At 44.1% G+C, this 72,089-nt stretch overlaps 1 protein-coding gene and 1 pseudogene across 2 annotated transcripts; both read right to left on the bottom strand.

Annotated features, from left to right (window-relative positions):
- Nucleotides 1-12,223: 12,223 nt before the first annotated feature.
- Nucleotides 12,224-52,029, bottom strand: UAP1 (UDP-N-acetylglucosamine pyrophosphorylase 1). Of its 2 annotated transcripts, XM_058660558.1 has the most exons (11): nt 52,011-52,029; nt 42,839-43,172; nt 30,189-30,393; nt 28,191-28,366; nt 26,073-26,245; nt 22,375-22,568; nt 20,202-20,342; nt 19,295-19,483; nt 18,131-18,181; nt 14,431-14,497; nt 12,224-12,800 (listed from the first exon to the last, which is right to left on the bottom strand). In XM_058660558.1, the coding sequence occupies exons 2-11, from the start codon at nt 43,116-43,118 to the stop codon at nt 12,708-12,710; spliced, it is 1,569 nt and encodes a 522-aa protein (XP_058516541.1). In that variant the 5' UTR covers nt 43,119-43,172; nt 52,011-52,029; the 3' UTR covers nt 12,224-12,707. The 2 variants fall into 2 exon arrangements, with proteins under 2 accessions (XP_058516541.1, XP_004589183.2); XM_004589126.4 differs by lacking the exon at nt 18,131-18,181.
- Nucleotides 39,343-39,443, bottom strand: LOC118758703 (U6 spliceosomal RNA; annotated as a pseudogene).
- Nucleotides 52,030-72,089: the final 20,060 nt, after the last annotated feature.

The following is a 72,089-nucleotide window of genomic DNA, read 5'->3' as shown; positions in this document are numbered from 1 at the left end:
TTCACCAGTAAGTGCTAGTATCCCACACGGATGCCAGTTCATATCCTGACTGCTCCACTTCCAATTCAGCTCCCTACTTGTGTAGCCTGGATAGATGGACCAAGTACCCATGCGGGGAACCTGGAAGAAGCTCCAGGCTCCTGGTTTCAGATCATTTCAGTTCTGACCGTTGCAGCCATGTGGGGAATGAGCAATGGATGGAAGATCTTTCTGTCTTTCCTCTCTGTAAATATGCCTTTCAAATTTAAATAAATTGTTTCCTTAACAGATAGGAGGGCAAGGCAAAAATAGATTGTCTATTCGGGTTGGCGTTAGGACACAATTGCTACAGTGTTGGCATTCCATGTAGGTGCCAGTTTGACTCCCTGGTGCAGTCCCCATCCAGCTCCCTGCTGAGATACCTGGGAAAAGCATCGGAAGATGGCCCAAACCCCTATACCTACAAAGGAACCCAGATGAAGCTCCTGTCCCCTGGCTTTGGCTTGGTCCAGCCCTGGCCACTGCAGCCATTTGGGGAGTGACCCGACAGTTTTCTCTCTCTATTCCCCCCTCTCTCGCTCTGTAACTCCGGCTTTTAAATAAGCCAAAACATTTTTTTGAAAATATTCTTACAAATAAATATTGGTTCAAAGAGTTTCTATGGATCTTTTATGGATATTATTAATAATAGGCCCATAAGCAATTGAAGTTAGTCTTACAACTTTGTTCTCTGCAGGAAGAGTTTTCAACTTTCAACTGCAAACCAAGGCACGCTGTGCGATTTTTTTTTTCCGTCTTAATCTCCGGAAGCAAGCTGTCAACATCCCACTTCCCAACTGCTTAGTGAATGCTATTACATAGAATTTTGTGTCCCGGGGCCTTTGTCTTTAAGACTGACTGCTGCCCAGTTCCATCTGTCAGACGCACTGCCCTTCAGTGTGTCTTTTGTGAACAGTGAGGACATGCGCTCAGGGAAGGGAAAGAGGTTGAGAAAAACCTTTTTTATTGAAACAATTACATTTGAGCCTAATTCTACTCTCAAATGCATCATGACTAGTCATTCTCAGAACTGTTCTTCGGTGTGCCTGCAAACACATGTGCATACACACACAAAGAGGAAATGTGCCCCAGACCCAAGAACAATAATTGGCTTTGGGCTGGTATTGCAGAATCTTGTTGTGTTTCCCTTGTTTCGTAGTAACTTGAGTGTGTCCAGGTGACAGCCATCTGGTCCTCTGTGATGACAACCCTTGCTCCTTGGAGAATGAATCCATCTCTTACCAGCGGCCTTTCCCCGGGACCACTAATTAAGCTAACTGAACGCAGGTGTTCTCTCTTCAGCCTCCGTTATTTTTTTCATTTATCCTCAACTCTAATGGCTCACTAACCATAAAGCAGGGATAGGTGTCTGGCTCTTGAAAGGCCTGCATCCCATTTCCAAGAAAATAGACTGGATTTCCAGCTTTGCCTCCTAACTTCTGCCTGCTAACACAGACCCCAGTGGCAGTTGAAGGAGGCAACTGGATTTGTGCCACCCACCTGGGAGATCGGGATGACATTTCTGCCTCTGGCTGCTTGCTTCAGCCAAGCCCTGGCCACTGCAGTCAGAGCTCTCTCTTCCCCTCCCCCAACCCCTATCCCCGATATTTTTAACCACATTTTTTTTACTCCTTAAAAGGCTAAGGATGTACTTACAGCATTTCAGAATGTTGTTGGGGTGAGGAGGTGCGGCAGGAAGCTGTGCAGCAAAAGCTTTGATTTCAGAGGTGTCGGACTTGGATTTTAGTTCCCAGGCTGCCGTTACCGGTTAGGAAATCTTAAGAACTTATTCAAACTCTCTGACCAATGAATTACCAATGAAGTTTCAAGACTTCAAAATGACAAGGGGGGGTAGGAAATCTTTAGTCTTTTTAAATTAATGTGTAACTTCAAAGAAATTCTGCCTAAATTTTTTTAAGATTTATTTTTATTTCAAAGGCAGATTTATTTATTTATTTATTTATTATTTTTAATTCATTAATTACATTGTATTATGTGACACAGTTTCATAGGTACTGGGATTCTCCCCACCCCTCCCCAAACTCTCCCACCATGGTGGATTCCTCCACCTTGTTGCATAACCACAGTTCAAGTTCAGTTGAGATTCCCCCATTGCAAGCATATTTTTACTGAGAAGGAAGAAGAGACAGACAGAAAAAGATTTTCTATCCACTGGTTCACTCCCCAAATGGCCACAACAACTGGAGCTGAGGCAATGTGAAGCCAGGAGCCAGGAGCTTCTTCTTGGTCTCCCAAGTAAGTGCAGGGTCCCAAGACTTTGGGTCATCCTCTGCTGTTTTCCCAGGCCACAGGCAAAGAACTGGATCAGAAACAGGGCAACCAGAACACACACCAGAGCTTATGTGGCATACCAGCACTTGTAGGCAGAAGGTTGAGATATGCCACTGTCACAGCCCCAGCTCAATGAAGTTTTACAAATGTATCAGTAGCTGTTGCTCTTCAAAATACGGGAGAATTCCAGCACTCAGCAGGCTCCCTTGTGCTTCTCAACTCAATTGAAACTGCTTGCATGGGACTTTATTATTTTTTTTTTCACCATGGATTCATTTCATCAATTCTTCCGTATCACATGTATATGTTAACATAGCATACACCTCTTTTTGTGTCTTGTTCCTTCCTCCTGAGAATTTTGCTATGCTAAATAGATGCTTAGCTTTAAAAAGCTGCCAGAGTGCTTTCCACAATAATCATGCCACGCTACATGGGCACCAACAATCAATCTATGAGAACTCCATTTCCTTGCCAGTGTTTAAAAACATCGTCAAGGGGCCCAGAACAATGGCTCAGTGAGCTAATTCCCCGCTCTTCAAGTGCTGCGATCTCATATGGACCCTGGTTCACACCCAGACTTCTCCACTTTCCATTCAACTCCCTGCTTGTGTGTCCTGGGAAAGCAGCAGAGGATGGCCCAAAATCTTGGACCCATGTGCCCCTGTGGGAGAACAGGAAGAAGCTTTGGCTCCTGGCTTTGGATTGGCTCAGTTCTGCCATTCCAGCCACCTGAGGAGTGAACCAGTGGATGGAAGATCTTTTTCTGGCTCTCCTTTCTGTAAATCTGCCTTTCCAATAAAAATAAATACATCGTTAAGAAAGAAAAGCAAAAAGAAGAAAACATCGTCATGGTTTTAATCTCCACTCCCCTAATGACATTTAGTGTCTTCATGCTGCGCATTGACTATTGATATCTCCTCTTATTGAACTAACTATTCAAATCTCTTGTCCTTTTTCCTTATTGGGTTTCCTTATTGGGTTTTGGAAATACATATTCTAGATGCAAGTTCTCTATCTTATACATGATTAGCAAATACGTTATAAAATTTTACAGCCACTTCCCTCATCTTCAATGTTCAAGAACAAAAGTTTTAATTTTGACTAAGTTCTATATTTTTTTCTGTTTTGATTTGGGTTTTTAGTGACAGAGCCAAGAAATTTTGGCATGACTACAGATCACATAGATTTATTTTCTGCTAAAAGTTTTATATAGCCTTTGGTTTTACATTTAGCTCTGTCTTTTCCAAGTTAATTTTTATACATGGGGCATGTACGTATAAATTTCACTTTTGCTTATAGATATATCATTCAGCACCATTTATCTAAAAGACTTTTTTTTTCCATCGAAATGCTTATGCACCTTTGTTGAAAATCAATTAATGAGGCCAGCATCGTATCACAGTAGGATAACTTGCTTTTTGTAACACCTGCCTTCCGTATTGGGTTCCCAACTTGGTCAGAACCCTGGTTGTTACACTTCCAGCCCAGCTCTACTAATACACCTGGGAAAGCAGCTCAAGAAGGGACAAGGATCCAAGCAGGTAGACCCATCATACACAGTTGGGAGACCAGGCTGGAACACCTGGTTCCAGGCTTGTGACTTGTCTAGCAGTCTTAATCATTTCAAGAACAACAAGTCATTTGAGTCCTAGTCATTTAAAGGAGCCATTTGAGAAATGAACTAGTAGTAGTAAGAGTTCTGTCTTGCCCTCCCTCTCTGTAACTCTGCTTTTCAAATAAATATTTTTGGGGGGCCCACCACGGTAGCCTAATGGCTACTGATATCCCATATGGGCATCACTTTGTATCCCAACTGCTCCATTTCCTGTCCAGCTCCCTGCTTGTGGCCTGGGAAAGCAGTGGGGGATGACCCAAAGCCTTGGAACCCTGCACCTCTGTGGGAGACTCAGAAGAAACTCCTGGCTCCTGGCTTTGGATTGGTGCATCTCCGGCCATCCTGACCGCTTGCGGAGTGAATCAGCGGACGGAAGATCTTTAAGTCTTTCCTTCTCTCTGTAAAATCTGACTTTCCAATAAAAATGCACAAATGTTCAAATAAAGAAATATTTTTAAAAAGTGTGTGTCATTCAAAAGCTTATTTTAAAAAAACTTTAAGAAAAACACTAACCCATAATGCCATCACCTTAACATTTCACTTTAACTTCCTTCAGTCTGAAATGGGTAATATTTTTAAACCAAATTATTCATTAGCTTTCCCCTTTTCCTTTTCTAGCATCTCACCCCCATTTCAGGAAATGAGTCACAGAAGTACACAATTTAGCAAGGCCCTATTTAGGGAGGTTCTTTCCAGTGGTTTGAGATGTTTGGCAAGTAGAATCATCTTGCCAGCAGACTTGATTTGCAGCGTGAGCCATTATTATCAAGTGATGTGGTCTTCGCTGTGTCTACATAGCCAGAACACATCTGAACCCTTGGTCGTTCATTGTTACATCATGTCTGTACTTTTCAAGGCAATATTTCTCATTGCTTGCTGCCCTGTAGAAACGTCTGATACACAATAAATTAGATGAAAGGTTTCCACAGACTAATTTAGAATCATGAGCACTAGAACTGGAGTTAAGAACCTGTATGCTTTCAGAATCTCTTCAATGACTGATAAGATCTGGAGTGTTTAGAAACCATTGTTGCAGCAACTCAATTCTCTTGGTTAGTTCTTGCCAGTTCCATCTTCCGTCTTTTTTTTTTTTTAGATTTATTTATTTTTATTGGGAAAGACGAATATACAGAGAGGAGGAGAGACAGAGAGGAAGGTCTTCCGTCTGATGATTCTCTCCCCAAGTAACCACAATGGCTGGAGCTGAGCCAATCCGAAGCCAGGAGTCAGAAGCCAGGAGCTCTTCCAGGTCTCCCATGCGAATGCAGGGTCCCAAGGCTTTGGGCCGTCCTCGACTGCTTTCCCAGGCCACAAGCAGGGAGCTGGATGGGAAGCAGAGCCGCCAGGATTAGAACCGGTGACCATATGCGATCCCAATGGGTACAACGCGAGGACCTTAACCACTATGCTATCGCACTGGGCCCCATCTTCCATCCTTTTACCAAAACTGACTAAGCATTTGAAATAATAAAATTCACTTAAGATGTTTAAGATGCTTCTTTTTAGTTTCTGGTCTGTTTCTTTTCTAATTTATGCCCCTTTAGGTATCATCCTTAAAAAAAACATTTAATTCGTGTCTTCAAATTCTCTTACACTGTTGATTCAAGGTGAAAGGCTATGAAACACAATTTTCTGAGCCTCATCCTCAAACACAAAATGCATAATCCTGAGAACTTATAGTTCTTTTTTGTAACTATTTTTATTTTTGATGATTTTTACATAATTGATTAGGGTGATAAGGGTCAAGGGCTACAGGAAGGTGGGTGAGATCACCATTTCCACATTCTCTTTTTTTCCTTCCTTATATCTGGGGGAAGTGGAGAGATAAGGAGAGAAGTCACACCCAGCCTCCAAACCACCCCAGGGTCCCCAGTGTGGGGCACGCTCCGAGGGTCCTGCTCAAGAGGTTTGATAGTTCAACATTTCTGAATTACTGTGGATCTCTCCACTCCAAGCACGGTGAAATTTCTCCAGAATTCACTGACACAGTCTGCGTTAGAGTCTCTGTTTGCCCAGGTATTCACTGTCAACACTTGGCTGGGGTAGTTGATCGATTTGTTCTGTCCTCTGTCCTCTGTTGTGGTACCAGGTGCCCTCTGAAGACTCCAGTGTACTGCCATATCCTCCATGTGCACCCAGACATACCGTCCACTGCTCCATCTAAGCCACCAAAGAGGCCCAGGTAAGACACATGCACTCCATGGTCAGATCTTGCAGCCTGCAATTCTCTCCATGCTTGGGGTTCTGAGCCAGAAATTCAGATGTGGGGAATCCCCAAAGAAACCTCATCTGAGGTGATCCCAGACCTGACTATTATGTGTGCTTCCCATTTGAGGATCCGACACAGTCTGTCGCCCCAATCAGTTTAAGCATATGTTAGTGGTTGCAGTTGCTGGGTCAGTTCCATCTTCCAATCCTGCCCTCTGCGCAAACCAGTGGGTGTTGCAGTCCAGCCTGATCCTGCGCACCACGCACTCGGCTTTCAACAAACCAGTGGGAACTGCAGCTTAGTCAAAGCTACCCACAACAACCCCCACCAGGCCTGCCCCCTGCCCTGGTTCCCATGCTTACCACTGTGAACAGCAGACTGGTCCAGTCCATCCCACATCCCATTCAGCTCTCATACATGTCAATGGGCATTGAAATCTGTATCAATCCAAACAGCCCCACTATCCAGCCCACACACATGCTGGTAGGTGCCACACTTTGTCTAGCCATGCCTTCGCCAGTCCTGATTCTCTTGCTCACCAGTGGGAGTGGCAACCCAAGAGGAAGGTGCCAACTGTTTCCCTACTGAGTCCACTCCCACTCCCAGATCTTGCACTGTCCCAGTGGTTGTGCAGTTTAGCTTGACAGAGTTTGCACCCTGTGCTAGCATCTGTCAGCTACTGCTGCTTCAAAGCCCGACCAACCCAAACTCACTCTGATTTATGCTTGCACTAGTAGGAACAGTCAACCCAACCTGGCTTTTCCCTGGTCCAGCGGGCATGAGGTCAACAGGTGTTGTAGACCTGCATGACCTAATCTGCCCCCATCCCAACTCTCACATTTACCAGTCAGAGCGGTGTCCAGCAGGGGAGCTCCACGCAGCCACCCTACCAGCTTCTTGCCGCCCCACCCCCATCTTGGTCTCACATGTGCTGGTTGGGTGCTGTGGCCCAGTCTGGAATGGCCTGTCTCACCTCGACATTTTGCCAGTGGGTGCTACAGGTTAGCCAGACCCAACCCACCTGAAATTCCAGCTCACACTGGTGGGGGCTACAACCTAACCCAGCCCAGCCAGCCCTCAGTCCTGGTCCTCATGTGAACTGGCTTGTGTTGCAACCCAACCCTGCCAAACCCACACTCCATTCTGGTGCTCAGATTTGCCAGCAGGTGATATGAACTGGCCCAGCCTAGTTTGCCCCTGACCTAAGCCAGATTTACACCCATGGGTACCATTGGTTGGCCTGGCCTGGGCTGTTCTCTACTGTGGTTCTTGCACTCACCTGCAGGGACTGTGTCCCAGTAGAGGTTTTCCCAAGCTCCTCCATCAGAAACTCTCCCAATGCCAGATCCCGTGCCCATCAGTGGGTCCATGGGCCAGCCTTACTTAGTCCACCTCCTGTTCTAGCAGTAACAGTGGCCTTTCCTGACTAGCCTTCAGCCCATTCTGGTTTTTACTATTGGGTGTTATAGCCCAGTCAAGCCTGGTCCACATCCAGACACAGCTCACAAATGGCTCAGCAGGGATAGAGATCTAGCCTAGCCCATCCTACACTTACCCTGGTTGTTATGAGCACCAGTAGGTGGCTAGAGTCTAGCATAGTCTAGCACACTCCAGATTCAGTTTACACTTGTGCCGAGGGACACAGCAGCCATGTCCAGACCAGATAGCAGCCCCCACTCTGGCCCCCACACTCACCAGTGAGAACCACAATCCAGCCAGGGCATCTCCTTAGTTTCCCAACCAGGCCTTTTCTCAGCCATAGATCTTGCACATGCCAGTGATTGCTCTGACTCAGTTTAGCATAGTCCCTCACCTGTCTTTCTCTTTGTCTTTGGATGCTTAGCCTAGTCTGTTCCAGTCCCAACTCTCACTGGTGGGTGCTGGAACCTGGCCCTGCTCAGTCAGCTCCCATCCCTGGTCATGCAAACTGGTAGATGTGACAGCCTAGCCCAGCATGACCTGTACTCCAGCCTGGTTTCTGCACTTGCCAGAAAGCTAAGGTTTGCTTGGTCATGCCCAGTCTGACCCTTCCAAAACCAAACCACACATTAGCCAATAGTTGGAGTTACCTTTCCCAGCTTAGCTGACACCCCCAGGCCTGGACCATGTGCTCACCAGTGGGACCTATGACCTACTAGAGGAGTTTCCCACATTCCTCTACTCGGCCCATTCCCAGACCCAGGTTTCATGCATGCCAATGGATGTTAGGCCCTTGCCCAGCATAGCCTGCCCTTCCATCTTGGCCTTGTATGAGCTGGTAAATGTTGCAGCCGGGCCTGTTCTGCACCCTGTTTTCGGCTGCACACACAGTTGTTGTGGCCTGGACCTGCTCTGACTATGCTCAGGCTGTACCTGTGAGTGATGGCAGGTTCCAGGGTTACACCTAGCTCAGCCCATCCCCACCCCAACTCTTGAGCTAACCGGAAGGACTTGAGTTTCCACAGGATTTGGTCCACATTCCCCCACACACAGAATCTACCCCAGGACCTGGTTCTTCCATGTGCTGATTAGCTTGCACATGGCCCTTCCTCATGTGACCCATTCCCTGTCCTGACATTCAGTTAAGCACTGGGATCTAGCCCTTCTAGACAGGTTTCCAGACCTACTTCTCGTGTGGACTGGCATGTGGTGGTCAGCAATGTTCCATGCTAACAAGGAACAATACTCAGGAATATAGTGTGGGCTGGTATATTGGTTTGACCCATACAGATCTTCAAATCTCTCCCCTCCAAACCACCAGGTCTCAGTTTCCTCACTTACCTGCAAGTACGGTGGCCCTGGCATTGGAGTCCCTCAGGATTCATTCCTCACCTACATGTACAGTGGTCTTATCCATGGATGTGCTTAGGTAGTGATTCCACAGCCTCAAATCCCCAGAGCACGCAGTCAGGTGGCCAGTGAGTGAAGCCCGGTGCTGGTTTTTGCTCTGGTTACCCCAAATCCCAGGATTTGCTCACCACTTGGCAGTGGTGGCTGGGATTAGGGCCCAAAGCAACAAATCCGGCCTGGCTCAGGTACCCCTAGCAGCCACCACTCTGCTGGGAGCTCCATCCACTCAAGCCCTGAGAACAAACTTACCTTGGCCAGAACTTAGAATTCTAGCAAGTCTCCAGGTACTTGATCAGAGAACCATACTTACAAAATTCTGTTAACAAATTTTTTAATCAATCTCTTATGTTGTTAATTGCTTGGAAACTTGATATAGTTAAGTGACCTTGTATCCATAGAATAATTATCAATTTCCTTTTAGTAATACTGAATTCTGAATCACAATAATTGCATCCTAAGGAAGTGAAATCAATACATCTGACTTATATATCGATGTAAAATGATTTGTTTTATATTATGTAAAATGATGGAGTTATGAATTATGTAAAATGATGGAGTGCCTACTACAGGCAGTGTGGCTCTGATTACAAAGGTACTCACTGATATTTCTTAATTCATATTAGGATTATTAAGGTACATTTTCTTATCAGTATAGTCTGACTCCAATTTAAGGGAAAACTAGCTATATACTTAAAATAACAGGAGTAATGGTTAATTTCAGATTGACTGGACTAATGGAAGATCAGATAACTGACAAAAACTTGTTTCTGGGTGTCTGTGAGGGTGTTTCAGAAAAGCAGTAGACCCAGTAAAGAAAACCTTCGTCAACACAGAAGAGCATCAGCCATCCATTGCAGGAAAAAAAAAAGGTAGATAGATGAATCTGCTTGTCCTGTGCTTGGACATAATTCTTATGTCCTCAAACATCAACCCTTCTCATTCTTTGGCCTTCAGACTCAAACTAGAACTTAAATCACTGGGTCTCCTGAATCTCTAGCCTTCTTGGAACTGGAATTAAAACAGTGATTATCCCAGGTCTCCAGCTTACCAAACGAGCGTGGACTTTCCTCGCCTCCTTGATGGCATGAATCCCTGATCATCTTTCTGTAAAGCCAAACATCTACAGAGTGCATTGTTTGTTTCTTTGGAAAACTCCAATACAGCAATCTTTTTTTTTTTTTAAGAGGTAGAGAGACAGCATTTCCATCCATTGGTTTACTCCCCAAATGCTCAAAATGGTCAGGCGGGAGCCAAAACTTGGGAATGCAATCCAGCCTCCCACCCAGGTGGCAGCAACCCAGCGATCTGAGCAGTCACCGCTGCCTCGGGGAGGGCCTGTTTCAGCACTCTGGTTAATTCTTATTGCACTTAATCCCTGACATCTAAGTACTACATTAGCTTTCAACTGTGTTCTATGAATTATGAAAAAAAACTTAAAAATGTTATTTCTAACAGGAATGCAAACTTTGTAGTAAGGCTTGGATTCTGTTACACATTTTATCTCCTAGTTGATATTCTGGGCATGTGGCAGGCACTCAGTCCAACTGGATGACTCAATCATTACTTCCCAAGAAGCTTTTTCTAAACTGGGACTACAGAGGGTCACAAATTGCCAGAATTTTGGTCTCAACCAAAAAAAGTTTTTAAAACAAAACAAAAAAACCTAGATTTACATGTCAGTGTTTTATAATCTGTATTCTGGGCGCCTTGCTGAATTATGCATGATTTTTCCTTGCTTCCTTTTACCTACATAACTAAGATTTGATACACAATGATGAATCGCAATGATAAAATGCCGGAGACAGAAAACTAGGATTTGAAAGAAACAAAATCAAGCATCAGGAATGATCTCCAAAACAGAATAAAGCAGAATTGTTTGCTTTATCTGCCAGCAGATGTCAGTGTAAACATCTGTGAAGCTTCTATAATCATTTGTGACTAATGGTAAACATGAAGCAGGTATAGTTTGATTGACATAAAATGGCTATTAACTATCATATCATTTTTATCACATTATTGCCAAATGATTCTAATTCATATATTTTTTAAATGTTGTACCCAATTCCGTATTTTCTGAGTGACTATTTGACAAGAATATTGAAATATACACAATGCCATCAACATATAACCTCATGGCTCAATGGTTCTCTGACTTCTTTCTCATCATCTCCAACATTCCCCAATTATGGCTCCTCTCCATTAACACTACCACCCAATACCAAGCTTCCTTTCCCTAGGGTGCTGGATGATCTTAAAAACAGGTGAGGGGATCGAAGGGTGAAGGTGCAGAGGGAAGACATGACTCACACATCCAGGGGCTACAGATCGGCGGGTCTGCCCTTGCAACCTACGTGGAGCTGATTCTCAAACTTCACACAGCCTTCTGAGAAACGGGGTGGATGACAAGAACAAACTTTGGACTGTTGTTGAAATCAAATGAGAGAAAATATGATAGATGCAGCATTCAGACCTTAGGAGCAGAAACTAGAGGTAGATAATGAGCAGAATCAATGCATGCCCTTTTCACAACAGGAATCTTTAAGCAAAAGAGCCATCCATGGCATTGCATCCTGAGGCAAGACATGAGCAGAAAATAAAGTTAATTTCTTCTTTAGAAATAATTTTTAGAAACTTTCATTTACCCTACATTTTAGGTCAATTCGTGTTACATAAAATGCATTATAATGTATTTTCATGCAAGTTGTATTTTAGACATAAACTGCACGTTAGTCACTGCGATGACCAATGGCTCTTACGTAAAGCACCACCTTTCTCTTATAGAAGTGCAGCAAAAACAAACAAAAAAAAAAAAAAGGAAGAAGAATTTGATTAATCCTGAAAAAAATCCAGGAACTACATTCTTCTGATTTCCTACATGCCATCAGATATTTGCACAAAATAGGGAAACAAGGTCTCTCCACCTTGACACTGAACAGGTAACTCTCTGGGGAGATGTCCTGGGCACTGCACACTGCTCATGATGTCTCATCCCTCCACGCATTAGCTGTCACCCATACCATCTTATCCCGCTAACTGTGACAACCAAAAATGTCTCTGAACATCGCTAAATGCCCTGTGTTAAGGGAATTTTTAGTTGAGAGCTTTTACAAAATAATAGGAAAGTAAATCAAAGTCAGATATTCATTGAAAAAAGCTCTGTGACTACAACCTCGGAGAATCGATGTGTTTTCACGTGCTTCACCCATGTGTCCCGGTTCGTCTTTTCCCAGTAGAGTATCGCCTCAAGGTACACGCCACACTCCAGAGACCAGAAGATAACTTTATTTGGCTGTCCAATTATTTTCTTATAAAACCTCAGTGTTTGCTAAAATAAAACAAATTTTTAGTACCATAGAAACTTTGTTGCATGTACAACATAATATTACTATGTACAACTTCAAAAACAAATGCTTCCAGCTCCAAGCAAAGTGCTGTTGGAACATCCTGACTACAGTTAATGCTGCAGGAAATTTCCTGTATATCCAATGGTCTCCTTGGCTTGGAAAAAAAAATTTTTATACAGTTGAAGATATAAATAAAAGCTTCAGTGAGCTGATCATCAGAAAAATGCTATCTGAAGTCCGGTCATCTAATCCTCAGGATGATCATTGTCTAAGAGTTCAATGAGAAAAGTCAATCTCCATAGATATTGCAACTTGGGTCCCTACCAGACACCCTGCAGGTTCACAGCTGGTCTACCAAAAACAAAAGCTATTCCTCTCGTGGTGGCACTCGGCGTCTTGTTCATATGCCATTTTTCACCAGCTCATGGACTCCATTCTCATCAATGATCAGAGGTGCATGAAATTCTTTATCTGCCACATAACTTTCTAGTCCCTGAAAGAAAGACAAAAACAAAACGAAGTAAAATTAGTGGGTGCTTATCATGCAAGGCTGGACTTCCTGGCTTCAACATGCACACCTAGATTTGGGTTGAGAGGAAGAATACAGATATCAACAGTCATTTACCACGCAGTTTTGAAACTAAGCTTAAGGACTCACGGAAACAAAAACAACATCATCAAAAACGAATCTGACCATAATCTCCAAAGTTAAGATGATGTTCTTTCATCCTATAATCATCACCCAGTAGACCTAACAAGGTGATTGTCACTTATGCTACAATGAAGCAGCCCCAACAAGGATCCCCAGGAAAAAAATTCATACTTGGAAAACACAGAAATCCTTACACTCAGGTTTTAGAAGTGATCGTATAAAGTATATGAACAAAACAGAGCCCTAAAACAAAGCACACTGCATTAAAAAGTGCCAGATGGGGCCTGGCATGATAGCCTAGTGACTAAAGTCCTCGCCTTGCACATGCCAGGATTCCATATGATCGTTGGTTCTAATCCCAGCGGCCCTGCTTCCCATCCAGCTCCCTGCTTGTAGCTGGGAAAGCAGTCAAGGATGGCCCAAAACCTTGGGACCCTGCACCCACGTGGGAGACCCAGAAGAAGCTTCTGGCTTCTGGCTTCAGACTGGCTCAGCTCCAGCCATTGTGGTCACTTGGAGAGTGAACCATTAGATGGAAGATCTTCCTCTCTGTCTCTCCTCCTCTCTGCATATCCACTTTTCCAATAAAAATAAATAAACCTTTTTTAAAAAGTGCCAGGTGATTTAGCTAAAAAACAAGGGCCTGGCACGGTAGCCTAGTGGCTTAAGTTCTCGCCTTGAAGGCACTGGGATCCCATATGGTCACCGATTTGAATTCAGGCAGTCCCACATCCCCTCAAGCTCCCTGCTTGTGGCTGGGAAAGCAGTCAAAGCCTTGGGACCCTGCCCCCGCATGGGAGACCCAGAAGAAGCTCCTGGCTTCAAATGGGCTCAGCTCCGGCCGTCATGGCCACTGGAGAGTGAATCCGTGGAAGATCTTCCTCTCTGTTTCTCCTCCTCTCTGTATAACTGACTTTCCAACAAAAATAAATAAATAAAATAAGTCTTAAAAACAAAAAAAGACTGGTGGCTAGCACTGTGATGTACAGCTAAAACTACCACCTGTGGTACCCAGCATCTCACGCTGTGCTGGGTAAAGTTCCAGCTACTGCTACTGGCTGGGGAAAGCTGCAAAAGGTGGCCCAAGGCCTTGGGCCCCTGTACCCTTGCAAGAGACCCAACAGAAGCTCCTGGCTCCTGGCTTGCAACAGGCCCAGCTCCAGCCAATGCAGCCACCGAGGGAGTCAACCGGGAGATGCAAGACCTCCTCCCGCTGTCTCTTCTTCTCTTTGTAAATCAAATGAAGTAAATGTAAAAATCGAAAAACACCAAGACTGCATTTTTTAAAGGCCTGTTGCGTATAAGGGATAGGTAAAACAGGCTCGCCATCACAGACTTCTGCGATCGGCAGTTACTTCACTGTGGGATAGACGGCAAGCTGCAACCAGAACTGATACAGCTGCACAGGTCCTTCCCAGGACGAGCTGCTTGGGCAGGGCCGCCAGAAGCAAGGGGAGGCAAGTGAACTTACCTCTCCGGCGTAGGAGATGAGAGGAGAGATTTCACATTGGATTGGGACATCGTTGGCATCTTTCAAGCTAAGAGAAAAAAGCAAGTGTTAGTGGAGGCGGAACTGCTCTAACAATCAGTTCAAGCCTTCCAGTTACCTGCCAGAGTGAAAGTGCAGAGAAGCTTGCAGGTAACGAATCCCGCTGCTTAAACAAGTAGGGTAGGTCCTACCATAAACAGGCACCACATTCTGCAAGTTCAATGAAATTCTTACGGTCAGAAAGACACTATTTGGGACAAATGTAAAGAACTGCTAGGAGCTCCATACAGCATTTCACCAACAGTCATGCACTCTTCCTGTAGTTAGCGCTAACTTCGTAACATTTCATGGTTTCATTCTGGTCAACCAAAGGCTTATAGGCCTACTACTAGATGGTCTGAATCTTTCATTTTTTGTTTTAAGCCTCACCACAACCTTGCAAGTATTAACGCCGACAAACATTGTAAAGGTTGCATTTCAATATAGTACCTACTTAAATATGAATACTTTTTAAAGTTAGTTAAAAATTAGAAACTCGATCTTTCAGTCATAATGATTACATCTCACTAATGGCTAATGACTACATAACACAGGAATGCAACATTGACTTTACTGTAGAAAATTCTCACTACCACGCTGAAGATCAGTTCAGTATTTCACAGTACGCGGTTACTCTTGGACAACTCAAATCTCTTAGACGAGCTGAGCTGACTTATCCACTTTGCTTCAAAGACCTCTGTTCCCCAGAAGCCTTCTTCGAGAGAGCTAGAGCAGACGGCAGGAGAGCGCAGGCCACGCAGTCCCTGACCCTCCAATATTTAGAGCTGTATGCTGGATTATTCCAAGTCATTTTCAACTAGGGCCTTCTAATTTTAATAACAATATCCATTCTCCAGGATTCACCTCAAGTCCCAGCTTTCCTCTGAGCACTGCACTTCACGGCTATTGTTCCCATTCATGTATTTACATTAAACAAATAAACTCTCCCTAAAGTGAATACTGGATGTTATACATATTTAGCACATAAACAATGTCTCTTAAACCTTTATGCATCCCCCTCCCCAGTAAGCTAGCAGAAACTATTTCTCTCATGTAAGATACTACAGCATCCAGGATATGAAACAGTGTTTGTAGGTCTGTGAGCAGCCCTGTTTGCCGGCTGGATGACTACAGTATGAGGGCAGATGGCTGACAGCCTGACGCAGAGAGGGGAGGCCCAGACTGGGTACCTATCTGTCCGAACACACGTCGGATTCTGTCACAAGAACTCAAGAAGTCCAGTACAGAGCAGCTGGGAAAACTCAACGGTTACATAAAACACGAGGCTGTAGCCCGCTGACAAGATGCAGACAGCCCAGTTCCACCTAATCCCATAAAGGACTCAGTGTACCAAAATCCTAAAATGGCCCTGAGTCCAAGATAGAGAATTTCCATTCTAGCACCACCAAGATCCCCCAAAGACTTAGGAAATCAACTTTAGTAAGCCAATGTATTACTCTCTCCCTTTCCTAAGGAAGAGAAGACAGCAACAACCGTCCACAATTAAAAAACTCGAAATACGGGGTAATTAGCTAAGCTATACGTCCGCACCCGCAGTCTTCAAGCAGACCTGTGCCTGGGGAGGTCACGGGCTCAGTAAGCGACCGGGTGAAAAACCAAAGCCTACAAACGCACCATCCTGGCTTTTTCTCAGAACAGCCCCAAGCTCCTTTCACAGACAATAATGTTTTCTCATCTCTCTCTTTTAAGGACTCTCTCTCTTTCAACTTTCTGACGGCATCTTTGCTGTTAAGGTTTTCGGCAAAAAAGTATTTCCAAATCCACACTTTCATTTGGCTTCAGCTGAATTCCTCTACAAATGGCTAAAATGAAGTAAAGGAGAAGGGCTGAAACTAAACCATAGGACTAAAATAAAAATAACGTTTGACAACATTTTGTATCTTCATTAAGACAATGAGATGCTATTTTTCAGCAGCAAAATTAAGAAGTTTCACTTTTTGGCTAAAAGTTATGGTTCAATGTCTTATTTCCTAAACTGCAGAGCTTGCTTCCACAAACTAAAAATGATGCCGGAGGCAGAAAACAACAGAGGGCCCTGCATCCTAACTTCTACAAAGTCATCAGGGATCCCCAGACTTAACCCACCACGCCTTGAGGGCCACTCCCCTGTTGTTTGTTTGTTTGTTTGTTTTTTAAGATTTATTTATCTTTGCTTGAAAGGCAGATACACAGAGAGGAGGAGAGACAGAGAGGAAGATCTGTGGTCCAATGATTGATGCTCTCAGGCCCTGTCCCTGTGGGGGAAGATGATGGCATGGGTCGCACAAGGCACAAGGGGATGGACTGGCATCAGTGTGGCTCTCCAGCTGGGCTCACCCCCAAGCCCAGAGCCTCTGCCCTAAACGCATTTCCCCCATGACCTTGAAAATTCAAACCAGATCTGGTGACTTTTAAAATACAGTGAGAATATCAAATGACTGCTTATATCTTTTCCTACAACAATTTAGAACTATCAGTACCCAGGGAGAATATGTGCAACTTCCAGCTTAAAACACACACACACACACACACACACACACACACAAAGGCTCTACTCTTAAGGTAAAAAGGTACTTTCCTTAGAAACAAGACAACAGCTAACCAAAACTAAGACAAAGGCTATAAAAATGGACAGTTTTCCCTCCCACCTCCTACCCCATGTACTAGCTTCCTCCATCTTAAACAAAAACAAAAAACTTGAGGGGCCAGAATTGTGGTAGAGTGAGTTCAGCTGCAGCTTGCAACATTGACATCCCATAAAGGCACCAGGTCAAGTCCCCACTTGAACTTGAACTGCCTGCATTAGTTCAAGTCAGCTACTCTACTTGAGATCCAGCTCCCTGCTGATGCACTTGTGAAAATGGTGGAAGATGGAAGAAGTGTTTGGGCTGCTGCAGCCATGTAAGGACACCTGGCTGAAGCTCCTGGCTCCCAGCTGGGGCCTGGCCCAGACCTGGCAATTGCAACCATTTGGGGAATAAACCAGCAAACTAAGTAAGATTCTCTCTCTATCCCTCCCTCCCTCCCTGTCTCTGCCACTCCCTTTCTCCTCTCTCTTTCCCGCTTTCTGTGATACTCTGCCTTTTAAATTAATAAATAGATTTTTTTAAAAAAAAATCACACACATGGGGGTTCCAAAAGGTTCATGGAAAATCCTTATCATCCTGGAATTCTATTTTCCATGAATTTTTTTTAATTGCCTCTTCATCTGCCAGAAGCAGTAGACCTTTATTCTAAGAGCTTATACCCAATTCAGAGAGACATGGCTTCTGAATGGTTTTCCCTAGCTTATGCTGAGAGCAAATGGCACTAAGTTGGGATGCCAGCTTGTTCTGTTCTCGCTGGCTGGTAGCCTGTTCTGGATCTTGTCGATTACCCTTTAACTTGCACCTGCAGGCTCAACAAATTACGGGCTCTGATTCTTTTGTAAAGCTTGCTCCCCCTTCCCAGCATGCACTGAGATTCTGAGTTAGTGTCACCCAGACAGAGCCCTGCCACCAACTGAGCAATGCACCCCCCACCAAAGCTCCAATCATCCTCCCTGGGGACCCCCAAGGAGCCAGAGCACTAAGCTACAATGCTGTTAGTATGAAGGGAAGCACAGCCCCATCACCATGCACTGCAGACTGGCTGGGATATTTACTTGTGATTGGCATCGGCTGTGATGGTCTCTGACTTCCCATTTGTAGCACTGCTATGTAGGAACAAATAAGCATTAATGGGAACGGAAACAAATCAAACAATAACAATGAGGTGGAGTGGCAAAATACACTTGAATGAACGGTAAATCATAAATTTGATGCAGGAAACTTGAAGTGGCTTAAAAAAAACGGGCAACGATGAAGCATGAGGACAACGTGGCATGGCACCATGTAAGCTTGTTGGAAGACAGAGCCTGGGAGTGGCCGTGGGCTGTGGAACTGCCATCACTCCTGCTAATAAAAACAGGAAAGAAGCCCCAGTACTGTAATGGATAAGGCACTGGTCTCCTAAAAACAGGGAGACAACAGTAAATTCTAACTCCCAGAGTTCTCTGGGGCTTCTGTGCTCTAAAAGACATATCAACATGTCTGTCATTTTAAGTACAGAAACACTGAATGCTTTTCTTAGAAGGGGAAAGTCTAACCAGTCAATGGTCTTACATTAAAAATTACACTTAAAAAAAAAAAAAAGGCCTGCTCTTGGCATTTAGAATGTCTGTCCTTGGCTTCTTACAAGGCCAAAACCTTTCTGAAGCTTGAGAATCGGTCAATGCGCCTGGCATTCCCTTCCCTTGGTGGCACCTTTGTCAGCGACCTGAGACCTGAAAGGGCCATGGCGAGCGCTGCCAGGGCCTTCACCCCACAGGCAGCCTGCAAGGGGGGCCTGCGATGGATCTCACACATTTCTCTTGCAGTGAGGCCACAGATACAGGAGCAGCAACAAGCCCTCCCCGCAGCTGAGGGACGTGCCTGGTGGCACAGTGTGCTGCCAATGGGCTTTAACCATGAGGCTCGACAACGAATTATCTTTATAAGACTCTTTGGGAAGGAGTCATTTACTGACATTGTGGGGATGTCTCCAAAAAGAGAGAGACAGACACACACAGAGAGAGAGAGAGATTCAGAAGAGATTCCTCTTTAAAATAAAGCTGTCTTTCTATTTCTAATGGGCAAAATCGAGTGGTTATTTCCCATAAGGAAATGAGCACACAACACAACTCTGCCTTTTTAACTAAGATCTAGAAATACATCAGACAGAGAGGAGAAGGAAATTCTAGGGGCAAAAGGAAGGAGAGCAGTCACACAAAGAGAAGAGAGTAACTTACCGGGGAATTGCGGGTAGGCGAGAGCCATTTTCATCTACGAAGTGGCCCCCTGCATTGAGCACCCAGCAGTGATGCAGGGACAGCAGCGCGTGCCTGGCAGTAGTAGGGTTGTCCTTGCCATTCTGACTGTCTGCATTCTTGAGTGGCGAAAACTCATCTTCCCGCAACACTTCATACACCACAAACCTCCTGCAGGGAAACCAGACAAAGACTTCTTTCTTGGGAAATTAAACTGTACCCACGGTTTCTGATTCCTCGCGACAGTCGGACCTTCTGCTTCAATAACTTCATCCAGTTTCAGATGAAGGCTGTCTAAAATAATGCTCATCTGGGACACAAGCACGTTGGAATTGTGCTCTCCTCTGCGAAATGAGAAATAACTTCCTACCTATAAGACACGTCATTTTAGAGCAGAATGACTGGAAATAGAAAGGCACAAAGATCACACTGGTATCTGGTCTGGAGAGGAAATGCAGGCCAAAAGACTACAGTAGAAATGTACATGAGACTACTCAGATAGATCATTTTTCTTCTCCATTTTCATAGTGGGCAAATTCTGACACATGGATCTCCACATCCCGAGTGCTTATAGAAAGCTACAGTTATAGGCAGTAAGAATATATCCCACACACAAAACGGATCCTTTTCTTACTTTAGTTTCATTACTCTCTCCGCAAAAAAAAAAAAATTGATAACTTTGCAGGACAAATAACGGACTAGTTGATATGAAGTAAGAAACACTCTTACGTCACTTAGACCACACTGCTGGAGTGCTCGTTTTATACCAAAGGCCGCATCTAAGTCACTTGCACATACTATCAAATGTTTCCTGAAAATAATTTCTTAAAGGCAAAAAGCTGTATTTCAAGACATCTATTTAATCTTACTAGTGCTATTCAAAGCATACTTTGCAAACTGGAAGATGTCAAAGACAAATTTCTCCATCTTTATTCCATTTGGTTTGTCTGGCTTGATTAACTGCCCCTTGGAATCCACATACGGAATCTTCTTTTGAGCCACATGATGCTGCAACTGAGGTTCATAAATACTAGGAAATAAGGGGGGAAAAAAGACATAATTACTTTCCAAGATTCAAACTGCCAGAAAATCTGGTGAGAGTCAAAAGCAAATGGCATCAACAATCAGGACTGGGATTTTAAAGGAACATTTTAGCTCATGCTTCAATAGCAATCAACAGACGACTTCCACGTTAAGAAAATACATACACAGGGCCCAGCCTGGTAGCTCAGTGGCTAACATCTTTGCCTTACAACCACCGGGATCCCATATGGGCACTGATTCTAATCCTGGCTGCTCGACTTCCCATCCAGCTCCCTGCTTGTAGCTGGGAAAGCAATAGAGGATAGCCAAAAACCTTGCAACCCTGCACCCGTGAAGGAGACCCAGAAGAAGCTCCTGGCTCCTGGCTTCAGACTGGCTCAGCTCCAGCTGTTGGGGCCACTTGGGGAGTGAACTAACTGATGGAAGATTTTTTCTGTATCTCCTTCTCTCTATAAACCTGACTTTTCAATAAAAATAAATAAATCTTTAAAAGAAAGAAAAGAAAAAGAAAATACACAGCAGACTCAAATTAATGCCTTACTCATAATTTGCATATCTTTCATAAAACGTTTTACTATTGGCCTTAATTTCCCCGGCCGAGATCCTTTCAAGTGTGGAAAGGGCATAACGAACATTAAAAGTTACTAACAATAAAGTAGAAGACGGTTACAAACAAGAGGAAAGAATGGAAAATATTTTGGAACTGGATTTGAAATTCTAACGCACAGCTTATCAACATTTAAAAAGCCGTTCATCTTGAATCTAACACCATCAACTGAATCAGAGTGAGAATACCCTTCATTGTAAAACTCTGGTGAAGTAAAGCAGCTCTGATTGTGTCCTCTGTGGTAATACCACGCTTTCTTCACACAAGTCTCAAGTTTATTCTTTACTTTTTAAACGTACTAGTTCCTAAATGCTAGCCTGAAAGCAGCAGAATTAAAATGGGCATTATTAGAAAAACATAGATGTGCTGTGTTACCCTACAGAAATTCTGATTCAGTTGATATAGGGTAGACATCTATTTTTTTAAATTTTTAATTTTTGTTTTTTTCTGAAAGGCAGAGAGATAAAGCCAGACTGAGAGAGACATTGCACTCGTTGTTGCATTCTCCAAATGCCTTCAGCACCGGAGCCGGGACAGGCCAAAGCCAGGAGCTTAGAACACATGCCAGACTCCTAACTGGGTGGCAGGAACCCAGGTGTCTGACCCATCACCTGCTGCCTCCCAGGATGTGCAGTAACAGGAAGTTGGATTGGCTGCAGGGGTGGTAAACCAACTCGGGCATTCTGATATCTGACGTGGACACACTATGTGGTGTCATAACCATGACTCCTGATGCCCACTCCCATGTATATATTTTAAAAAGCCCAGTTATGCTAGCGTTTCACTTCTTATTTTTTGCCTCCACAGAATGTTACATACAGCTGCGGCAGCGATGGGGGATGGGGTAGGGCAGAGGATGGAAAGTGACAGGAAATGCTTTAGACTCTAGTTAACGCACTGGAAAAAGGTACTTACCAATTTCCACTTTACAATCTTACTAAAAACAATCACAACGCAAGACAAAGTTCCACTTTAAAAGTGATCCAGGGCAAGCATCTGGCACAGTGGTTAAGACGCCCCGAGGGCCCTGAATCCCATAGCACAGCACCTGTGTCCAAGACCCAGTTAGGTTTTCAACTCCAGCTTCCTGAAATTCAGACCCAGGGGCCAGCCCAAAGACTTGAAACCAAGCGGTAGACCCAGATTAAATTCTGTGCTCTTTTGGCACTGGTCAGCTCAGCCCCAATTATTTGCAAACCTTCTGAGTGGTGTTAGAAGATTCCTCTCTGCCTATCTTTCTGCCCTCAAATAAATTTAAAGAAACACACACACATACATAAACAGAAGGTGATCCTCAATGAAGATGAACTCTGTAGGACAAGGAATTGGGAAGTGTCTACCTAAGATTCAAAAGGCTTAGTTTCTAATTCACATTAAAAGCAATTGTAAAAGGCCCCCATCTTGCCCATACTTGACAACATCTTTCAGAAACGGCACAGTGAAGAAATGGTTGGCAATGTTCCCCGCGTTGAACAGCAGTCGTCCATCTGAGCTTCGCTTCTGAGCTGTTGCCAGGGAAATCTCACTGTATTCCACCACCTGGTACACTCCATCCACGCGGCAAACCACTCCAACTGGTTCCGTAGGGTTGGTTTTCTCCACTACCTGTCACGGATAACAAGAACAATAAAAAGATAAAAGTAGAGGAAGAAATTTTAACTGAATACTTCTTCCACTGCCAAAGGCCACATTTACAATACTACTTACAACATCTTTCAGGTACTAAGATAAAAGCAGTCTTTATAACTTTAGTCAACCAACTATCCATCGCTGGATTCCTGGGCAGGTAATATTCTTTTCTATTCATCACCCAACCATGTAGATGAGGAACTCCATCATAGCCACGTATCCCAGCGGAGATCATGTTCAATCAGAAATAATCAAATGTAGTCCGTAACTTTTAACTCTTTTATATTATTTATTACTTAATTTATCCTTAACTACGCTTAACTACTTGAAGAATAAATGAAATAAAAGTTCTTGGATTCACACGACAAAAGCCATTTTATTTCACATGGCCTAAAGCAATCCTTCAGTTGAAAATAGAATTTCCTGCACTGTCATTCATAAATTCAGCAATGTCCTTATTTTGTAAGGGATCTTGATAAACAGGATTAAGACAAATGACTAGGCTCCTATTCCAACGTCACAGAGACCCACTGGTATTACCTACTTTGCATATCAGATTTTGTTTGAAGAGATTATGCCTCAAAAAATTTTGAAAATTAGTGATTTGATGATTTTTCAATTGTTCTTGGCTGGTAGGAGACAGAAGGCAATGTATCAAAATTAGAGAGGAAAAGTAACTTGAGTATATAACTTCAAAAAGAAAAATAAAACTCCTTGCTGGGGCCAGTGTGGTAGTATAGCAAGTTAATCCTCTGCCTGCGATGCCAGCATCCCATATGGTCCCAGCTGGTTTGAGCCCCAGCTGCTCCACTTCCTGCCCAGCACCCTTCTAATGGCCTGGGAAAGTGGCAAGGGGGTGGTCCAAGACTTTTGGGAGATTCAGAAAGGTTCCTGCCTTCAAAGCAGACCAGTTCCAGACATTGCAGCCATTTGGAAAGTAAAACTGTGGATGGGAGATCTCCCCATCTCTCTCTCTCTCTCACTTTCTCGCTCTCTTTCAAGTAAAGTAAATCTTTACCAAAAAAAAAAAAAGCCAAATTCCTCACTTATCCAGACTGACTATTTGGGAGACTGTTATTAAAGAACCGCATGCAATGCACTATCATAAAATCAGGTTCAGAGGAGATGAATACCCAACCAAAGACTCAAACAAACAGTGTAAATATTATAAGGCATCCTTTTCTTTGTCTTGCCCAATAAACAATCCCACATGCTTCAGTGTACTTACAATATTTTGTCCCCAATTTCAAAAGTCTTTCCTGAATACACATGAAATTTCACCAATAAAGTTAAAGTTTGTTGAGTAACTCGCTTGCTTAACATAAGCACGGCAGTAGCAGTCTCTCAGACAAGCAGAGCCATTAGAGCAAAGTTCGTTTACACGGCAATTAAAGATGCAGGCACTGAGTCGAGCTCAGTGAGTCAGGGATCCTGGACGGTACACAGACTGCTGTGCAGTTTCACTGCTTGTCACACTGCAAGGAGCACAGTGTTCAATGAAAGGAAACTTTCTAAAGGAAATGGATGAAACTGGAAGGAAACACGATGCAGCAAAACGAATGAAGCCAAACACAAGCCTAATAGCAATTCACGTCGCTCAACCTGTCACCACCTGCCCACAGCTGACTGTGGGCAACTGACCACACAAGAATTTTAGAATACATTCCTCTCATTTGCATTTTTTAGTTTGCCCTAGGAGGCCCAACTCTGGATGAAAAGTTTACAAACAGTATACAAACACCAGCCAAAACTCTTGAACTACCAGCAAATGCATCACATATGATGTGATATAACACTTAGACCAGGAGTTGAAAAAACGTGAATTTTTTAAAGAAAGATTCATTTATTTATTTGAAAGGCAGAAAGAGAGAGGAAGAATCCTTCAGTTCGCTGGTTCATTCTCCAAAAAGCTGTAAATGGCAGGGACTGGGCCAGGCTATCGGAGGAGCCTGGAACTTCATCTGGGATTCCCTTGTGGGTGGCAGGGTCCTAAGAACTTAGGTCTTCCTCTGCCTCTTTCTCAGACATGTCAGTCTAGGGAACGAGACAAAGTGGAGAGGCCAGGCCTTGCATTGGCACTCATACAGAATGCCAAAGTCACAGGCAGCAGCTAAGCCAGTTCCATCGCAATGTCAGCCCTGAAACACATGATTTTGTTTTTTAAAGATTGATTTATTTGAAAGGCAGAGTTAGAGAAGGAGAAGCAGAGAGGCAGAGCTCTTCCATCTGCTGGTTGACTCCCCAATTAGCTGCAACAGCCAGAGCTGAGCTGAGCTGAAGCAGAGAGCCAGGGGCTTCTTCTGGGTTTCCCCAACGGGTGCAAGGGCCCAAGAACTTGCCATCCTCTGTTTCTTTCCCAGGGCATATGCAGAGAGCTGGATGGGCAGTGGAGCAGCTGGGACGTAAATGGACAGCCACGTGAGATGCTGGTACCACAGGTGGAGGCTTAGCCTACTATACCATGGCACAGCACAGAGAACAGATACTTTTACTAGGAAAACAATGTTTACATCTATATTTCTAACTCTCATAAAATGTTTTTAAATTCTAGCATGTTTCCTATATACTACATAGTTTGTTGCCACAAAGGAATAACTTCTATACTGTCCCCTATGCAAGTAAAAAAAAAAAATGTTGAAAGGAACAATGCCAAGGATAGTTTTGCTGTATAGTATTACAAACCTCCATCCATCCTAACACTCGTGCTGTGGCACTAGAGAAGTCATTCATTTCCTGAACTGTTCCTGCCACCAACCTGCATATTTTCACCATGAGGACACCACAAGAAGCAAGTCCAAATATGTTCTTTCCACCACATTTCTCCTACCTATCACTACAGAAACTTTGCTGTACAAAAAAAAAAAAAAATACATGAATCCAATTGAATACAATATGATCCTAACGAAAACCATGTATTTTCTCTGGTATTGACAAATAACCCTCACAGAGTTTAGACTTTTCCTTGGGATTGACAAGCGTACAACACCATTTCTAGAATGAAGTATTGCCAACTTAAGAAAGAGGTAGGGAATGGCTCTGAAATACTCAAATCATCCTAATAAATTCTAATCTGCCTGCTGGCACATACTTGTCACAAGAGAAATGGAGAGGGCCCAGCATGATAGCGTAATGGTTAAGGTCTTTGCCTTGAACGTGCCAGGATCCCATATGGGCGACGGTTCTAATCCCGGCAGCTCCACTTCCCATCCAGCTCTCTGCTTGTGGCCTGGGAAATCAGTCGAGGATGGCCCAAAGCTTTGGGACCCTGCACCCGCGTGGGAGACCTGGAAAGAAGTTCCTGGCTCCTGGCTTTGGATCGGTGCAGCACCGGCCGTTGCAGACACTTGGGGAGTGAAACATCGGATGGAAGATATTCCTCTCTATCTTTCCTCTTCTCTGTATATCTGCCTTTCCAATAAAATAAAAAAATCTTTTAAAAAAAGAGAGAGAGAGAGAGAGAGAAACGGAGAAAGTCGTTACCTTTGCCCCGCAGTCGGCTCCTTTCTGAATGCAGAACCCAATGAAGCGGGGGTCTGCCACCTTGACGAGGATGTTGTCCACACAGTAGACATGGACGATCCAGAGGCCTCTCTGCTCCATGTCCTCCACAATGTTCTCAGCTGCAAGGGCCCGGTAGAGACCACCATTGCCATCTGGAAAATGTAACAGCCCATCAGTAGCGCACCAAAACCCATCATTACAGTCATCCAAAGGTTATTTAACGTTTCCCAACTAAGGTGAAGAGCTCTGAGAAAGTTTCTCTTTACAGAGAAAAGAAAAAAATCCTAAATATCCATAAGACAAGACCCAGGTGTCAACATGCTTAAGCATCCAGAAAATACAATTACTAATGCAGAATAGCCAACACGAAAGATGACACTTTTTTTTAACTCATACCTTTTGAATGTTTATTTTAAAAATTTATGTTGATCAGGTACTAGTTATTTAACATCTTAGTAACACAGGCAGGAATCAAGTTTTTTATTAACAATCACTTCAAAATCATTTTATGCATCTCAAAAATGAAAATACAAAAGCATTCTAAAACAAATAATATTTCTAAAGTTTCAACTATCTACTACTTGAAAGGCAGACAGAGAAGGAGGGGGAGAATCTTTTTCATCAACAGGTTCACTTCCCAAATGGCCAAAACAGCGGAACCGGCCCAGCTGAAGCCAGGAGTCTGGGGTTTCTAAGTCTCACACATGGCTCAGGTGTCTAAGCACTCGGGCCATATTCACTGCTTTACCAGGCGTATCAGCAGGGAGCTGGACCACAAACAAAGCAGCCAGGACATGAACGGGCATCCACGTAGAATGGAGTGCCACAGGAGGCAGCTTTACCTCAATCCCAAACCAAATGACTTTTAAGGACCCATATGTACACAAAGGCCTATGGTCATTTAGGCTACACATAAGTAAAAACTTCTTCTCTCTCCACCTATTTTTCAGTGATGATTTTTTGTGTACTTCTTCCATCAACAACTTTGGCCACACCTTAAGGGATAATGAAAGATTTTTAAAAGGTTCATAAACTACAGCTAGGAAGAGTGAACTATCCTATTAATGAAAAAGAGTTTAGATAAAAGTTGAAAAAATTCAGATGAAATAAAAGCCTATTACCTAGACGGCACCACCATTAATATTGCTTATTTCATTTCAACCTTTCTTCTGAGTAAAATTCACGTACGTTTATTTGTACAGGTAAGATCATTTTTGGCATTACCATGCATGACTACAGGAGTGGTACACTGCTTAATCCTTGTTAAATGATTTCAGTAAATATACCACGCACAGAATGCCTGGAATTGGGCAAAGTGGTGGCCCGGGTCACAGGGTATGCAATCTCAAGCTCATTTACATTCTCTTAACCTATTGAAATCATTCTTCGTGATCATTTAATATCTCCAAACAATGATTTGAACATTACTTGTCAACTAATGCTATTTACAAATAACTTAACATTTCATTTATTAAATAGACAGCTTCCTGTTTTCCTCTACAGCGTAATCAAAATGAATATCTTGAATGCTGCTCGAATTAATAGACATTCACCAAACATATAAAACTTTATCCAGCCAAACAATGGGCACCTTCATCTTTTTAAATAACTGTTGGGGGGGCCGGTTATCATTGTGGCACACAGTTTCCCATTTTGGAGTGCCAGTTCAAATCCCAGCTGCTCGGTTTCTGATCCAGCTTCCTGCTAATCAGCAGTGGGAGGAAGCAGACAGTGACTCCAGCTCTGCAGCCCTCGCCCTCCCGGTGGGAGACCCAAGATGATTTCTAGCTTCACCCGAGCCTGTGGGCATCTGGGCAGTAAACCAGGAGATGGAAGATGTGTAGTTCAACTCTCTCTCATTCTCTCTCTCTTTCTGTGGGCAGGTGTGTAAGTGTGTGCGTGAGACTCTGCCTTTCAAGCAGATGAAAATATTTTTTTCAAAAAATCATTGCCAAATTGCAAATATAATCTCTATATATTTATGCATTATTACACTGATCTTTCACGCATAAATCACCATATTAAGAAGGAAGTCACCATTTAAGGATTTACATGAGGGTCATTTGTAGTCATCATTAAACAAGGATTATTACAAACCTGGAGCCATAGAAAGTTTATTCTTCTCTTCCAAAATAACTTTCCCATCAAAACTCATAGCAGGAAGCATTCCCTGCTGAAAAAAGATCACATTCTCCTTTTTTAAACCAAAGTACTTGTGCTTTGTGAAGAATTCTTTTGTAGATTCCATTGTTCTGCCACTGGTCATTATATACCTTACAAGAGAAAAGCAGAGACTACTATGAGCCTTTGGGCAACATACAGTTCTATTTCTGAAAGAAGATCTTGAAGAATTCTTGTTTCTTATTTTCACTTCCTTCACCTTCTCCTGATAGGACACAATGATCAACTGCTACACTACAAGAATGTCTTCCTACAATTTCATCAATCCATATGCGCAAAATTATCTAACGATATTAAACACGCCTCCCACAACAGTAAACCCCTTACGGCTTACAGAGATACTTTAGAACTCAGTGAAAGTATTTTCTAAACCTAAACTATTGTTTTAAGCAAATCAGAAGAAAGGAAGACTCGTAATACAATCTAGAGACCTCTCGAGATTATTTTTATCCAATTTTGAAAAGGAATCTGGGCTCTGCTCACTCTCCATTTAGAGGAAGAGTGTAATTATATTTTGCTGTCACAAAACTCCAACTCTTGCTAGTGTGACAAAATACAGAAAAAAAAAATCTAGAACCACAATTAGTGACTGTGCTAGTTCTTGCCTTCACTAGAGAAAAACCATAGAGAAGTAGGGGTTTTGTCTGCACTGTTTACTGATTTAGCCCCAACACCTAGAAATAGTTCATTGATATTTGTGAATACATGACTGAAGAAAAAGGTAAAATCTGCCATCACCGTCATTAACTGTCTAACAAATCGTCCTGGTTGTTTAGACCTTTGGGTACAAAATATATAGACTTGACCTATTAGATTATAAAAGAGACAGCTACAGTCCCTTTTGTAAGCAAATAGAAAGTGTGGGTTGCATGAGGCCAAGGCTGTAAGCAGAATGCAGGCTGCTTAGAACACAGATGTTCCTCCAAATCCCCCACAGGAATCAGTCTGGGAAAAAAAAAAAATGGGTTCACAGTGAGCTAGTGTTCATGCTGGAAAGAGCTAGAAAAGCTAGGAACACTACAGGGATTGAAATTCCAGACAGTGTGACTCTTTCAAAGGGAACTCAAGGACACCCAGCTGCCTTGTCCCCAAGGTGTTTGCCGATGTGTGGGTGCAGGTTAGTGACCAAGAATCTCAGCTTCGCCCACAGACTGCCTCTGGGGGAACAGAAATGCCAGCAGCGATCTTGTTGGCCACATGGGACTGAAATAGCAGGAACAGAAAAACAGGGAGTCTGCCACACACAATCATTGCCCCTCAAGTGATTTTCAGAACTGTTCTGGGAAAGATGGTAAAGACAAAACACTTCTAAACCGCAGAGCAAAACTCATGCCTAGGCGACACATACTGAGCAAGCAGGCGCTGAGATAATGGCATACTAACAGAGATGGAGAACAGAAGCATGGCCCTCCGCAGACAGATGAGTGCAGCTCCCACGCGAAGCTCACGTGGAGTAGAGGAGAGCCTGATAATAGGACTGGAGCAGCACTCCCACGTGAAACGCCAACATTCCAAGCACTGGTTTGCTCGGCAGTACCACAACAACGGTCCCCGTATATTACTTTCAACATATGACATTATCTCAAAAGTATGTGAAAAGTGGAATTCAAACAAAATTTTTTCTCTTGAGGACAAGAAAAAATTTGAAGTCAAATACAAAAAAAATCTTCAAAAAGTTCACAGGAAATGTGTACTGTAAAAACAAAACTAAACTTGGATCTCAAAAAATCTTTTTGCTCCAAATTGTTCTACTAAGAGCTTTCAAAAGTATCTTCATATATCATAAATGTGAAGCTCCCATACATATTGGTAGTATCAAGAAACATGTCTGTTCATGAATAGCACAGATACATAATTGAATTATTATAGAAAAGCGTATGTTCAGACACACTCCCACAATGACACACAGCTTACCATGGAATGACGCATTTGTTGCCATAACATTTTTCAGCTAACTGCTGGAGCTTCAGGATACGCTCCGCTTGAATCTGAAAAAGTGTCTTGTGAGATGGCAAACCAACATCATACATGCCCTTGGGATATGCAACGCCAAGCCTCGTCCCCTGCCCACCAGCTAGAAGAAGGACGGCCACTTTGTTCTGAGAAATCTGGAAAAGTCCTAGAAAAGAAAATACTTGTATCACAAAACTGCTAAAGCAACACTTCAATATTAAGCATATACAGGGAGCAGCAAAGACCTACAATATTTCTACAAAGACAAGATATCCATACACAGTCACGGATGAATATCTTATTACTAGAAACATGAATATTACCAAAACGATTAAATTTATATAACACCACCAAATACCAAACAATTAAATGATGAGTATATTTCGATGAGCTGATAAAACCTTTTCTGATAACTTCGGGAGGAACAGAATGTTCTACAAGAACTGGACTATAGACTGGAAGAGCTCAAGTCAACAAAGAGCATAAAAAAAGATACCAGGGTTTTAGGATGAAGATGATACTATTAAATTACTTTCAACCTATAAAAATCAACCAACAATAAATAACTAATCAATGTGTTTGAAACATACGAAGTAAGTTACTGCCCTGTGAATGTAAAGAAAAGAAACTTCAGGGTCAGCATTGTGGCACAGAATGTTAAGCCAGTGCCTGTGACACCGACATTGCATGTTGGGACACTGGTTCAAGTCCAGGGCGCTGTAGCTGCAATCCAACTCCCTGCTAATGTGCCTGGCGAAGCAGCTCAGGATGGCCCAAGCATCAGGGCCCCTGCTAGCAGATGGTGCTCCAGGCTGCTGCCCGAGGCTGGCCAGCCCGGGCCGTTGCAGCCCTTGGAGGAGTGAACCAGTAGATGGAGGAGCTCCTTACTGTGCCTTTCAAATAAACACAAATTTAAAAGGAAAAGAAACTTTCAGTTAGGAAATCAGTATGACGTAATGGTTAAGCACCAGACTCTGCAAAGGATACCTGGTTTTAAAGCCAAATCAAATGAAGAGGTTGGGGGAATCACCCACGAAGCATATTTTGAAAACTTTTTAGGGAGTTGAAAATGTTCTGTATCAAAATTACACATTTCATTATTTATTACTATACTTCAATAAAATCAGTCAAAATATTTTTTAATGAGCCATCTAGAGTAGCTCAGAAGGATTTTGAGACTCAAGAGTCTATTACAGATTTATTTCTTCTGTCCAGAACCTGGTAGTTTCCATCAGCTGAACACCCATCATTAGTAGATATTAAACATGATGCTTGAACAAGAATGTTATCCTTTGAACCAAAATGAATTCAAATCAACATTCTCCCTAAATTCCCAGATACTGAAATCCTTCACCACATTGTGCGTTTGTGCGCACCTTAGCAAACCCGTAATGCTCATGTGATAAAAATGAGACGAAGATCTAAAGGGAACAGGGACCCATATAAATCATATTTGAAAATTGTTCTACATTTGATTGTTGGCCTGGGGTTAAGAAAACTATGGTTTCTAGGAAATAAATTTAGTTCTGTTGTCACTGACTCACAAAGCATTGTATTATAAAATAAGTCCACAATCCCTCAGGGCAGATTTACTCACCATGCAGAACTCTTAAAAATGTAGAAAAGGACTATAGTGCTTGTGCAGGATCTTCAAAAAGCTCATGTGAAGTGCAGATCATAAAAAAATTAGGCAAGATTTCAAAGCTATTCTGCACCAAACAAAATATTTATTATTTATTGGAAGGGCAGGTGACGGAAAGAGTGGAATAGAGGAAAGAATCTCCACCCACTTGTTCATTTCCCAAAAAGCCTCCAACAACTAGGGGTAGGCCAAGGGGAAGCCAGGAGCCAGAACTCCAGCTGGGCTTCCTTGCCACGTACCTGGGCTATCATCCACTGCTCCCAGTACATGTTAGCTAGAGCCGGAGCAGACAGCAGGGACCAGCAAAGCCGAGAAACAAGCTAATCCTCCGCCTACAGCATGCCAGTTGGAATCCAGACTGCCCCACTTGCCATCCAGCTTCCTGCTAATGGCCTGGGCAAGAAGTGGAAAACCACCCACCTGCACCTGCGTGGGAGACCCAGAAGAAGCTCCTGGTTCCCAGCTTCAGATTGATCCAGCACTGGCCATGGTGGGTATTTGGGAAGTGAACCGGTGGATGAAAGATCTCTGTCTCTGTCTCTTTCTCTTTCTGTAACTCTGACTTTCAAGTAAAATAAATAAATCTTAAAAAAAAAAAAAAAAAAAAAAGAGGAAGAAAAAGAAGTGCACAGAATCCAGGACTCGAACAGGCACTCCGGCATGGGACACAGGCTTCTCAGGCCTGCCTTCACCCACTAGACAGCGCCTGTCCTAAGACTTATCTTTTTTCTTTTTTTTTTTTTTAAATATTCATTTATTCATTAATTACATTGCATTACATGACACAATTTCATAGGTACTGGGATTCCCCCCCTTCACCCCAAACCCTTCCCCCATCATGAATTCCTTCACCTTGATGCATAACCACAGCTCAAGTTCCGTTGAGATTCCCTAATTAAAAGTTTACACCATACAGAGTCCAGCATCCCACTTGTCCAGTTCAAGTTCAACGGCCTCTTAGGGAGGCCCTCTCAGGTTTGTAGGCAGAGCCAGCAGAGCGTCACCTCGATCAATTAGAAGCACCAACATATCATCAGCAACAGTCCAGGTATGATGAGGCTGGTGCAGAGTCCACTGATTGACATAGTCCGTCTTAGGGTTTCCCCTTGTCCAGTTTTCCGCTGCAAGCATAAAGCTGAGGTGGTTGATTCATCTACTCCATTTTCCATCTTTTTTTGATTAATGCTTTGATTCCTCCATTTTGTTCAGGGGAATCCCCCTAAAAAAAACTTTGAGGCATTCCCAGTCCAGGCTCCTACATGTACTACTAGTAAGCACAGTGCCCGCCACCGTCCATCACTCCGATCAGCTGATGGTTTTAACCCCTGGGTTGGTTCTCTTCTGAGCCCCGACCTCTATTGAAACCAATGAGTATCGCATCTCTCCCCGGCTCTGCCCATCACACTCTTGTCCCTCACCTAAACCAGTGGGAGGAGTGCTGGTCGGGTGTTGCATTCCCTGCTAGCACAGGCCATTTCACCTTGGCATTTTGTGTTTTGTACTGTTTTTTTGTTTTTTTGGTTTTTTTTTTTTTTTTTTTTTTAATCGCAACCAAACACGGCCAGGCCCCCACACAGTTTCAGCACTTGGGCTTGCCAGTGGATGACGTGAACTGACTCAGCCTGGTCTGCCCCAACCCGAGCCAAGTGTATTCCAGTGGGTCACATTCCAAAGCCTCTTCTGGGTTATTTACCTCCATGCTTCTTGCGTTTATTTGTAGAGTCAGTGTCCTGTCAGAGGATCTGTTCAGGTTCCTCCCTCCGACTCCTTCATGGTGTCGGGCTTCACGCATTCCAGCAGGTCCTTCGGCCAGCACCGCTCTTCAAACCATTCTGGTTCCTGCTGTTGAGAGTTTCAGCCCAGCCACGGCTCGTCCATACCCACGCATATCTCATATATGGCTCAGATGGGGTTGAGGCCTAGCCGAGCCCGTCCAACGTCTATCCTGGTCCTCCAGAGCACCAAACTGTGCTGTGGTCTAATCCGGCATGGTGCGTCAAACCCGAATTGATATTTGTGCCAAGGGATTACAACTGTGACCCGACCAGAACTCAGCCTCCCTCCAGTTCCTGTGCCCCTTAGTGGTAGGCTCCACGCAGCCAAGGCCTCCACCACGCTCTCCAACCAGGCCTGTTGCCAGCCAGTGTTAACTATGCCAGAGGTTGCTCTGGTCAGCCCAGAGCGTCCTATAGACTGTCATGCCTCCTGCATAGACTCCACCGGCCCTTCTAAACCGTCCAATGGGGTCAGAGTGTCAGGGCATTGGTCCACGTATGCCTTACACATTCTAGCCCCGAGTATGGTTCTTGAATGCCAGTCAGTGTCATAGTAATGCCTTCTGTGACCCCTCTGCTGATCCCTCATCCTATCAGGTAATGGGGCATCCTGCTGGAAAAGCCCGGAATTTTGCCTTTTAAGTGAGCTGATGTTGGCGATCGGCACTATAAAGTGACTACAGGTTCTTCAGAGGAAGATTAAATGCCTGACTTATCTTCTTTTAATTACACCTTCCACAAATTGTCAAGAACCCTCATGAACTAGTACAGTAACTGATGGTTGCCTGGGTAACCAAAGGAGGGCCAAGCTTGCCTCAAGTCCAGTCCCAGGCTGCAACCCAAAACAGAAGGGCCCCTAAGGCAGTGAAATCACCACTGCACCAATGAAGGACAGAAGCCACGTGCTGAGGAGTGTTTAAAACCCCCCTTTCAGGGCTCTTCCTGGCTTTTCTTTCCTTTGCAGCCCCTCCCCGTCTGCCTACCTGCTGTGCCGGGAAGGAAGCCCATGACCACAGTTCCCTGGAATAATGGCCATCTAAAGTCTTATTAGAGATTCAGCTGAGGTATTCTTTTCCTGGTGGTTGGAGAATCTTACAGTAATAATGCTATCACACTATATGCACAGCATATCTGAAATACTACTCTTCATCACACTAATTTTATCCGTTCAAGCAAGATTACGCTGTACAACAGATTTTGAATCATTCTAGAATTGCAGATAGTGAACTATTATCTGGGTACCTACACATTACCCAAAATGTTAGAGATAACTCTGGACATCTTCCAAAAAAACGTGTGCCCCTGTGGTCCTGGACACGGAGCTCTTGATGCCCCTGTGGCCCTGGACAAGGAGCTCTTGATGCCCCTGTGGTCCTGGACACAGAGCTCTTGATGCCCCTGTGGTCCTGGACACGAAGCTCTTGATGCCCCTGTGGTCCTGGACACAGAGCTCTTGATGCCCCCTGTGGCCCTGGGCACGGAGCTCTTGATGCCCCTGTGGTCCTGGACAAGGAGCTCTTGATGCCCCTGTGGTCCTGGACACAGAGCTCTTGATGCCCCCTGTGGCCCGGGGCACGGAGCTCTTGATGCCCCTGTGGTCCTGGACACAGAGCTCTTGATGCCCCCTGTGGCCCTGGGCACGGAGCTCTTGATGCCCCTGTGGTCCTGGACACGGAGCTCTTGATGCCCCTGTGGTCCTGGACACGAAGCTCTTGATGCCCCTGTGGCCCTGGACACGGAGCTCTTGATGCCCCTGTGGTCCTGGACACGGAGCTCTTGATGCCCCCTGTGGTCCTGGACACGGAGCTCTTGATGCCCCTGTGGTCCTGGACACGGAGCTCTTGATGCCCCTGTGGTCCTGGACACGGAGCTCTTGATGCCCCCTGTGGTCCTGGACACGGAGCTCTTGATGCCCCTGTGGTCCTGGACACGGAGCTCTTGATGCCCCTGTGGTCCTGGACAGGGAGCTCTTGATGCCCCTGTGGTCCTGGACATGGAGCTCTTGATGCCCCTGTGGTCCTGGACATGGAGCTCTTGGCCCTTTCTTCACATGGCTCATGGGTTTCAGGATGTTGATCGTTAAGTGGCTCCAGTCATTAGTCTAGACTTCTTACCTTTACTTCAGTCCAAAGGTAAATTATTTCCCTTACCTTCCTTACCGGAAGCCAAGTTCCCAGAGCCAGCACCTGCTCCATTCGGTACTTCTATAGGTTCCAACCAGGTATCAAAATACGCCTGAATAAACCTGTATCTTCCTCTGATCAGTTCTCTACATTCCCGCTTCATTCCAAGCTTCTAATTTTCTCTTTTAAAGTTTCGCTAACCAGCAGTTCAGTGTAACTTAGTTCTTCACTAAAATAAATGGCACATGTTGGTTTCCTAAATCCCTTTTTGCACTCATCCTTCAATCTGCGTTCCATCTGTGGGACTACCTTGGAAAGCACTTCTAATGAGCGGTGTGAGATCACGCCTGCCACATGTACATTTCCAGGTAAATATTTACACTTCATCCCTATCTAACCACAGTTAGGTGAGTTATAGAATGCAGCCCAAATAGATTGGTGATTTAAAAGGCTAACACATAAGCTTCTCCCAGTCTTTCACTTAGGAGTAAACACAGAAAAGAGAAAGGAAAGAGAGCATTCCCTAGAGTATAAAGGCCATTTGCAACTCAAAAACAAATGCAGCTGGAGCTGCTGTACAAGCATTACGTTGTATATACAGTGGCTGAAGCTGACAGCCACTCTGGCTGTGTCACTACTTCAAATTATGTTGGGTCCAGCACAGTAGCCCAGCAGCTAAAGCCCTGGCTTTGCATGCTCCAGGATACCATATGGTTGCCGAGATCCCATATGGGCAACGGTTCTAATCCTGGCGGCCCATTTCCCATCCAGCTCCCTGCTTGTGGCCTGGGAAAGCATCAGAAGATGGCCCAAAGCCTTGGGACCCTGCACCTGCATGGGAGACCCAGAGCAGGCTCCTGGCTCCTGGCTTCGGATCAGCGCATTACAGCCATTGCAGCCGTTTGGGGAATAAATCATAGGATGGAAGAACTTTCCTCTCTGTCTCTCCTTCTCTCTGTATAGCTGATTTTCCAATAGAAATTTTAAAAATTATAAAGTTTACAAATGCAACACATAAATTAGTATCTTTCTTACACTGACAGAAAAAAAGTACTGCTTGAAATTAAGTGGCCCAGTAAGAATCAGCAAGCTTTTCAGTTCCATGGCAATTACACATTAATTCAAATTATCTTTGTCATAACATAAATTTCATATGGTCAGCAATGCACAGATGTGAATAATGTTAGCTGATTATAAACACAGAGACATGTGGCAATTCAGAAGTTGTAAAATTCTCCTATCCTAAAACTACTTCTTTCTGAAGTACAAAAAATTTTTAAAAAATCAGAAGTACATCATTGTATAAACCTTTCCATCTTCCCACTGTAAAAAACAAGTTAATAACTTTCTTCCAGAAGTGATGTCAACATCTCATCAGAGGTTAAAAAAACTTTCTCTTTCCAAGCTGTAGTGAAACTGTTCTGGGGTGCAGCTTGTGATAGCCAGCACCCATTGACAGTGGGCAAATGAAATTTGGCTGTGTTCTCTACCCTCTGTCCTAAATCAAGGTGGGTCCTAACAGCAATGGAATGTTAATTCCATCCTCAACCACTTCCCCCACATCCTAAATTAGCCAGGATATTGGAAGTCCAATTAGTCTAGGTGGTTTTAGCTACAAACCCAGTTCCTGCTCCTGCCAATCCAAACCAGCGCTAATCAACTCCTTAGCCCACAACACTTAGGTATTCGCTCCTGCCCACCTGTGACTCACCTATCAACTGAGAGGGGATCGTGTAATCACTCCCCTCACAAGCCCCTTTAAAAGGCCTGTGAAGCAGGGGCTCACTCTCTTTCTGGCCAGGTGCTTCTGTTACTCTGGCACCTCGACTCTTAGCTGACCCAGGACAGGTAGTCCCCTGAGCATGGTCCCTGTGTACTGCTTCGATGGGACAATGGATATAAAGATGTTGTTACTGGTTTGTTTGCTGTTGGGAGTTCCAGGAGAGGTGAGGCCTAGCAGTAGTGGAATGTGGGCAGAGAAGCCAGAGAAGAGTGAATGTCTGCAGCTTTGTAAGTGTGTCCAGGTTATTCGTTGCATGTCTCTTAGAATAGCTTATATTGTTGGGGAAGCTGGGACATAAGTCTTCAGCTTAATGGGTAGACTTAAGGATAATGACCATTTGTTCCTTTTAGGATTATGATTGGTTGTTCGTTTTAGGATTATGATTGGTTGGATTATGATTGGGTGGATTGCTGTATGGACTTGTGATTTGCTACTGTGCTCTATTGTCTCCAAGCTTGATTAATAAAGACTCCTTAATAAATCTTAGATATGTCTGGTGTGATCTCGCTCACACCCCGCAACAAAACCTTGCAGGGCAAATTCTTGCTCTCCTTGCACTGTTAGAGTGTCAGTACAATGTTAGAGTGTCAGTACAATGTTAGAGCGTCAGTATAGTGTTAGAGTGTTAGGATAATGTTAGAGTGTTAGAATATTAGAATGCTGGCCAGGCTGTCAGGCCCCTTGACTCCAAGAAGCCGCTGCTTTGCTTAGAATAAGCCAGGGCCATTGGGAGATGCCACCCTAGTCAGGATGAGTCAGGGCTATTGACCAGTGCCACGAGCCCTATCTACAGTGACCAGAGCCTCAAGCCCTATCTATAGAACACACCTGGGTGGCAGGGAATTGTCTGGTTCCAGGAAACAGGATGAGCCATTGATACCCAGAACCCATGGCCATGATGTGTTTGAAGTGTGTTACTTTGATTGGATAATGTGTTACTCTTTAAATTGATTTGCTGTGTTTGGATTTGTGTAGGCTATGACGTACGTAACGCCCAAGAGAGGCCTATAGAATCAGAAGCCTTTCTCTGGTTCAGGGTCCGACCCCTCCTTGGCTGGCCTGCGTGCCCCAAGAACGGTCTGACCCCAGCATGCTGGCACAATAAACTGCTTGCTTTTGCATTACCAGTGAAACTCTTTGTCATTTTGGGGGTGGGGGGCAGACAAAACCGGACCCTAACAGCATAAACATGTGTTTTGAGTCTAAGACTGCCTGAGCCTTTCTCCCGATAACATTTACAACAAAGAAGTTTACAGTGGCCTGTCAGAGGTCAAGTGCTTCCTGGAAAACTTCCTGCTTGGACTAGTTCCTCCCACACACCAATGTTCTGTTGTTCCAAGTTAAGCACCTCGACAGTTCATTTAGATTGCCTGGCACTCTGGAAACAACTGGAGTGAATCCACCATTGAACAGGCAGAAACAAAACAAAGCTTCCCACGAGAGTTACTGAGAGGAGCTATTTTAAGTCTTTAATTTCTAATCACATCTCACGGTTGAAATTATTCCCCAAAATTGTTAAGCCCGAAAAGCAGACTAATTGGAAAGCATTTCCATTTGAAGCAGTTTTACACACTAAGAGGTTGTCATTTCCCACTAAGTGTAACAATGGCACTATGATTAGGAACCTGCCCACGTTTACAGATACACATAGAAAACTATGCAAAGTTATATTTTTTGTCAAAATAACATTCGGGGGTTACATTCAGATACTTTAACGAAAACAAAGAAAATTAAACAAGTATATCAAAAATTTGAGAAACACAATGGCACAGTGGGGGTTCACTAAACTCTCAAAATACAAGTATGTTGGAAATTGTTCATCTTTGCACAGGAACCATGCAAATCTTCTCTGTATCATTCCAATTTTGGCATATGTGCTGCCGAAGCAAGCATGGGCATTTCTCAAAATAACAAATTCTTGAGCAGCTTACGAAAACTACACAAATCATAACCCAATGCATATGCATGTATGTAACCTATTCCTCTCTTTACCTTCTAAATAAGTGAATGTATAAAAAGATCAGAATTTTTAGTAAGGAAACATATCTTTTCAGTGTATCTTTATTAAAATATCTTTCTCAAAGGTCTTAACTATTTCTCGTCAAGATTGCAGCTCCAAAAATGAAAGACTTTTTCCAGCTGTTCCTCTATATTCTGTTGTCTACGCCTAGCCAGAGAAGCTTGGAGAAATCAATTAAAACACGATTTCCTTCAATAATAAGCACAGTGGTCAATTATGTATTCATCTTTCAGAATCACTCTTCTACCCTGAGTGTTAAAATATCCATTACTACAACCTCAATAACCACCGGATGCTTTGGAACTTCTCTACAATGCTTTTGCTTTTCCCATTCTGAAAGAAAATAAAAAACTGTCCTTGAAATAATTACCAGGACCTTCCTACTATCTGAAATACAAGCTCTTCAAAGTGGCAATCCCTTCCCTAAGAGTTTACCATGGAAACTGTTTTGTGGAGAATTTGCAAACGCAATTACTGGCAAAATAAAAAGGATGTAACATCAATTACAAAGTTACAAAGTTACAAAGTCTCTTTCTCCACCCCTACCTGTTAAACCATAAGTAAATATTGCCCTGTGACAATAAGCCAAAGGGAAGTTTGCTCTCCTCCTTCTCATAATACGCTTGATTCCAACAATTCCAGATTACAGTTTCAATAAAACGTCATGAACGGTAGACCAGCCTCCATGGAGTCTAACAACGTAGCCAAAAAAGATTCAAACTGCGGGAGACCTTGATTGTTGCCTAAATCAACTGATATTCCCGAAATTTGGACTTTTCACACTAGTTCATCCTAAACCTTCCCCTCCTGAAGTCCCAGGGGTAAATGTGGGAAGGCAAATATCAGAGGACAAAAAGAACCCTGGTCAGCCTTTATTTAAGAGCCGCAGTCTCCCTGAAGCCCAAGGAAGGAAGGAGAACGTGGGATTACCAGGTGTCAGGGTATCACTAAGTGCCCCCGGAGACCATCCATCTGGAAGTCATCTTCTTCCATCAACAGCAAAGGCCTATTCTAAGAAGCTCACTAAGTTATTAGTAAGCATTTCAGATCCAAGGGTCACCTCTCTGAAGAGCATCCAGTTATTTTTTCAAAATCCTTTTATAGAAAAGTGAGTGTAATAAATACACTAAAGAGAAAAATAATAAAATTATTCCCATAGTAGAGAGATGAAAGGGGTAGAAACCTACATGCATAACATCTACCCCTCTCACGTAATTATTCAATTACTTGCTGGTTTTAAAAGGCAAAGAGATAAGAGAGTTCAGTGGTCTACTCCCCAGATACCCCTAACATCCAGAATTAGGAATGAGACCCTGGTCTCCACCTGGGTGACAGGGCCCCAATCTACGCAGACATCGGGGACAGAGGGGACACAGATCCCAGCAACTGAATCATCACAAGCACATCGGCAGGATGGCAGCAGAGATAAGACTCCAACCCCCGAACTTCCCAGGATGAGACCTCCCCAAAGAGCATCTTCATCACAGTCCTCATCCTCCATTTACATAAGACAACTTCTTTATCAGTCCAATTTTCAAAATCAGCAGACTGGTGAAGCTAAATGAAGATACTAGGAGGTACACAGGAAGTTACTAATGGCTGCTATATTTCTTACGGGGTGGGGGCAGAGGTATCACAGAGTAGAAGACAAAACAGCAATGATGCAAAAACAGATTTCAAGATTTTTACATCCAATACTAACAAACATTTACTCAAATAAATATACATATAATGTAGAACTGCATAGCAATATGAGCAAATAAAAGTGCAGGCTCAGAGCACCAGGTTATAAGCAGTTGCTGTCAAAACTATCTTTTGCAGCAAGACAATACCTTTTTTCTTTAAAAAGGAAAGCAAGTTGTCAGCCTAATCTGTTCATTTACAGTTGAGGAAGTGATGCCCAAATTTGACAAGGAACAAAATTTGCTAACCTTGGCTACACTCTTTTGTCAACCTTTTATCAAGAGAAAAGCACATTATAAAAATTACAGCTTTTAACCATATCTGGGCCCGGCACAGTGGCCTAGCAGCTAAGGTCCTCGCCTTGAACGAGCCTGGGGATCCCATATGGTTCTAATCCCGGCAGCCCCCCTTCCCATCCAGCTCCCTGCCTTGTGGCCTGGGAAAGCAGTCGAGGACGACCCAAAAAGCCTTGGGATCCTGCACCCGCATGGAAGACCTGGAGAAGGTGCCAGCCTCCTGGCTTCAGATCAGCACGGCTCCGGCTGTCATGGTCACTTGGGGAGTTAATCATCGGATGAAAGATCTTCCTCTCTGTCTCTCCTCCTGTCTGTATATCTGGCTTTGCAATAAAAATAAACACACCTTAAATATATATACCCAAAAGCTCCAGTTGAGTTATTTTCTGGTTCATAAACTAATATTAGTGAAAAGGACAAATTTTATAATATGCTTCAGAATAAAAAGCACTTCAATAAATACTTACTGACCAACTTAGAAATATACAAAGCTCTGTTCCAGTGGCAAGCACATGCAGAAAAGCAGCACACATGGGCTGCTCTTCACGGGCCTACAGGGAGCAAGGAAGACAGACACACAAACAACCCTTCTCAAAGGACAGACTAGCCGAAGAGCATGACCAACCAATTTAAACAACCAATTTCAACTTGAGGCCCAGCAGAAAAGGTCTTGGATCAGTCTGTGCAGTGATGCTTGAAGCATGGGCGTAAATTCTCCAAGGAGCACAGCCACGATGTTGCACAATCCCAAAAGCTGACTTTATAAACTGACCCAGTTAAGTAAAAACACAGCACAGGCAAACCAAGCTAAGGACATACAGGAGCAAAGTCAGGGAAAGTGGCATACAGTTGTCAGGGAAAAGTGAATTCTCCGGTTCGTACTGTCCATGGCAGCAGTGATTAGGAGTAAGCTATACAGGAGACAAGATTGCAGAATCGGGCTGGGTCAGGAAAGGGTCAGGCTAAGCTGGCTTAGACGGAAGTGCTTGTACTTCAAGGAAAAGGAATTCCAGCAGCAATGAAGAAGCTGAGGAGGGAAAGAGACTAGAGAAATTAAGGCTTGAATGAAAAGAGGTTCGAACCCAGCAGGAGAAATAAAAAGAGAATGCAGGGACCAGCAACGGTAGACATGGCAGAGGTCTTAGTAAGACAATTCGTCACTTCCTGGTTGGTCACATGGCTTACAGTAGCATGACAGTCAAAATATGAGCTATGTGATTCAGCTATTTTAGTCCTTTAGTACATCTCATTATCAATGACTTTAGAAGAGTCACGCACATGGTCAGTACCTTCACTTTCCCAGGCCTGCAGCTGATCTTGATCCCTCGTGGCACTGCCCAGCACCTCTCGAGGGACCGGTTCCATCCGTGCATCCACTTTCTCTTGGTGAGATGACTGATTAAATCCATCAATGGCCTTTTGGAAAAAGAAATTGAGTTCCTCAAAGTTCATTGCCTGGAGCTCTGTGTAAAGTTCTGCCTGCTGGGCTTCTTCCAGCTCATTCCAGAACTGTAGCAGGTGTTCTTGTCCGGCTTTGGACAACCTGAGTCGGAGATCATTAACATTCATAATGTTCTTATAGCCAAGTTTTGTGACAACAATGTAATTTTTGCACCTATAAATATAAAAGAAAAGAATTAATAGTAGGTCAAAGAGTTACAATATTTTTTTTTTCTGCTAAAAACAAATAATAACCAATACTATGGTCAATGACAAGGCATACATACAATGTATACAAGGCATATACATCCCCTTCTGGCACAGCCATCTTAGTTTCTGTAACTCTACTTTGTGATGTTTATGCAACAAAATTGCCAATGGCACATTGGTTAAAACACATCCCAGTGGTTAAGTGACAAGACATTGGATATTGCAAAAATATGATACTTAGGAAATTAAATTCTGCCTTTGTATCATTCAGTATTTCTAAGAAAATAACATAATGCTATTATATAACAAACACCACACAAACCATTTCACGCATATGGTCTCATTTGCTTTTCAACTGTATGATATAAGAACATTATCACTACTTTACAGTTAGAGACTGCAGTACAAGCAAGCTGAGCAAGGAGGCAGCTGATGGGGCCAGGATTGGAAGCCAAACAATCATAGCCCTTCCTGTGCTTGGCTGTCCCTGAATGATTCCTCTGACCACTTATCATATTTCTAATGATAAAATAGCTGTTGTATTCAAACTACAGCAAGAACCATGAAGATGGGATTTCTTTTAACCATGAAAAATACTTTTCATATCAATAATAACTTCTGCAGAAAAGCAATAAAACCAAGTTTGTTATCTTTACTCACGATCAACTTGGATCTTGGTTCAGGAAACAAGCAATACATACATTCTAAAAATCAGGAAATAGAACACTAATTTTAGAGACTCAATTGGCTAATCCTTCACCCGCAAGCACTGGAATACCATCTGGGCACAGGTTAATGACCCGGTTGTTCCCCTTCCCATCCTCTCTGCTAATGGCCTGGGAAAGCAGCAGGAGAGGGCCCAAAGCCATGGCCCCTGTACACACATGGGAGACCCAGAAGAAGCTCCTGGCTGCTCAGCTCCAACTGTTGCAGCCATCTGGGGGAGTGAACCAGCAGATGAAAGATCTTTCTGTCTTTTCTCTGTAAATCTGCCTTTCCAATAAATATAAAATTTTTTTAAAGACACTGGTTTTTAAAGACTATTCTAACAAACATTAAACTTCTTGTACAAAAAAGAGAAAGAGGAACTACTCCGTCTACTTTCCTAATACAAACAAATACAGGAGGAGACAGGCGTGGCATTGTCCAGAATGAATTCACCAGAGCTTGATCCAGCTGGGCCTCAGCATTGAGCAAACTACACAGATGAGATTAGAGAACAAGCAGAAGGCGGTGGGCAATGAGGATGTGTGACGGAGGAGGCGAGGTGCCATGTGGACTGACAGGAAATGCACAGGGTACCACTGTGTAACAAACAGCCGTGAAAATTCAGCATGGGAATTTAGACCTACTAGCATAAGTAACAGGCGGCAGTAGCTTCCTAAACAAGGTACTATCGCCATGCAGAGAGGCACGGCTGGGAGAAACGGACAACGACACAAAGGAGAGTCTGAGGACGGACAAATAAAAGCAGAAAACGGGTTAAAAGAGAACTGCACTAATGAAAAGTCGAAGGTCTGAACCAGATGAGCTGCACAGCAAAGGAGAGTAAAAGCAATAAATCCGAGGGTCACTGCACTGCAGTTACACAGACGTGACAGCGGGAAACCAAGACACCAGAGAAACAACCCGCCTCCCTTCTCCTCCCACAGGGACAGTAAGAGCTGATGCACACAGCAGCCGAGAGGACAATTCTAGACTTCAGCTGAAGCACTGAAGTCACCATGCCTCACTTTCCGCACTTCGGAAATAACTCTAATAACAGCACCTACCTCATCGGGAGGATTAAACATCAAACACCATTCCCAAACCCAGGCCAAGAAAATCTGTGTCTCCCAAGTTGATAGAACGAGGACATTCACTGCTCGCGTGACAATTAACCGTGTGGCAGGAAAATTCTAACTGCTTTGCAGATACTAGTTCACTGAATTCTCAAACAGCTCCAAAGTACTAGCATTGGGATTATTTTGCAAAGAAGACAAAATACCGAGCCACAGACACAGCTTGCACAAGGTCCCACGCTAGCAAAGTGACAGAGCTGAGGGTTAAAGTCAAACATGCTGCTGCCAAATTCAGAATCGTCAAGTTTGCTGTAGGGTCCCTCAGGAGAGAGATCTTCAACATTCGCATGGGGGCGAGAGGACGGCCAGAGAAACAGAGGGGGCGCCACACGGTTTAGGCGTGACTTACTCTGGAAATGTGAGACACAACTGATGTTATTTCTGACTCGTGGTGTAAAAACCAATAGAAACGGAAAAAGTTGCACAGCACAGGTGGGTGAGGAGCTTTCAGGATGAGTAAGAATTCTTGATTTTTTAAAAGCACCATAACTTTGTTCTATATTGGGCATGTCAACCCAAATCCTAAATTTCCTAGAAATAATTTTAACCAGTGTCCACTCAAAATCAAGTTCAGGAAAGATACCATTCTCCAAAAGAGACAGGCACAGACTCTATTTTTTTTTTTCTTTTAAGTATGTAACTCGCAAGAAGTAGGGACCAAGCTCCATGGCACAGCAAGTCAAGCTTCTGTCTGTGGATTTGGTATCCCACAGGGGAGCCAGTTCACGTCCTGGCTGCTCCTCTTCCAACCCAGCTGCCTGCTTATGGCCTCAGAAAGCAGCAGAGCAGGCCTCAACTCATTGTGAACAGGCATCCATGGAAGATCTGGAAGAAGCTCCTAGCTCCTGGCTTCCAATCAGCCCAACTTCAGCCATCGTAGCCATTGGCCATCTGGAGAGTAGACCAGAGGACGATGTCTGTCTGGCCATTCTCTCTGTAACTCTACTTTCTTAGAGAGAGAGCGAGAGAGAGAAGAAATAAATCAACTAAAGCAACAGACTGAGTTCAAGATTCTAATTTTTTTTAAGTACAAATTAGATCAACATATGAGATTTGATGTTAAACCACCAACTTTTATTTTTGGTATGTCACTTAGTTGTACTGGCTCTACTGCTTGGACCAAGTCACAAAAAAGTTTTAATTTTGATATCTACATTCATAAAATGTAAGCAAAACATTTTCCTCACTACGTTTAGAGCCATAATCCTAAGTGCAATGAGAAAATGAAGTTCAAAGTTTTTTTCCCCAATGTTATATACATAATTGCTAGAAAAATGGGAATTTCTATGCCAGATCTAACTCGAAAATCTATATTCTTCCTCTAATATATAGTCATAAAAGCAGAGGAAATGCAAAGGACACAACACACAAGTCCCATTGCAAAAAAGGCAGAACAGTTCGGCAGCAACTTAGCATGGCCTCTTGAGTCTGGCACAGTTTTAACTCAGTTCCACCATATTCTAAGCATATGATCTTGAGCAAGTCACTTGGCCTCCTGTACCTCAATTTTTCTCATCTATAAAATGGGAACAAATACAAAAATGCTCTATGCTTAAGAGAATATATACATTAATATGCTGAATAGCAAAAAATAATAAATCCTTAAAAAGTTAAAAATAAACAATCAATGCCTGGCTGGCACGTACGATGTCCCCATAACTACTACTGGCTACTAATTCAGAAGGGTCATTCAGCTCCATCTATGGGACCATGACTATGGATCTGTCAGCAGAGACGTTGTCATGTGACACACGCCAGATTGCCATAGCATGTGTGTGGGCCCACAACGACCCTTCTCAATCATGCAAACAGACTACTCCTAAAAGTTTCACTTTCATGTAAAACAATATGCATTAATAAATAAGAGAATTCTTAACTTTCCTGGGCCATTATTAATCCTTTAGAGGAATCCATTCAACACTTACTGTTTACCAGGCACCTATCTGCATAACAAGGACATACAATAAAGCAGTGACGTGCCTACAGGTGACAAATCCATAAGATGTCAGACAGTGCTGACATTCAGGAGGACTAGGGGCTAAAGAGCAACAGGAGAGACAGCAGGTATTTTAGTCAGGGTAGTCAGGTAAAGCATCCAAACATCTGACATTTAAGAATACATATGAACAAAGAGTTGGGCAAGCCAAGCTAAGATCCGGCAGAGGGCCCAGCGTGATAGCCTAGTGGCTAAAGTCCTTGCCTAGCACACGCTGGGATCCCATATGGGCACCAGTTTGTGTCCTGGCTGCTCCACTTCCCATCCGGCTCTCTGCTTGTGACCCAGAAAGGCAGTCGAGGATGGCCCAAAGCCCTGGGACCTGCACCTGCATGGGAGACCTGGAAGAGGCTCCGGGCTCTGGGCTCTGGGCTCCTAGCTTCTGGCTTCGGATCAGCTCAGCTTTGCCCATTGCAGCCACTTGGGGTGTGAACCAACAGAGAGAAGACCTTTCTGTCTCTCCCTCTTTCTGTATCTTTGCCTTTCCAATAAAAATAAATATAAATAAATCTTTTTTAAAAGTCCTGGGGAGGAGAAGCACTTGCACGTACAGGAGGCTGCAAGTAACACAGACGTAAAGCAGGCGTGTGCTCGGTGTGTTCCCTGCGGAGCTGGAAGGTCAGCGCAGTTGTGGCGTCACTGACGCCAAGAGGGACTGGAAATGAGTCTGGAGAAGCGGACAGGAACCAGATCAAGTAGGGCCGTGAGGTCAGGGCAGGACCTGGGGATTTGGAAAGCCAGTGGAGAATCTGCATCAGGTGAAAATCACGGTCAGACTTCGCTTTCAAAAGGACCAACCTGCTGCTATGTGTTTAAAAAAAAAAAAAAAACTATGACAACAAAAATAGAAGCAGGCAAACCAGTTAGGGAAGTACTAAAAGTGTAAATGAGAAACAATGGTGGCTTAAGAGTGGGGGCAGGGAGGTTTCACAACAGGCTAAGCCTCCTCCTGCAGTGTGGTGTCCCATATGCACACACAGAGTCCCAGCTCTATGGTCCAGTTATCTGCTCATGTGTCTGGGAAAGCACTCGAACATGGTTCAAGTACTGGTGCCTCTGCATCCATGTGGAAAACCTGGAGAAACTCCTGGCTCCTGGCTCCGCATTGATCCAGCTCTGGCCATTGCAGTCATTTGGGGAGTGAATCAGCAGATGGAAGATCTTTCTGTCTCTCCTTCTCTCTGTACAACTCTGCTGTTCCAATAAAAATAAAAATCTTACCCAAAAATGTGGTTGTGAACATGAATTCTACAGTTGGACCTACAGGATCAGGTGATGAACTGAAGGTGGAGTGACAGGGAAAGACAGGAATTGGGCACAGACACTCCAGGTGCTGCTGTCTCCTGCTGACGCCGGGGAAACGCTGGGACAGGAGCAGACTCAGGTCTACGTGTCGGGATGCACAGTTCACTTTTAATCACGTTACCTCCGAGATGCCAGTTAGGCCATTAGAAATACTGGCTCCAAGGGGAGGTACTCCAGAGTGGAGCAGGTGGACAGGAGGCTCGTATCCCAACCCTGATGACTCCCAGATCCTCACCACGGGCTATCAACACGAGCAACTAGGACTACATCCCAACTGCCAAGGAGACCACGGGGAATTGGAGTGCCTTCAGAGGCCAAGAACTCTGAGGTCACCCACCCCCATCTGGAGCTTCCACAGGGGATGGAAGAAGTCCAAACCCTGCCGTGCAGGAACCAGCGTCATGGGAACGACAACCAGGAGCCCTGAGTGGTCCGCAGAAACAGAAGAACAATAAACTTCCTTCGGGACCAGGGAGGGGAGCTTTCTCTGGCCCTTGCCTGGTTCTGGCTCTGGGTCCCCACCCTCTCTCGAAATGACCATCGGGATCACTCCAGAAACCCGTCAAAATAAACAAACAAACATACAAACAGAATAAAACCTAGAACAGATAGACAGACAACGACAAGGAAAGTATAGAATCAGACAGGAAATGGCCAGCGTGGATTTACTCATACCTCACTAGGTGGGACACAAAGATTAGTTACTCCTCACTGGGGTATTGGGGATTTCTCTGCACACCCCTCCTAAAAAATGTTCTGCACCTAAACTGTTGACACATGTCTTGTTAGAGCTATAAGCCAGTTCAGACCACCCAAAAAAACAACTAAGTTCAGCAAAATCATGCTTCAACACTATAAACAGCTAAATACTAAAAAGAAAATGGACACGAGACAGCTGAATAGTAACCTATAGCCATTTTAAGGTGTACAGAACCCGGTTGAATATAAACCAAAAGAAGTCACAGGATGTGGTTGAGAACCTGCATTTTCCTATTAACATATTGGTTAATCAATACCATGTCAATTAATACCATAATGTTGTAAACTGTTGTAAATATTATGTTGGGACTTTTAATTGATTGGGATGATACTCTGCCGGCTCTACCTTCAGACCAGAGATGGTCTCAACAAGAAACCACTGAACTTATCAGGACAATAAGATGCTGGACTTTATGCTTGGTAAATACCTCCAATGAAAGAATTGCAACTGAATTTGCACTATGGTAATGCAACAAGGTGGAGGAATCCACCGTGGGGGGAGGGTTTGGGGAGGGGTGGGGGAAATCCCAGTGCCTATAAAAATGTGTCACATAATGCGATGTAATTAATAAAACTAAAAAAAAAAAAAAATACTGGCTCCACAGCATGATATGGTAGTCCAGAGTTCAGAGGTGATACTGAGCAAAAGATCAACTGTCAAGGTTGTTAGCCTACATGATACTAAGTTACAGACTGAATGAAATCCCAAAAGGACTGCAGGTACAAAATCCAGGAAGTCAGGACACTGAGCCTTCGACATTCACCTGGGAGTCTACAAAATCCTTTTCCTGATTTACCTAAAGTCGGAAGAGTCACGAAGCCATTAAATTTGAACTTTTGAAAAAGCCATGGAAGAGTCAAGAGGGATGGAGTTAAACTAAACTGCTTGCCAAGGCATGGCATCTCGTTTATACCACGGCTTCCGTCCAGTGTAAGGAAGAGTGCTGCCGTGGAAAGCTCAGCAGCAAGCCAAGGAAGCAAAGATTAAGAACTCCTTCATTTGGGATTCACCATCACAGAATGTGTGCAAATCATTTCACCTATACATAGGTTTCTGCACAAAGCTATGACAACCCATCTTTTCCACACTGTCTACCCAAAGCAAAGTCAAGCACAGTACACCATGGTAATGTACACTCCAAACTTTGCCAAAAATGCCCCTAGACTCCCATCCACCTTCAGATGTTTGAGGAAATGAGCTCATGCAAATAAGACAACTTATTGGTTAAACTTTGCCCTCTGAGCCCACACCACAACAGCTTGCAAAGGCCTGCAGGGTCACGCATGCTCATTTCCACGTTCTTCACAACTGAATCTTGGAGAAGCTTACTGTATTCACAGTGTATACATGAGGCAGATACAACCATCTCCATGTCATTAAAACGGTACCAAATTCCCCACTAATGCAGGTAGGAAACATTGTACATATTCAGGATACAAGCAGCAATGAGTTCAAGTTCAAACCAATCAAAATCTGGGACTGCTGAGGTGGCTCAAGTGACTAATCCTCCCCTTGCAAGCGCCAGGATCCCATAGGGGGCACAGTTCATGTCCTGCCTCTTCCACTCCCTTTCAACTGCTTATGGCCTGGGAAAGCAGCAGAGGAAGGCCCAAAGCCATGGACCCTGCACCTGCGGGGGAGACCTGGAGGAAGCTCCTGGCTCCTGGCCTTCGATCGGCTAAGCACTGGTATTTGCAGCCATGTGAGAAGTGAACCAGCAGATGGAAGATCTGTCTCTTTTTCTCTCTGTAAACCTGCCTTTTCAATAAAAATAAAATCTTTCAAAAGAAAGCAATCACAACCTTAAAATGTTGTCAGTCTTCTCTGGAATTCAGATAAAGATTGATATTTGCCCCAAACCCAACACATCTATATGGAAGCCCTAAGAAATTTGCTAGTTATCCACTATTAGCAAATATGCCTTCCTTTCCTGTGCCCTCTGCCCTAACTCTCTGCTGTAGGTACACCCTCAAAATGGACAAATAAATCTTCTGGGGCTTCAGAAAAACAGTACTTGTTCTGAGCCATAACCACTGACTCCGGAGCTGCTTGGCGGCACAGCCTAAGAGTCTTCCTTGAGGTTCCAGCCAAATGAGCTAACAGTGAAGAAATAGCTACCTTCAGTTTCCTGTAACCCTGGAGCCCACACCCAGTGAATTCCACCTAAAAGCCCTTCAGCTTGCGCTGACATACACGGACTAGCACAATCACCACTACCTGGTTTCAGGTTTCAGAAACACACACACCGTTCAGACTTGATCCCATCTTCAAAGGGACTTGTTTCACACAGGTGTGCTCGCAGCCTTCCAACCCACCATCCTTCCACTTGGCCACGCCTGGGTCCCCCAACCCTCTCCAACCCCCAAGATTACAAGAGTGACTAGCAGACTTTTGTCTCATTGTCACCTCGCTCACGGGGATCCCCTCGCCTTCGTCAGCCTTCTCAATTCTTTTGCACACACATTCCAAGGCATCCCACGCCGCTCCCACCTGACAGTGCCAGTAAGTCCCCTCCAGAGGCAGGCCAACCCAGGTTTCGCTGACCACAGGGCCCTGGCTTTAGAATCTGCAGGCACCTCTCCTCCCTGGCGAGGCCCGCCTCCCGGCTCTAACTACCTTCACAGATTCCCCCTCTGACTCCAGACACGGTCCCCTGAACTGGACCGTCCACCCGGGATGCCCTCAGCCCATCATCCATGGCCCGCCCCGACCCGGAGGTGCCGCCGAGGGTGGGTGTGCGCCTGCGGGGCTTCGGCTCGGGCGCGCGTGTGCTGCTGGCGGGCTCCTCGGCCAGTGCCAGCCGCAGGCGCTCTGCACGTCGCGCGCCGCGCGCCTCCATCTGCGCGCAGCATGGCCCTGGACGCGCGCACGCGTGTGGCAGGACCCGGCCCTGCCCGGGAGTCTCTCACCTCTGCTCGCCCAGGCCACGCTCAGCCCAGCTCCGGCTCTTTCGGCGCAGCCACTCATCGGCGTCCGGCGCCGGCTGGGAATATGTACACTCATCCGAGGGGCCGGGGCGGCGGGGCGGGCCGCGGGTTGGAGCCTAGGGGAGCGCCAGCCCCGGCCACCCCGCCCCTCTGGCCGCGAGTGTGGGGAGGAGCGGAAACCAACGGCCCTGGACACGTCAGCGCCAGGAGCGCAGGCTACCGGGAGGGGGCCGAGCGGGGACTCGGGGCGGGATCTCTGCGCGTCACTCATCCAGGGGCCCAATGGGCAATGACCCCGGTGGTCCAGTCAGCAGCCGGCCCCGCCTCGCTGGCGCACTGGCTGGGCGGGGGAGGGAGGTGTCCGCGACGTCCTCTAAGGAGGGGCGGTGCCCTGCGAGGGCAGTTCCTGGCGGGTTCTAGAAGCCCTGACGTTCCCGGGTGGTTCTGCGAGATGAGACCCCCCTTCCTTGCCTTTTAGTCATACGCTTGGCTCGGCCGCGCGGGGCATACTGCCTGTTTAGAGTGAATAACGGATCTGGGCGAAGAGGTGTGTCTCCGGGTGGCGGGTTTCCGAGCACCCACGCAGATGCTTGGGAAAGAGGGTGGTGTGCCGGCGGAAAACCCGCCGGGGAAGGGCCTGGCACGCCCTCTGACCTTGGGGTGGCCATTTGGGCTCGAGTTTGCCAGATGTCTGGTAGGGATTTACCAGGCCGTCTGGTATTATTTTGAGTTCCCAGTGTGTGAAGACGGCCTGGTTTGCACAGACACGAAGGGAAAATGCCATCAAAGATACTAGGGTAAACCGTGAGGAGCACACCAGTGAGAGTGAGCCCCGGGTCAGCTTTGGGTTTCTGGGGACTTAACCCTGTCTAGGGCCTCAGTGTGGCACACAAAGGTGGTAGGTGCAGTGGCTGGTCTCCAAGGCCATCCCAGGCCGGTGTTCCAGTCCTGTTATGTAACCTGGTGTAGGTGTGGGAGCACACAGGTTCCTTGAGAAGCAGCGTGCCCTTCAGAGCTGCGTGTGCATTGAAAGCTGCATTGTATGCTGTGTTCTTTTTCCAAAACCCCGGACACCTAGAATCAGGGGCTTTTCTCCTGCCTTGTGGAGTGCAGACACCTTTTATTTCCTTCATCAGTTAATCACAGAATTATCCACCAGCGTGAAGGTCAAGTAACACCGGAAAAACTTAAACGCCTAGTGAGTCCTACTGGTAGAATTACCTTCAGGAGGTTGACTAGTCTTCCTCTTCTGTGATGCCAGAACTTTCATTCACTTATGGAGTGATGCATAGTGTAGTGATTGATTAAGGATGGGACCTCGTGATACAATTCCAGCTCATTACTTGACCAGTTATTCAACTCGTGTACGTCAGTCTGATCATCTCCAAAGTCACACAGAGGCAGGTCTGTGTCACTGGGAAGGACAGCATCCATCAGCAGAGTGCCCGGGTTGAATGAGTCCCTCCCTGCTTCTTGGCTTTGAATCCAACTTACTGCTAATGTGCATCCTGGAAGGCAACTGTGATGGTCCCTCCGGTCCATGTGACCATCAGACCCAGACTCCGTGCCAGGTCCTGGCCAGGCCTGGCCAAACCCTGGCCAAACCCTGGCACTTGTCAGCAATCATGAGTGAACCAATGAATGGAAGCTCTGTCTCTCCAACTTTCAAATAAAGTGAAACTAAGTTTGTAAAACATAAATAAAACAGTGAACACAATAAAAATGTCCTTAGGGTTATTGTAAGAATCAAACCACTCAATATCAGTAAATGATCTAGAACAGAGCAAACACCGATCGGCAGTTATTATTACCGATGGAGTGGTTACTCTGTCTCAGGAAAATGTGCACAAGGAGGCCCAGATTCAAAATTACAGTTCTACCCTGACTAGCTGTGTGATGTTGAGTAAGATGTTTAGCCTCCAATTTCTTCTTTTGTACAATAAAGCTAATATCACCTTCACATGAGGATAATCCAAATTAAATGGCACAGAACCTAGAATAGTGCCGAAGTACAATAGCCACCATGTAGGTCTTGCATAAATTAATAAAGATCCGAAGTCATTATCAGGGAGCCATTCAAAGGAAAGAGAGCTGAGATCCAGTACCAATGTGTTTACAGCAAAATCGACAATCTGCCTTTATCTTTGTAGTTGACATACTTTTTGTTATTATTTTTCCTGGTGACCAGGCATAAGAAGGGTCCTTAATGTTGTTTCACCAGCTAAAGAACAGAAACTTCTGATACTGAGGAGTTACTTAAAAGTGAACTCAGTCCGTCCAACTCGTTCTCCTAGGCGTGGTCTTCTAAGAGCTAATGGAAAAGAACAAGGTAAGGATGTTCACTTTACCTGTGACTGCTTACATTACACAGGGGCTATCAACTAACACACACAAAAGGAATAAGAGGCTTAAGATTGAGGGATTCTAATCCCAGCAGCCCTGCTTCCCATCCAGCTCCCTGCTTGTGGCTTGGGAAAGCAGTCGAGGATGGCCCAAAGCCCTGGGATCCTGCACCCACTTGGGAGACCCGGAACAAGCTCCTGGCTCCTGGCTTCAGATTGGCTCAGCTCCAGCCGTTGCAGTCACTTGGGGAGTGAATCAGTGGATGGACGATCTTCCTCTCTGTCTCTCCTCCTCTGTGTATATCTGACTTTCCAATAGAAATAAATAAATCTTAAAAAAAAAAAGATTTATTTAGGAATGAATAAAACTACTTAGAGTTGCAAATGACATGGTAGTATACCTGGAAAACCCTAGAGAATCAGTAAGACTAAGACTTCAGTGAGGTAGCAAGATAAAAAACAAACTCATAAGAATAAATATTTTTCATATGTATAGGTTGAAGCCAATGGGAAGATATGATGGTAGAGAAAAGTCCCAGTTATAATAAAACAATGAAAAATAAGCTAAAGGATATAAATCTGACCTAAAATATACAAAGCATGTATAAATAAAACTGCAAAACTTCCTAAAGGCCACCAAAGACATTCAATCAGAAAGAAAAATATCTCTTGTTAAATTATAAATTCACCCATTTTTAAAATGTAAATTTAGGGCCCGGCGGCGTGGCCTAGCAGCTAAAGTCCTCGCCTTGAACGTGCCAGGATCCCATATGGGCGCCGGTTCTAATCCCGGCAGCTCCACTTCCCATCCAGCTCCATGCTTGTGGCCTGGGAAAGCAGTCGAGGATGGCCCAAAGATTTGGGACCCTGCACCTGCATGGGAGACCTGGAAGAGGTTCCAGGTTCCTGGCTTCGGATCGGCACAGCACCAGCCCGTTGCAGCTCACTTGGGGAGTGAATCATCGGATGGAAGATCTTCCTCTCTGTCTCTCCTCCTCTCTGTATATCTGACTTTGTAATAAAAATAAATCTTTTCAAAAAAAAAAGAAAAACATCTTTTTAAAGCAAATCTGCCTACTAAATATTATAGTAGTCTGTGAAACCTCAATAATTAATGCAGTGTGGTGCTGGCACATGAATAAGTATGCCAAATGGAATAGAAAGTCCAAGAATGAGCCCAAATTCATATGGAAATGTAGTGTATCATACTGGTGATGTCAACCCACTGGTGTTAAAGCACGACCCATATTTCACCCATATTTCACACTTTATTCACAAGAATAAACTCAAACTGCATTAGAAATGTAAGTGTAAAAGACAAAACCATAGAAGTACTAGGGAGAAAATCATTCAGCTGCAACAAAGAAAAAGAAACTAATAGGAATGGATATGACGTTCAGGATGTAAAGTTACAAACATACACAAAAAATGTAGTTTTTAGAAGAGACAATTAGAAGTAATTCATCAGTGCCAAATGGGAATTGAAGTTGTAAGTATGAATTCATGGTTGTAAAAAATGTTATCTATTTGAAAGAGTTACAGAGAGAGAAGGAGAGACAGAGACTGAGCACTTGCAATCACTGGTTCATCCCCCAAGATGCCTGTAGTGGCCATGGCTGAACCAGGAAGAAGCCAGGAGCTTCTTCAGGGTCTTGCATGTGGGAGCCAGGGGACAAGCACTGGGGCCATTGGCTGCTTTTCCCAGGCTGTCAGCAGGAACCTGGGAGCTGGATCAAAAGTGGAACAGCCAACATTCCATTGTCGCAGGCGTCAGCTTGATTTGCTAAGACACAGCACTGACTCCTGAGTTCATGGCTTTTATGCAAACTGTAAAAATTTCTCTGAATTAGTGAATTTCGGTAAAATACATGTAGAACATCTTGTAGAGTCCTGCCATTTCCCTGTAAGATTAAAATTATATATGTATATACATATATATATGTTTAAAGTGCAAAGAATTACAATACAACCAATGATAAAACTCTTCATTGCCAGTTCAAACACAAAAGGAAATGGTTAAACCACAGAAAACACAGTTGTGGAGGAAAAGGATCCGGGAAGGATGTGAGCGTCAACACGGTACTTTGCCCATTCCACGACACCTGCTCCCTGGCACCTGGTCAGAATGCCACATCACCTGAGAAACTGTAAATACCACCAGCACTGCAGTTTGACGGTGCAGCTGTGCCTCTTTAGAACAGGAATAGTGACAGAGAAGTGTTCTTCTCTGAATTCCAGCTTCCCAATTAAAAACCGTGAGGCTTACTGAAAGAGTGCTGGAACGTGTATGGAGTAGTGATGACCCGGAACCTCTCAATATTTAAAGGGATGTTCCCAGGGTTGAACCATTAAGAGTCAACTGGCACCTTTTTACTGTCCATTACAGAACAAACTGGTGTGTGTTTAAAATGTGCTTATGGTAGATCTTGTGATAGACGCGTGGGAAAGAAAAAGATGCTGTGCTCACCAGTAATAGATGTTGGAGTCATGTTTCTTTTCCTCCAGGTGAAGGGCCCTGGAGTGCCCCAGCAAATGAACAAAGAAAGGACTTCCAAGCTCAGAGGAGGGATGGAGCAAAGCAATGAAGATTTTCTAAAAGGATATGCTGTAAGGTTTGAAAGCAAGTGAGACGTGAGAGAGAGCCCCACTCTTCAGTAGGCTGTTTTGCTACGCAGCCTCAGGAGTGGAAGATTCCAGCGTTTTCCATCATTACCTCTTCTAATCCCTGCTTCCTCCTTAATGAAAAAAGACTGTACCCAGATAAGGAACTTGTGCAGTGAAGCATTCACCTAGGAGCCACTGTAAATAAGCCGAGGATTTGACTAGGGAGCATTTACTGAAAGGTGTGTGTTTTTTGGCATTACTTTACCATCTCAGTCTGACTTTTAAAAGAAGAGAAAATGTATAATACTTGCACTTTCATCTATTAGATGGCTGGATGGATAGATGATTGATTGATTGATTGATTGATTGATGATGATGAGTGTTGAAGAATCACCTACATTGCCTGAATTGCACAAATATGTTTTATACAGTTGGAAAGAAAATTAAAAGAGAAAAAGCCTGGCACATAGTAAATGCTACATGAATCAATGAAAGATAGAAAAAGGAAAGGGAAATAAAGAAATGAATGAAATTTTCTGTTAAAAATATAGGATTATGTTGAGAACATGGCCATTACTACGAACAAATGAAAACACATTCAGAAGGACATGCAGAAGTAGAGGCTATTTTTCCAAGTTTGCAAACACGGAGATTTTTCCACAGGGAACGTGATGTTTTTGTTTTTAACTTGAAAAGCAGTTGTGTTGGTGAACAAACAAGAGAGATGCTTGCTTAATGGTTTGTCCCTGTGACTGCACCAGGGATGTGCCAGTTTGTGGACGCTTTTTACTTAGGGACAACTGATTATGAGCCACCCAGAGTTTGCCAACAATGGTTGGCATTTGTGGGGAGACCTCCCCTTTTGTCCCGAGTTGGTTCATTAGTTCTTAAAAAGGCCCAGCTGCAGTATAGATGAGCCTCAACTCAAGGCTACCTGCTAGGCGTGCACCGAGGCTACACGCACTAGACCGTGCAAGAATAAGGGTCTTGAACTTTCTTGTTGGCTGTTTCTTCCAACACACATACTTCATCCTCCCAAGAGAACATCTTGAGCTGGCTCACCACCCCTCTCATACTCTGAATTTTCTGTAACTCAGGGTGTGTTCCGAAATACTATCAAATGACGAATACACCCTGTTAAATGACAATATTTTTACTCAGCGTCTTCCACACCCTACTAATATGTATGCAGTCTTCCAGCGTGTTAAACCAGAAAGTTGAAGAGAGATCATTCATTGTGTATCTGCAATGCATGCATGAGTGGCTGGGATGACACACAAAAACAAATGTGCAAATCCTCAAGATTGGCTGGGACCTAAGAAGCATGTCAAGCAGGCAGAATGGGATGAACTGGAGAGAAACTAGTCAAGCTTGTTGGTGTTGCAATTATAGGATATATACAGCTCAGGACTCCCCACTGAGGGATGGTCTTTACCGAATGGAGGAGTGCACTTTAAATTCCATTCCATTGAGGATGACTAGAGATAATCTGGTCCCCTTCCTTTAATCTGTAGATAAAGAAACAACCTCTAAAAAGAAGTGGTTTACTAAAGGAAAGCACTGAGTAGCTAAGAAGCAGATGTAAGATTCAAAATGAATCTACTGCTACTGCAGTTGAGCGCAAAAATAATCCAATCATTAAGAATCTCAACTATTGTAATAACATCCATATAGTTTCTTCTCTTTTTTTCATTCTTCATGGGCAGTGTATCCCCTACATGAACATTCAAATTTTTTTGTTTTTATAAAGGGAACGAATGTCATGTATTTCATGTATATATATGCATATATATATACATATATATATAAGTTTAAGAACATAATGATACTTCCCCCTCTACCTTCCTTCCTTCACTTACTTGTTTTCATCTTCTCTCCTCTTTCTTAATTTTCTTTCAACTTTTACAATGGCATACTTAAAAATTGCACTGCGGGCCCGTCGGCATGGCCTAGCGGCTAAAGTCCTCGCCTTGAACCCACTGGGATCCCATATGGGCGCAGGTTCTAATCCTGGCAGCTCCACTTCCCATCCAGCTCCCTGCTTGTGGCCTGGGAAAGCAGTCGAGGACGGCCCAAAGCTTTGGGACCCTGCACCTATATGGGAGACCCGGAAGAGGTTCCTGGTTCCCGGCATAGGCTTTGGATTGGCTCAGCTTCAGCCGTTGTGGTCACTTGGGGAGTGAATCATCGGATGGAAGATCTCCCTCTCTGTCTCTCCTCCTCTCTGTATATCTGACTTTGTAATGAAAATAAATAAATCTTAAAAAAAAAACCAAAAATTTGCACTGCAAGCTTAATCCACCACTAAATAAAGAATTCAACAAGTAAGTATAAAAGCCATTGTTCAGATTCTTCTCTGTAAGCCACATGGCTTGTTATCATTATGAGACTTAGGTCAAATATGTAATGTCTACCATTGGACCCGCTCAGCTGGGTCTTAATGCACACAGCCATGTGGTGACGCTGGCTCCAGGGGAAATTCCTCAAGAACAGCCTGGCATGGCATCTGATCTACATGCAAACCAGAATAGCAATACACTTTGTTTTAAACCTGCCTGTCTGCCTATCTGGTCATGGTCCAACCACTCACTTTTGCCCTGCCTGGATGACTTTCCATGATATGGCTTCTCAGCTATGAATTATCTTTCATAAACTGGTTGCCCATCAGTACTGTGAGTGCAACGTAATTGGATTTACTGTGCATTTTACCTTACACATTTCTCAATGCAGCATGAATAGCATGCGCAAGATACATTACAAGTTATTGCTGTTAGAGATTATCTCCTTACCGCCTGTTGCCTCTTTATAAATCTAATTTTTTAAATGTATTTTCTAGGTAATGTCTTAAAAGAAAACATTAGAAGGGTATATTATCTCGAAGAAATCTCAGACATATCAAGAAATTCTTGAGCATTTTGTACCTCAGGCTCCCTATCTCCCACTCTCTTGTACTATTTTAATAGAATGAAGAATTCATGTTGCAATAAAAATCTCCTGCAGTGTCCTCTGGCTTGGGGTCAAAATTGAACTATCAGGGGGTGATCGCCAATCAGATCTCAGAGCTGCTGGGAATTTTTTTCCTGTGTCCTTCACATTATTCATTTATTTGTCATAAACTGATGAATATGATAGGCTAGGAACTCCTAAGCTGGAAAGGATGCATTTGAGTCCTGACTTAACAGTCACATGCTTCATGACCTTCAACAAGCTAACTGATATCTGAGTGTTCCGTTTGCCCAGTGAAGATAACAGGACCTACTAGGGATGCTTTGAGAATGAATGCTTTTATGATACTTAGACACATTCTTGATACAGAATAGGAGTTGGTGTACGTTTCTGTTTAAAAAAAAAAAAACAATCTTAGTTAAATTACTAAGAGATGGGATCGGATGAGCCCTTTATGTAGTGGTTAGATCAAGAGGATTTTGTTCTTATGGACCAGTTGATTCATTCTTGAATTAACTAATAGGGTGAATGGTTTACTTTCAGAGTTGGTCATATGAACTGTGCTACGCACATGGATGTGCTGGGTACCTACTGACACCTGGACTGGGCCAAACTCAGTTCACTTCTGCAAGACCTCTTGATCCTCCTCAACTGTGATGTGATTGAGGCAGCCCCCAATCCCTTTCTTAGAAGGTGATTGCTTGTTGGTACCCATCACAATCTCTGACGAGCAGGATGTGACCACCACTTCCTTGTGGTTTGAAGGTTCAGATACAGCCGCATTTAAACCTCTAAGCACATTTTCCAGACCACTTGAATCTGTTCTCTTCCTGGATTGAATTCTAATTCATTCCAAACACATGGGACTTTCCTTGTTCTTGACTAAATTGCTCTTACTCTGGGGTAATCTCTATTATCTTCTCTCCTAAGCTCACTCTTTTTTTCTTTTAAGATTTATGTATTTTTATTTGAAAGACAGATACACAGAGCAAGAGACACAGAGGAAAATCCTCCCTCTGCTGATTCACTCCCCAAGTGGCTGCAACGGCTGGAGCTGAGCCAATCTGATCCAAAGTCAGAAGCCAGGGGCTCTTCTGGGTCTCCCACGCAGGTGCAGGGTCCCAAGGCTTTGGGCCGTCCTCAACTGCTTTCCCAGGCTACAAGCAGGGTGCTGGATGGGAAGCGGGGCTGCTGGGACACAAACAAACGCTCACATGGAACCCTGGTGCGTGCAAGGCAAGGACTTTAGCCACGAGACTACTGCACTGGGCCTTATTTCCTATATTCTTAATAAGTAAAACAAGACAAACAACCCTGCCCCTCTCAGTCTTCCCCATCTCCCCGGTTTCTTACACCAAAATGACAGTCCACCTTGGTTTCTTTTGCTCACTCCAGATTTAATCTTTAGGAAATTCCTACCCAGAACCCTAGTGGTTATCATCGTCACTTCCTCCCATTGTTGTCTAATCCCTCATCATCTCTTACCTGGATGACAGTAATAACCGTCTCGCTTTTACCCTCCCATTCCTGACACCAGTCTCAATGTAGCAGCTAGAATGATCTCTGGAATTGCAGGTTTTCTCAGCTCAAAAGCTCCTGATAGTTTTCTACCTCACTGGGAATAGAGTGCAAAACCATCAAATGAACCCACAAAGTGCTACAATCTCTAGTCCCCTCTCCGCAATCACCCCACTCTGCCTACTCGTCCCTCTCCGGATTTTCTCCATATTATGCCCTGGTTCACAGACTGCAGTTACACTGGAGCTCAAAGCCTCTGATGGCTTTTTATAAATCATCCTTCTGTCTTTCCTGTCTATAAATTACACAACAGGAAAGACGGTTAACATGGCAGACCCAACAGTATCAGCCAGCCCCTTACAACATAAACCTGTGTCTGGCCTTGTTTACGCTCACCAAGGCACAAAGGATCCTTGTGGATCTTAGGCATTACTTGAGATTCCTTTCTGATTTTTTTCTTTCTGTGAAGAAGCGAAGAGTCAAAGAAGTGAAGAGTCAAAGAAGAGAATTCAGTTTCAATGATCTGCAAAAACAAAAAAAAATGATTCTCAATTGTAAAAATGTTCTACTTAGGAGCAACAGTAAAATTTGAAATGCATAAAGGAAGGAAAGAAAGAAAGGAAGGAAGGAAGGAAGGAAGGAAGGAAGGAAGGAAGGAAGAAAGAAAGAAAGAAAGAAAGAAAGAAAGAAAGAAAGAAAGAAAGAAAGAAAGAAAGAAAGAAAGAGAACCCCATGGGCCTACAATGTAAAACGATTCCTAATACCTGCTGCCACTTCAGTCTGTTTCCTTACAGGCTAGAAATGTTCCGTATTTTAAGAGGCCACATGTCCTATCATTCACAGCATTGCTCCTCTCCACGCTCCTCAGGGGAGTTAGAGGAACAGCCTGCTCAAAAATCCTGGCTTCTTGTCACAGCCACACCCTGCTCTAGCTGAGTGTATTTGTCATCAACAAATTTTAGAAAAGTCACCCCGGGGTTTATTAAGCACCCATGACCTTTCTAGCATTTCACTGAAGTCATTTCTGTCTAGGTTTGTCTGGGCTGTGGTGCTATTTTAAAAGATAATTGAATGTGATTTGTAAATATTAGCTTACATTCCTTAGATAGCCTCTTAATTCTGTGGATGAGTTCTCTTGTAGTATAGAAACTGTTTAACCCTACTTCTCCCAATGTTTATTTATGCTTGCCTGTGATAACCTTGAAGCATCGTATTTTGGGAGTATTTCCATCTAATTATCTCCAACCCCCTCAAAATCTATAGTATTCCAGTCTTTTGGGTACTTTTAATGTCTCAGTGTAATGTTTCTGTTTGAAGAGATAAAATGAGAGAGACTGTGTGTGACTTAATTTTTTATAGACTTAAGTGAGGAACACTCTAAATTTGAGATTAGTGCGTGGACATTAATGCTTGCTGTTGTATTCCATTATTATACAATTAAACAGAATGCAATGATTTTCATATAAACTGTAGCATATATTTAAATAGACTAGGTTCTGCTGCAATCATTTTCTTAAGTTATAATGCTTTATTGGACTTGGTGCTTATTCTTTGGCCATTAAAAAAACACAGCTTTTGATTGCACTGTAGGACACAAAAACAGTAATTCGCCGAAAATGAACTTAGAAATGCAAGAATGGAATTGGAAATTAGCAAATGGCAGTTGATGACATAGAATCTAATTAAGCTTATTTGCATAAGTGAACAATGTAAAATACTTCCAATTATGTAAGTTTTCTGACTACAAAATCTAAGATCATATTATATTTTTTCTTTTTTTTAAAGACTTATTTATTTTTATTGGAAAGTCAGATATACAGAGAGGAAGAGAGACAGAGGAAGATCTTCCATCCACTGATTCACTCCCCCAGTGGCTGCAACAGTTGAAGCTGAGCCAATCCAAAGCCAGGAGCCTGGAGCCTCTTCCGGGTTTCCAACGTAGGTGTAGGATACCAAGGCTATGAGCCATCGCAGGTCACAAGCAGGGAGTGGGATGGGAAATAGGGCTCTGTCTGCAACGCAGGCATCCCATATGTGTGCTGGTTCATGTCCCAGCTGCTCCATTTCCAATCTAGATCCCCACTTATATGGCCTGTCAAAGGAGGATAGCCCAAGTCCTTGGGCCCCTGCATCCATATGGCAGATTCAGAAGAAGCTTCTGGCTCCTTGGTTCATTCTTCAGTTCTGGCTGTTGGCACCATTTGAGCGGTGAACTAGTACATAAAAAAAATCTCTCTCTGTGAAAATCTGCCTTTCAAATACAAATAAATAAATTAAAAAGAAAGAAAGAAAACAAAGTAACGACAAGATAGAACTAATTTATGCATTAAATACCAGCTTAGAAACATGAATGTTGAAATATCACACTGTACCCCCATAAACTCACACAATTATGTGCCAATCGAAAAGAAAAGCATAAAAATAGGAAACATGGTACCTGCTGGTAAATGCCGAGACTGGGACAGGCCATCTCCAGTTGTACGGCATACCTGTTGGCAGACACAAGACCTGGGCCTGGCTGTGGGTGTGGTGGAGGACTTCCAGGATTCCCTTGCAAATTTGCTCTTTCCACTGGTAAGTGTAAAACCTGGAACTTGAGGTGGGCCAGTCAAAGAGCAGGCCAGGCTGGGGCAGGCTGCTACACCCTCTGGCATACACAAGAGACAAGAGGGGTATTGGGCCAGCCAAGCTTGGGTACAGGCCAGCAGAGCTAGACTGCAGCAGCAGCTAGCAAATGCCAGGACTGGGTGTGAGTCACATCAGGCTGCGTTACAGTATTTCCTGGAAGCCACAAGATCCAGGGCTGGGAACATGGCTAGCAGGGAAACAGAGGGCACGCCCCTGCTAGGCTATATCCTGCCACTGGTGAACACAAGAACCAGGGATGGAGGCAGGCTAGGCTGGACAGGACAGTGGCTCTTGTCAGCATACATGAGGGCCAGGTCTGGGGGCAGAATGGGCTGTTAAACCTCAGGACTCATGAGTATGTACCAGAGCCACATGAAATGCTGGCTGGACCAGGCTGTGGGAGATCGCGCCTGGATCTCTGCCTGCTTAGCCTATTTGGAAGGTCAGAGGCACAGAGCACACCATGTCCCCAAGGGAGCCCCCTGACAATGGTTTCAACTGAGCCCTCAACCTGGCCTGTTCACTGGTCTTGCAGGTGAGAGCAGTAGGCTGCACTCAAGTCTCTGTCTCTGTCCTTGAATGAGCTGTGCTGGGACTTCCTTGATAGGCAACTCTAAGAAGTCAAATGTGACCTGAGGCATATGGGATGTGAATGTGACCTGAGGAATAGCTTCCAGCCTATGTGCTGGATGTGACTGAAGGCCTACCTGCCTGTGACCTGAAGGTATATCTGGCAGCCACACATGCTGAACGTGACCTGTGACATGGTTGGAGGGTCTAGAAAGTTAGACATGCCTTCTAGCCAGTTACAGTGTGATTGCTGGGTGGGAGGACTATCGGGGAACACCCTTCTGCCTTCCCCTTTCCTAGTCTACATAAGTTTGTGCTCACTTAACAATAAATGGACATGCTTGATCAGACTGTCTCCAGTGGTTCTTGCAGATGAAGAACACCGTTGCCTCACCCCCTTGGTGGTTTCGGGGGAAAACCTCCAAGACCACACTAGGCCACAGCAGAGGCTGGGACATGTAAAATCCAGGGTTGGGGTAGGTCTAGTAGGGTTGTTGGGGATCACCCTGACTAGGCCATAGCACCCACCCCTTGGAATGCGTAAGAATTGGGTCTATTGCCAGGCTGGCGCGGCTGGGCCACAGCACTTGTCAGTTTGTGTGAGATTTGGGGCTGAGGTGGAACTGATTTAATTGCATCCACTGGCATGTGCTTTTGGCCTTCTGACCCTGCACTGGCTGGTGCATATGAGTCAAGTCTGAGGTCATATTAGGTGAGGTTTCTTGGAGGAGTCCCTGCCTAGACTGCTGGACCTAAACCCTGGCCACAGGGAAAACCACACAATGTATAGTCTGACCTGGGAGTGCATTTAATCTGGACTGGGCCTCCTCAGTTGCTGATGCCTATGCAGTAGACAGCATGCCCAGATGCACATGAGGGACATGATAGCCAGCTCACCTAGGCCAGCAGGGGACATTGACCACCTTGTCACAGTATGGAGAGCAGCACAGGTTGGACAATTTTCCTGGCAAGCTTTGAAACGTGTTCCCAGGTTTGTGCATACACTAAGGTGGGCTTGGCCAGTCCATAGACCTTGAAAATATTTTCTCAATCTTAAGCAATGAAATTGACAATGTCTTAGGGCTATAGAAACCACTCAAGTAACACCCTTGGGACACTCTTCCCTACATCAGGGTCTTTATGGTGTCAACAAAGGACAAAGGCTCTCTCCCCCTCCTCCCCCTGCACACACAGGAGAGAAAAAAAATAGACTGGGGCATGTGTCCTGAAGAACCTGGATGTTTTCTGCCTTTTGTGGTTCTGCCTTAATGGCTTGGCTGGGGGCTGTGTGAACTCCAGGCCTGACAGTCTATGTGACACCCGGCAGGTCATGTAGGCAGACCACTCCTCAGGAAGGAGGTACCTGGTGTTTGATAAGATTCACCGCCCTATGGCTCATCGATTTGTACTTTTTGAAAGTTGCTTGTTTCAAACCCACCAATAGATGCCTGCTAAATCATGACTGTATAATTAATAGCCTAAAATGTATAAGAACTGGGGGGGCTTGGGCTCTCTCTCTGGCTCGCGTGCTTGCTTTTTGCCTTCCCTGTAGATCCTGCAGCAGCTGCCCCTCCCCCACCCAGCCATGCTGGGCTGGGGGAGGTAGCTGGGAGACCTAGGCTAACCTGAATAAACCACCTTTATGCCTTAGCACTGACTTCAGACTTGATGATTATCTGGGGATTTCAAAATCCAGCACAACAGTCCCACCCACATTCCTGCATACCTGACTCTCCCCACCCCAAACAGAGACCCATATGGGCATGCACCCCTCTAACTATGTAAACAATATTAAAAAGAACATTTAAAACATAGGAAGTGTGGATGTTTCTAGATATCTGAACTCTTGCTTGCAGTGCTATAATATAATGCCATAGTCTGGTGTCTTAAGTAATGCTGTCACAGTTGTGGAGCCTGGGAAATGGGACATCAGGGTGTGTGTGGTTGGTTTTCTGGGTTGCCATCAGGCTTACTCTTGACGTATCTTCTCTTGGCAGAGAGAGAAAGCAAGCCCCTGGTCTGTCCTTAGGACACTAATCTGAGCAGCCCCACACCCTCAGGGCCTTGTCTCAAACTAATGACTCCTCAGGGGCTCCATCTCCAAATACCAGCACATTAGGGCTTATAGATTCAGCATAGGAACTTTAGGGAGATATATTTCAATTCACAACATTCTGTCCCTAACTCCCAGAATTCATGCCCTTTTTACATGCAGATACACACAATACATTCCATTACCTCCGTAAGTCTTAACTCATTCCAGCATCAACATTGAAGTCAAAAAGTTAAACTCTAACACAGCTATCATCTATATCAGATGCAAGTGAGATGCAAGACAAAATTCATCCTGAGGCCAAATCTTCTCCAGCTGGGAACCTGTGATGCCAGACAAGATATACACACTGCTAAAATATAATGTTGGGGCAAGCATGGAATAGACATTTCCACTCTAAAAGAGGAGGGGTGATGGATGTCAGGCAAGTCCAAACGCTAGTGACACAAATTCCATGAGATATTTTTTTTCCCCTTCCATGATGTGCTTTTGCAGGTAAAGGGATTCTCCCCTCCACCTCTCCTTCCTCTCTTCCCATATCCCCACTCTTCTTCCTCACCCATTATTTTCCCATCTTGCTTGGTTAAATGTTCTACCTTCCAGGACCCCTTGGGTGGGAAACATTGCCCACACTTATGCTGTTTGTGGTGACCTATGAGTGGCCTTGTCACTGGTGTGGATCATCCCAACAGGTGCCTCCATCCTCTAAGAACAAAGAGGACTAACCCTATCCTGCAGGACTGTGGTGGGACTAGCAGGGTTGATGACCTCTGAATTGCTTGGTGAAAGTGATCATTTTTCCCTTTCCCTAAGGACTGGTATATTTTCTCAATAACAACTAAAATATTTTTATTCCTTTTTATACACTCATTTCTTCTCCTTTCATCTTTTAATAATTGTATTAGATCAATTCTAACAATTGTATTAGATGAATTATTATTTTCTCCTACAATAGATGACAAACCAAGACTGAGACATGTTGAGCAATTTTTGCAAGATCTCGTCCAGTAGCAGAATTCGGACACACATTTAACTATAAATTTCACATTCTGAGTACTGTTTTACTGAAGCCATACCCTTAATCATTGAATTTCCAAAGCAATCAGTACACTTCCCAGAACCCATTAAGATGAATTTGAATAGTTACTGCCTCAAACAGACAGTGATGGAGATAAATTATTACCTAATGAGTGGACGTTTTGCCTATTTATCATTTTTTTTTAAAGATTTGATTATTATTGGAAAGCCGGATATACAGAGAGGAGAGACAGAGAGGGAGATCTTTCATCCAATGATTTACTCCCCAAGTGAGCCGCAACAGGCCGGTACGCCAATCCGATGCCGGGAACCAGGAACCTCTTCCGGGTCTCCCACATGGGTGCAGGGTCCCAACGCATTGGGCCATCCTCGACTGCTTTCCCAGGCCACAAGCAGGGAGCTGGATGGGAAGTGGAGCTGCCGGGATTAGAATCGGCGCCCATATGGGATCCCGGGGCGTTCAAGGTGAGGACGTTAGACGCTAGGCCACGCCGACGGGCCCGCCTAGTTATTTAAGATGCCTGAGTAGAGTATCTGGATTCAATTTCTGGATCCAACTCCTCATTCTACCTTCTTGCTAGTGCAGACCCAGGAATTTGCTCCATAATTGGATTCCTACTCCGCATGTAAGAGACCTGAAATGCATTCTTGGCTCATGATCTCAGCCTTGCTCTGGCAACAATTAAGGGCAAAATGGGCGCTCTCTCATTCCTTGTCTCTTGAATATTTTAAGTTGAAAAGTAAGTTGTATTTTACCTTGTAAAAACAGTCCTTGTTTTGTGAAAGCTCATGTCATGCATAGATTCATGAACTTTATTGTCATCCACCTGATCTTAGGTGTTCGTACTAAAGATAGGGATAAACAAATATGTTTTTGACTTCCACGGTATCTCTAAAAGAATCAAGATGAGAACAACTCATTTATAAGGTAAACAGAAAATGTATTTATTAATACTTATGTAGTCTATAACCAATAGCAACCATTAGAATTTATCCAGATAATTTAATTCAAGTCATTGATACTGAGTCTGTGTTTTTAAAGAACAGAATCAACCTGAAAGAACTCAACAAATTATCCCTCCTACCAAGCACTGATAAATAAATTTCTCCAAAAGCTCTGATAGGTAGCTAATAATGTTATTCATAAGCTTTTGAATTAAGTATCATTATCAGTCATACGTGTTATCTCTTTTCTATAGATCAATGGATTTGTTCTGCATGGCTGCTGTAACAAATATTGCAAATGTGCCTGAAAACAGCACCAAATTATTCTTTGGTCAGATGAAACTAAGATTTGATTATTATCTGATACACCTAACAAATCTGTGACAAAACCAGTGTAAGTCCTCAAAGAAGAATTTCAGAATTGCAAGAAATCTTCCTCATTTTAAAGAGGAGAGATGTAATCTCAGGAAACCCAGGTACTCACAGTACTTACAAAACAGCAAACTGAAGTTAGAAACTAAGCTTCGAAGCCATCACAGTATTTTACCCAAAATAATGCATAGATGAATTTGAGATATACAAAGGTGATCAAAGTCATAACTGGCAAGAGAAAAGCTAGAAAGGACAGACAGCAGTAACCTCCTTTAGCACCTGCACATTGCAATGTTTACCCAATATTATTTACACTAGCAGTCCATGATAGTGACGTGAAATTCGGAGGCAGAGATCTCACAGGTGAATAATTTCTGAATATCAGATTTCTGAGTCTATTTCTATATACCACAGGGAACTAAGGAACTAAGGAAATATCCTGAAATATTTAACTAGTGGTCACATGTCCTAGTTATCCAGATACAATGACACACAACATTGAATATGCCATCAATTTCCACCCTCTTTCTCATGAAAAGAATTGGCTATGGAGTTTGCAATTTTAAATATGCAACGTTGAATCATATGCACGTGGGTAAACAGAGAGAGCTGCTGTCTAGTTGGATGTGGACTAGAACGACACGAATTCTTGCCTAGACTAACTCACTGACTCTGAACAGCTCTCAGGAAGCAACTCCAGTGTGGCGTGAACTTCACACGTCATGAAAGGAGTCACTTTTCCTTATGTAACATCCAGGTCACAGTTTCCTCTCTTCGTGCTTCACTTTTGACAAGTGAAATGCAGATCTTTCTTTTCCCAAAGAGACCTTAAGCTAATTTTAGTTTGTCTCCTTTCATTGAGCACATTTGAAATGTGAAGCAACATGACTTATGTAAAAATTGCTGGTGAATCTGACCAAATAAGGAAGTTCTAACTATTGTGAACTCAGAGATGAAAATGAAGAACAGAACACGGTCCTTCCAACATTGGAGGCCACCAGGTGCTTTGCGTGGAAGAAGTATGCACACTTGAAGACAACTTTACACAGGTCTACAGTTTGCAATTTAATAAATTCACCTTGTGTGTCATGAGTTTTCATAAACTTAAAATTGTGTGCCCATCATTTCCACCCACTTTTAGTAGGTGTGTATCTCCCTCAGGCTTCCCTTGGTGGCCATTTACAGCCAACGCCCACTCCCAACTCAATTCAGGCAGCCATCCTCCACACTCTATTGGTTTAAACTGTCTGTAAATTTCACATAAATGAAGTTTTACAATATCATTTTTCCCTCTGATTTTTTTAAAGGTTCATCCATGTTGTGATCTTTTTGCTTTCATCTCCAAATGCTGCTTCATTGTAAGGCTACATCATATTTTGTTTATCCATTCATCAGGTGATGCACATCTAAACTGCTACAAGTTTGGGAGTAATACGAATATGAAGGAACTTCTTTTTTAAATTTATTATTTTATTATATTTTTTGACAATCTTTACATAGTTAATTAGGGCTAAAAATGTTCAAGGGCTATAGGAGAGTGGGTAAGACTATTATCTCCATATTGTTTCCTTCATGTTTAAAGAGGGGTATTAAGGGAGAAAGCCCAACCAATTTCCCACCCTCCCCACGTCCCAGATGTAGGGCATGCTCTGACGGTCTTGCTCAAGTGGTTTTGATAGTTCACCAGTTATGAATCGCTGCCAATCTTGCCATTCCAAGCACGATGAGGTCTTTGAAGAATCCACTGATTGACATAGTCCATCATAGAGTCTCCGTTTGCCCCGTATTTCGCTGCCAACATATAGCTGAGATGGTTGATTGGCCTGTTCTGTCCTCTGTCTTTTCTTGGTTAGGGTTCTGAGTCCTGCATTTCGATTAGGGAGATCTCCAAAGAAACTATATCTGAGGTGTTCTCAGGCCAGATTCTTGTATGTACTAGGAAGGACAGGGCCCGCCACAGTCCATTGCCCTGATCAGCTGGTGGTTGTAATCGCTGGGTTGGTTCTGTTTTCAGCCCCGACTTCCACTGGAACCAATGGGTGTTGTAGTCCAGCCTCGTTCTACCCAGCACATACTTGGCCCTCGCATAAACCGGTGGGAGCTGCAGCCTAGTCAGAGTGACCCACAATAACCTCCACCAGGCCCGCACCCTACCCTGGTTTGCCAGTATGTGTAGCAGTAGTCCAGTCTGTCCCACACCCCATTCAGCTCTCATACATGTCAGTGGGTATTAAGGCTTTGTTCCATCTAACCAGCTCCACTATGCAGCCCACACAGATGCTGTTGGGTATCTGTCTAGCCACGCCAGTCCCTGTCCTAGTTTTCGTGCCCTCCCGTGGAAGTGGTAACCCAAGAAGGAGGAGCCCACTATTTCCCTCCCAGGTCTCTCCCACTCCCGGATTATGCACTCTCCAGGTAGTTCTGTGGTTTGACTTGACAGAATTAGTCCCCCGTGCCAGCTTCTGCCAGCTGATGCTGTGGCTAGGCCCAAACCACCCTCACCCACTCTAATTTTGTTTGCACCAGTAGGAATAATCAGCCCAGCCTGGCTTTTCCCTGATCTAGTCCACATGAGGCGCACAGGTGTTGTAGCCCTGCCCAGTCTGGTCTGCCCCCATCCCAGCTCACGCTCTCCAGTGGGAGTAGCTGTCCAGCAAGGGAACCATGCCTTAGTCCCCTGCCGGCTCCGCCCCCTCCCTCCCTGGTTCTCATGCGTGCTGGTTGGGCACTGTGGTCACATCCAATACAAGCAACCTCACGATGGCATTCCGTATTGTGCACTAGTTTTTGTTGTGACCTAACGCAGCTCGACCCACATTGTTCTGGTGCTTGGATTTGCCACTGGATGACGAGAACTGATTCAGCCTGGTCTTCCCCTGACCCATGCCAAATGTATGCCAGTGGGAAACTTTCCATGGCCTATTCTGGGCTGTTTCCCTCCATATTTCTTGCGCTTACCTGCTGGGTCTGTGTCCTGCCAGAGGAGTTGCCCAGGCTCCTCCATCAGAACCTCTCCCAATGCCAGATTTTGTGCATTCCAATGGG

This window comes from Ochotona princeps, chromosome 2 (genome assembly GCF_030435755.1).
Source record: "Ochotona princeps isolate mOchPri1 chromosome 2, mOchPri1.hap1, whole genome shotgun sequence".
In the NCBI taxonomy this organism is placed as follows: Eukaryota; Metazoa; Chordata; class Mammalia; order Lagomorpha; family Ochotonidae; genus Ochotona; species Ochotona princeps.
This window is presented reverse-complemented; position numbering and strand designations above follow the sequence as displayed.

Excerpts from the sequence above, each read along its gene's own strand:
- UAP1 (XM_058660558.1), bottom strand. The coding sequence starts at position 43,118 with ATGAATGTTAATGATCTCCGACTCAGGTTGTCCAAAGCCGGACAAGAA. Across the intron at positions 20,343-22,374 it reads TTTCTGAAAGATGTTGTCAA|TATTTATGAACCTCAGTTGC; the intron begins GTATGGGCAAGA and ends CTTATTTCCTAG. Across the intron at positions 19,484-20,201 it reads GACATCTTCCAGTTTGCAAA|GAGGTTTGTGGTGTATGAAG; the intron begins GTATGCTTTGAA and ends GTTTCCCTGCAG.